At 52.1% G+C, this 67,798-nt stretch overlaps 5 protein-coding genes across 13 annotated transcripts in view; 3 read left to right on the top strand and 2 right to left on the bottom strand.

The window, feature by feature from the left end:
• The window catches only part of VAV2 (vav guanine nucleotide exchange factor 2), a 99,538-nt gene extending 88,858 nt beyond the window's left edge, over window positions 1–10,680 (top strand). Inside the window, exons 15-27 of one of the 3 annotated variants that reach the window (XR_006170869.1) lie at window positions 575–684; window positions 927–1,028; window positions 1,116–1,204; window positions 1,712–1,728; window positions 2,003–2,024; window positions 2,895–3,022; window positions 3,210–3,284; window positions 3,621–3,673; window positions 4,420–4,536; window positions 4,623–4,710; window positions 4,799–4,922; window positions 6,055–6,193; window positions 7,445–7,533. Coding sequence is in view for 2 of the 3 variants with exons in the window: in XM_042830650.1 (XP_042686584.1) it covers window positions 575–684; window positions 927–1,028; window positions 1,116–1,204; window positions 1,712–1,728; window positions 2,003–2,024; window positions 2,895–3,022; window positions 3,210–3,284; window positions 3,621–3,673; window positions 4,420–4,536; window positions 4,623–4,710; window positions 4,799–4,922; window positions 7,445–7,599; window positions 8,107–8,154 (1,128 nt within the window). In the remaining variant the exon portion in view is untranslated. Of the gene's footprint in view, window positions 1–574; window positions 685–926; window positions 1,029–1,115; window positions 1,205–1,711; window positions 1,729–2,002; window positions 2,025–2,894; window positions 3,023–3,209; window positions 3,285–3,620; window positions 3,674–4,419; window positions 4,537–4,622; window positions 4,711–4,798; window positions 4,923–5,675; window positions 5,922–6,054; window positions 6,194–7,444; window positions 7,600–8,106 lie in introns of those variants that run through there. The other 2 variants (XM_042830650.1, XM_042830651.1) reach the window with 2 other exon arrangements.
• A 2,440-nt stretch (window positions 10,681–13,120) lies between these two features.
• On the top strand, window positions 13,121–32,627 carry SARDH (sarcosine dehydrogenase). Of its 2 annotated transcripts, none has more exons than XM_042830813.1 (22): window positions 13,121–13,305; window positions 13,380–13,482; window positions 14,092–14,424; window positions 15,010–15,188; window positions 15,507–15,686; window positions 16,170–16,293; window positions 16,407–16,507; window positions 17,541–17,645; window positions 18,176–18,305; window positions 19,738–19,824; window positions 19,927–20,017; window positions 21,870–22,011; window positions 22,964–23,047; window positions 23,382–23,495; window positions 24,045–24,183; window positions 24,426–24,539; window positions 25,919–26,066; window positions 26,345–26,438; window positions 29,258–29,420; window positions 29,666–29,834; window positions 30,252–30,387; window positions 32,183–32,627. In XM_042830813.1, the coding sequence occupies exons 3-22, from the start codon at window positions 14,109–14,111 to the stop codon at window positions 32,306–32,308; spliced, it is 2,742 nt and encodes a 913-aa protein (XP_042686747.1). In that variant the 5' UTR covers window positions 13,121–13,305; window positions 13,380–13,482; window positions 14,092–14,108; the 3' UTR covers window positions 32,309–32,627. The 2 variants fall into 2 exon arrangements, with proteins under 2 accessions (XP_042686747.1, XP_042686746.1); XM_042830812.1 differs by having other exon boundaries at window positions 13,122–13,305; window positions 14,103–14,424.
• A 1,774-nt stretch (window positions 32,628–34,401) lies between these two features.
• DBH (dopamine beta-hydroxylase) lies at window positions 34,402–45,625 on the bottom strand. Its single transcript, XM_042830814.1, has 12 exons — window positions 45,245–45,625; window positions 43,301–43,447; window positions 42,280–42,537; window positions 41,283–41,459; window positions 40,742–40,844; window positions 39,521–39,687; window positions 38,699–38,842; window positions 38,583–38,621; window positions 38,123–38,182; window positions 37,444–37,571; window positions 36,855–37,014; window positions 34,402–34,931 (listed from the first exon to the last, which is right to left on the bottom strand). Exons 1-12 carry the CDS (start codon window positions 45,623–45,625, stop codon window positions 34,806–34,808), a joined length of 1,890 nt encoding a protein of 629 aa, XP_042686748.1. The 3' UTR covers window positions 34,402–34,805.
• An 18,583-nt stretch (window positions 45,626–64,208) lies between these two features.
• On the top strand, window positions 64,209–64,796 carry FAM163B (family with sequence similarity 163 member B). Its single transcript, XM_042830980.1, has 2 exons — window positions 64,209–64,301; window positions 64,407–64,796. Exons 1-2 carry the CDS (start codon window positions 64,209–64,211, stop codon window positions 64,794–64,796), a joined length of 483 nt encoding a protein of 160 aa, XP_042686914.1.
• A 1,976-nt stretch (window positions 64,797–66,772) lies between these two features.
• ADAMTSL2 (ADAMTS like 2) overlaps window positions 66,773–67,798 on the bottom strand; it is a 20,117-nt gene continuing 19,091 nt past the window's right edge. For 3 of the 6 annotated variants that reach the window (XM_042830748.1, XM_042830745.1, XM_042830746.1), the window contains exon 19: window positions 66,773–67,499. In XM_042830748.1, the coding sequence (XP_042686682.1) occupies window positions 67,381–67,499 (119 nt within the window). In that variant the 3' untranslated portion in view covers window positions 66,773–67,380. The remainder of the gene's footprint in view (window positions 67,500–67,798) is intronic. The other 3 variants (XM_042830749.1, XM_042830750.1, XM_042830747.1) reach the window with 2 other exon arrangements.

Below are 67,798 nucleotides of genomic sequence, written 5' to 3'. Positions count from 1 at the left end.
TGTGTGTAGTTAGATGTTGTATGGATGGGACGCATGACGTTGGGTGTGAAAAGCCCGTTTTGCCACTTGGATGCTGAAGAAATGCTGCTAGCTTTGTGTTTTAATGCAATATATTTCCTCTTTGCTCTCTAATGCTTTCTAGTCTCATGGAAAAATGGTAAGCAAAGCACGCAGTTTTCTCTCATGTTTTTCTGTGCAGAGTTGTAATGAGACAGGCAGAGCATATGTGTGTTATGCAGGTCAGGTGTTCCTCTTGGGCTGTCAGTTGTTGTCAGGGGGAGAGATAATGGCTGGGGAGGATCTACTGGAGCAGAAAAATCCCTCTTCTCTCATCTGCCACCATAAAATCCCATTTGGCCCTAGTGCACAGTGCAGGGCGGATTCAGGCATCATTAGCTGTGATGTGCTGCAGAGGTAGAGTTGTTCTTCCTACTTCCCTACTGTTATCCTTGCAAAGGTGCAGAGAAAAGGGGCAAGTGCTGAGAGCAGCTCTTGAGAAGTGTGAATAAAAGCTCAGGAGCTGCTCAGGTGCTGGGAGTGCAACGATGCAATCGCTTCTTGTTTCCTCTTGCAGTGGTCGTATGGCTTCTACCTGATCCACCTTCAGGGAAAGCAGGGCTTCCAGTTCTTCTGCAAGACGGAGGAGATGAAGAGGAAGTGGATGGAGCAGTTTGAAATGGCAATGTGAGCACTGGGCACGGGGTGAGGAGCGTTGGGCTGCTGGAGAGCAGCTCTGGTGGCAGAGCTCCCATGGAAAGGTGGGACTCTGTGTGAAGGGAGGCAGGGCCCAGCATGAAGTTATCCCCCGAGTGTTTGCCCCAAAGCTTGTTTCCAAACATGGACTGAAATGCAAACAGACACCACGAGTGGCCATGAGCACAGAAGAGGTGATGGGGGCAGGTCAATAATCCCACTCCTTCCTGCAGGTCCAACATAAAGCCAGAAAAAGCCAATGCAAACCACCACAGCTTCCAGATGTACACATTTGAAAAGACCACCAACTGCAAAGCATGCAAGATGTTCCTAAGGTGAGCCATGCACTTCTTGCTGTTCTTCATTTGCAAACAGACCGAGGTAGGAGCTGAACTAACACCTTGTGATCTCCTTTTGCACAGAGGAACGTTCTACCAGGGCTATCTCTGCCCAAAATGTGGAGCTGGTGCTCACAAGGAGTGCCTGGAAATCATTCCTCCCTGCAAGATGGGTGAGTTACTTGGCCATGTCAGTAGCTTATGACATTGAGGTTAATGGATGTGAATGATCCCAAAGTTCACCCCCCTAAAGTGCTATCAGCTGCTTGTTAACAGCTAAAGAACATCTGATGGTGCTGTCAACTGCCTCCCAGGGCTGCAGCTCATAGTGGTGGGTGGTTTCATAAGCAAATGGGCTGACCAAACCACCAAAAATCAAGGAGAGAACCAACCCAGGCTCTTCTGTGGTGACCCAGCACAGCACTGGTGCTCTGTGCCATGGGGGATTCTTATGGAGCAGCATCAGAGGGGGTGTGAAATCTCAGAGCTTGGTGCAAGTGAGACATCCGTGCCCAGTGCTGATCCCCTCCCACCAAGTGTGGAGCTGAGGAGTGACCCCACAACCCCCCTCCTTGGTCAGGTGTCGATGCTGCTTTATGGATCCTCGTGGCATCAAGGGAAGCAGAAAATGGGTTTGCTGCCTGGTAAACTAATGGCCTATTTCAACATTTCTCTTGCAGGCTCTTCAGCAGACCAGGTAAGTTGTTTGAGGACCCTTTCCCCACATCCCTCCCTCTGTCCTTGCCTGGCCTGGTGCTCAGGTGGGGCACTGGCAGAGGTCTCAGGGGTCCCAGTAATTGGGGGCAGGATGGGAGACCGATGGCTAAAAGTGGCCCAGTCTGCATGACACCAGGGGCTTCAGAGGGTGCCAATACCCAGCAGAGCCAGGGAGGTTTCCTATCCTGATGTTTTCAGATGGGGAGAGCTGGGACTGCTGTGTCCTCATGGGAATTTTTCCTCTCTCTTTGCAGGATTTGCTGAGTGCTGGACCTGGTAAGGGCATTGCTGCGTTGCAAGAGGGCATCTTGATTGCAACTGGAGGTGTCGTAGAGGCTTGGGCACATGGGATGTGGGGAAAACTCCTTCTGAAATTGGAAATAAGAGCTGATTGCTGCAGGAATGGGATCCTCCTGTTCCCCAAGGCTTTGGCACTGCCTGTCAATAACTCCCTGCTCAGACAGAGGAGGGCACAGACATCTTCCTCTAATGCAAGCCACGCTCTCCCTGGCAGAGCAGCTTGGTAGTGATGGAACATGCCCATGCCCATGCATGATGCGCTGCCCTCTGGTGGGAACCTGAGTCACTATGGTTGCTGCAACCTCTTTTGTATATTTATTTTATTTTTCTTCACACCAACCTGATCAGAATGCTGTGCTGCCCTGCCCATGTTCTGTCTCAAAGAAGAAGGAACAATTTGTTTTTGTGCTTTTCCTGTCCGAAGGAAAGCCTGGCAAAAAGAAACCGAATCAGATCATTGGTTTGGAAACACAGCACAGTGCTCCCACTGGGTGGGGAGAGGCAGCTGGCAGCAGAGGTGGGGAAGCAATCTGAAGGCAAACACAGTGGTTGTAGAGCACTGTGGGTAGCTCTGTTTAATGTGTGATTAATTAAAAGACAACTGGACTTTGGCTGCAAACTACTGGGTTGGAGAAGTGCTTTCTGGGCCCCGCTGCAGCCCAGCACAGAGCACATGATTGCAGGCATTTTGCTGATCCCTTTCATTTCCATGCTTTCTGCCCCAAACACCTGCCTGCTGCTGCCGTTAGATCCGCAGCTCATGGGACAAAGAACAGCAGGAGGTGGGAGGTTATTGTCATTTTGCTTTTCTTTAGCAGGGATGAAACTGCTTTGCATCTCCCCCAGGTCCTAAAATGGTTGCAGTGCAGAGCTACCACGGGAACCCCGCGCCGCCTGGCAAGCCAGTGCTGACGTTCCAAATTGGAGATGTGATCGAGCTGCTGAGGGGAGACCCCGACTCGCCTTGGTGGGAGGTGAGGGCCCTTCCCTCAGAGAGCTGCTGGCACGTTTTAAGCCATTGTCATCTGCATTGTCCCTTTGTCACATCTTCTGTAGCGTGGGGACGGGCTGCACGGTACTTGGGAGCTGCATTAGGGTTTGTCCTCATCCATACATTGCTCCTCTGTGCACCCTGCTGATCCCCAGCTCTGTGCTCTGCAGGGGCGGCTGCTGCAGACCAAGAAGTCAGGTTACTTCCCCAGCTCGTCTGTAAAGCCCTGCCCCGTGGATGCCAGGGTACGTGTGTGGCTGTGGGTCGGTTGAGAGGGATTCCTGCTTCATTCCAGGGGGCATGAGATGCCCTGGAGGGCCCTCGGCTCTCCCCAATCCTTTTTTGCTACATGCAGCAGTGCTGTCAGCTTACTTCCCAATTAAAAAAGGCTTAAATAAATGAAGAAAAGCGCAGCACATTCATCCACAGCTATTTTGGGGGGGGGAGGCTGAGGGAGAAGCACTCAACCCTGCCCTGCACCCCCAGATCTGGTGGCTCTGAAGCTGCCTGGCAGAGCCCCTGCCATGGATAGGAGCACCTCGTTAGGTGCTGGGCAGTAACGAGCAGTGCTCTCTTTGCAGCCTCCCAACAGTCGTCCACCGTCACGGGAGATCGACTACACGGTGTACCCATGGTGAGTCGCACAGAGATATGTCAGCTTTGGTTTTAATTGTTGCTTTGTCATCAACCACTCTGTGCCAACACAGAGCTGTGAGTGCACCTTGGTGTCCAGGCATTGAAATCCACAGTGTCCGTGGGGATTTCAACGTTGAGAAAATGACTTGGGAAGGGAAGATGCAATTTCTGCCTTGGCAGGAGAGGTTGTGATTCCATTTCCTCTCGCCTCCTCCTGCTGGCACCATCCAGGGTTTCAAGTTCACGAGTCTAAATTACCGTGAGTCTAAGTTATTCCAGCTCCCATTGAAGCCTCCTTCCTCTGGGGACCAATTCCCAGCCAGTGGGGTTTTCTAGGTGCCCTGGAAACATGAGGGACTTAGAACCAGAGAATCATTTGAGTCAGAAGGATCCGGTAAAGGTCACCTAGTGCTATGCCCTGCAGTGAACAGGGACACCTACAGCTCCTTCATGGTGCTCAAGGTCCATCCTGACCTCAGCCTGTCCTCACAGGGGATGTTCCATTCCTTGGAATGCCCTTCAAACTGCATTGCCCATTACTCTTTATTCAGTGGCAGTGGCTGATTCTGCCTCGGAAGGACTGGACCTGTTTCTCTACTTGCCCAACCTTCTCACCTTTAATAATTAAGAAAGATACGCACCTTTTTGCCTAAAATACGCCAGTGCTTGAAGGAGGCCGAATCCTAGCTTACAAATGCCCTGGGGAGGCAGCTGGCCCTGGGATGCTCAGCCTCTGTGGCTCAGGTTTGCAGGGAACATGGAGCGGCAGCAGACGGACAACCTGCTGAAGGCCCACGTCAGCGGCACCTACCTGATCCGTGAGCGGCCAGCCGAGGCTGAGCGCTTTGCCATCAGCATCAAGTGAGTGCAACCTCATGGGGCGCACGGATCGTGACCCCAGGAGCACCAGCACACCTTTTGCTGAGCCTCTTTGCATCCCATTGTAGGTTCAATGAAGAAGTGAAGCACATCAAGGTGGTGGAGAAGGACAACTGGATCCACATCACGGAAGCCAAGAAGTTTGAAAGCTTGTTGGTATGTCCTTGAAGCTCTCTGGGAGCACGGCGGGCTGATGCCAATCCTGCAGAGCATCTTCCAGCCACGGTCCCCGTGTGCTTTGCAGGAGTTGGTGGAATACTACCAGAACCATTCGCTGAAGGAGAGTTTCAAGCAGCTGGACACGACGCTCAAGTACCCGTACAAGTCACGGGAACGCTCTACCTCCAGGACCTTCACCCGCTCTCCAGGTAGGACCCATCTCAGCCTCAGTGCTGCGTTTCCAATGGGAAACCTCACCCGTTCTGTGGGGCGTGGGCTCGGTCTGAGTGGGGATTTGCAGCCTCCCAGCAGCTCTTTGCTGCCTTTCCCCTCGCGCTGCCCCACTGTGCTCAGCAGAGATTTGCTGAAGTGCAGAGAGATGTGTGGCAGCTTTGGTTGGGTGCATTCAGGCTGTCCTGCCCACGTCAGCTTGTGTGTGTGGGGGTCTGGTTGCAGGGTCTCTGGTGGGGTTTGAATCCCACAGGGACTCCTTTAATGGGGCTGATGGGGGAAATGGAAAATTGGAGCTTAAAAGCAAAAAAAAAAATGAAGGAAATCAGAGCAAATGGAGAGCAAAATCTGTGCTGTTGCAAAGCATTTGGTTTTGTCTCAAAGGCCGGGAGCAGAAATTGGAGGAAAAAAAAATTGTTTAAAACCTTTTCCATGATATTTTATAAAAATGCTACCGATGGAAAATAGTTTTTGAAAGTTGATCAGACATCTTTTCCATTTGTGCACACCCCTGTGCCCTGGGCAGCGGCTGCACCTGCCATGGCTGCCCCAGTCCTGAGCGTGTGACCTCTGCATGCCCTGCCCTGTATTTCCCCATTGGCTTTTACAACGTTTTGCATTACAATTTTCTTTTATTTTAATTTCCTTTTTAATGAGTGTTCTGCATCTTTCTGTTTCTCTCTTAACCTCTTTGCAGCCTCCTGCGCTTCCTACAACTTTTCTTTTCTCAGTCCTCAGGGCCTCAACTTTTCTTCTCAGAGCTCCTCCAGTCCCTTCTGGTCAGGTACCCCATGGAGAGACCCACAGCATCCCCAGCTTGAAAGCCATCACAGTGGGACCTGCGTGGTCCCTGCTGTCCCTTCTGCACCCACAGGCAGCTCTGGGGGCCCTGGCCATGCCCTGCCAGTGGCTCAGCCTGGAAACAAGTGAATAAATCATGGCTTTGCAAAAAGCAAATGCTCTCCCTAAAAATCAAAGCAGGAGTGTTTTGGATTGATTGGAACTGTTACTATTGAGAAAGGGTGCTTAAATCAGTGACAAACTCTGTCGCATTGGGATCTCATGATGTACTTCAAGCTCGACTTGCTCATCCCATCTGTTTCACCATAGGAACATTGGCATCACACCAACTTCCAGCCTGGTTGTCCTTGCTGGCTAAGGAGAACATCTCAGTGTCCAGCAGTTTTTGAGCTCTGGGATCTCAGCCTGCTCAGGAGAACTGTGCTAAAGGGGATGGGAAACCTGGGCTGTAAGTTTGTCTGGGGCTCAGGCTCCCCACAGTGGAGTTCTGGCTTTAAATGCATTGCAGACCAGTGTCTTCCTCCCTGTTTACAAGGGTTCAGAGCAAAAATGTGTCCTTTTTATGCTATTATTTGCCGGCATTTTCTTTTTGCTGGACAGGGAAAGCCATCTGCTGAGCCACATGTGTTTTCCCCTAAAGCTGTTGTTTGAGAACACAACTTTTCAGGGTATCAGGACATAACAGGGAATTTGGGATCCTTTAAGTGCACACAAACTGTGACTCTGTGCTGAAATGGGCTCTGAGCAAGCTCCTGATAAAAGAGCTCAAAGCTGTTGTGGTTCTTGCTCCATTCTCCAGCCTGGTGGGGATGGATGATTGCACGCTGTGTGTCTGCCTCTCCTCCATCGCCATCCTCATCTCCTTCCACCCCAACAGCTGGAAATCTGGGCAAAGCTTTTCCTCAAGCTTAGTTCAACCTTGGTTTGCAAAATTAAAAAAATAAATAAATAAAAATTAATTAACACTCAAAAATCCCAGGACAAAAAGGGACGTTTGATCAAAACCTGTTGCTTAAAGGTTCTAATTATTTTTTTCTTCTCATTTTGCAAACTCCACAAAAAGAACCTTTCCCCCGCCCCCCCGCTTGCCCAGGAGCACCCTGCAGTGATGTGGACTGTCCTGGACCTCTCTCCCCCTCCTCCAGCCCATCCCCACTGCTCCTTGGTGTGCAGTTCTCCAGCAATCTCCTCCCCATGCCCTGTACTTCCCTGCACGGAGCAATGGAGATGCACTGCTCAACATCTCTCGGAGAATCCAGTCCCAGTTTTGAGGTGGTTCAAACACAAGCTGACTTGCCAAACGCCTTTTGGCACGGTGGTCCCATCAGGAGTTATAAATGATGGAAAGGAAATTTTTCCATGATTCCACCATGAATAATTGTTGATTCCTTTGGAATCTTTCCTTTTGCCACCGCCTTCCCTTCTCACCAAATTGCCCCAGCAATGGGTCACAGCCCCTCCTGGGCAGCCATGCGGCTGTCCCAGCTCTGACCACGGGGCTCTATGACCCCAACAGGAACCACTTCACCCCTGACCACCCCATTTCACATGAGACCGGAGCTGATGCAGGTCACAGCATTGCAATGGGAGCCAGCGCCGTGGTGGAAAACCCAGGTTGAACCCCGTGGAGCTTTCCCCAGGCTTCAGCTGCTCCATGTGGTGGGGGCCAGTCCCAACACTTCTCTTTGTCCCCCTGCAGTGTTCACCCCACGGGTCATAGGGACGGCAGTGGCACGCTACAACTTTGCAGCACGGGACATGCGGGAGCTGTCGCTGCGGGAGGGCGACGTGGTGAAGATCTACAGCAGGATCGGCGGCGACCAGGGCTGGTGGAAGGGGGAAACCAACGGGAGGGTACGTGCACTTGGTGTCCCATCCCCTGTGCAACTGGTGTCCCATCTCCTTTCTACCACGTGGTCCATATCATGTCCAGATCTCTTCCTTAAGCTTGCATGCAAGGAAATTAATCATAGAATGATAGAATTGTTAATGTACTAATGTCCAGCTGTTGACCCGTTCCCACCATGCCCACTAACTGTGTTGTTCTGTGATTGGAAGCCACGGTGGCCTGGGGGAAAGCAGCAAGCTGATGGCTTGCTCAGATGTCCCATAGTGTTTGCAGCACTGGGGACACATTCCTGATCCCTTCTTTATTGCAGCTACAGACTAAGGCAGTGTACAGTTGCTCTGAGTCACTGTGCAAATTTTGGTAGCAGCTGCATCTAAGAACTGCGTCACCTCCCCATCACTGCCACATGGCTGGGTCAGATAACTCAGCATGTGGTGACAGAGGAGCAGTCCTAAAGGTGGGACAGGAGCTCCCTGCTGCTCCCCACCGCTCAGCTCTCCATCTTCCCTCAGGTCGGCTGGTTTCCCTCGACGTACGTGGAAGAAGAGGGGGTGCAATGATGCTGGGGATGCCTCATGGAAAGTCATCGAGTGCCCGGAGCGATCCGCTGCAGACCACACGCTGCTCCCCCAGCAGCCCGGCCCCACGCCTGCCAGCACTGCCGGGAGCACCACTGCTCTCCCCAGACTCTTTAGTAAATCCATTCCTCTGTACAGCATGTGTGTGTGCGTCGGGATGCCTCCAGCCCCGGCCCTGTTCTGTCTGTAGAAGATTCGTGGTCTGTCGGATGACGTTTGTGCGGCGGCTGCTCCTGAGAGAGCCTCGCTCCCCTGAATGGACAGAGCGGAGGGACTCTGCGTGGTGCCCCCCAGGGGGGTATCCGGACCTTATTTTTTCCTAGAAGTGTTTTCAAATGGTGTGGCTGAAAGCCTGGGCTGTGCCCGGGGGTTCAGAGGTGAGCATGCAGGGCTCGGGATAGGGACCGTGGCTGCATCATGTCGGGATGCACCTTGGGACCAGGGATGGAGCTGCTCATCCCTGAGGGATGACAGCTGTGAGCTGGGGAGCACAGCTGGACCACGGACACGGGAGAGAAAAAAGCCCCGTGGGCATCCCGAGCCCCTTTCCTCACTTCCCCCCCCAGACCCCACTGCCGTGCTGGGGGTGCATGGGGCAGCCCAGGACACTGGGTGAGCTGCTGGTGTTGCAGGGCTGGAGGTGTGCCTTGCCACGTGTGAGTTTTGGAGGTCACAGGGGCACAGGTCCCGGCGGAGGAGCAGATGGCAGAATGGATTGAGCACCTCAGCGAGGTCCATTTTTCTGCAGCCATACGTGTCCCACCTCACTGAGCTCAGTGGGGCGAACCCACATGAGTAAGGGCTATGGTATGAAGTCCTGATTTATCTCAAGACATTGTGAAAGCATCTCTTCTTCTCCAGCTGTGTGCACTTTTGGGGGCCAAGAGCATTGCCCCCTCTTCTTCCCACAGGCTGTTACCGCTGCTGCTGTCAAAGAAAGGTCCGTCTGTCTGTGCATTGCCACTTTGTCCTGAGTTCCATCCATCCCAGTCTGTTCTTCCCACACTGCAGCCTGTAACGCATAGGCAGAGCTGCTGTTTGGAGAGCTGGGCTGGCATCTTCTGCTGGGTGCTGCCTTTGCCACCCAGCTCCAGAATTTCCTTCCAAAGTGCTGTTTTGAACAAATACATGTGTGCGTCTGTGTGTGTTTGTAGCGAGGAATGACTTTCCTATCTCTGAGCCTCGAGAAATGCCCTCCTGTCTCTGTGCATAAGTGGCATTTGGAGCTGCTGCTGTGCCCAAAGCTGTCCCTGGCACGATGTAAAAGCAGCCCTGGGAGACACCAGCACCGTGCAGTGCTGTGTCCCAGCCTTGCTGTCAGCAGAGCTTGAGGGATTACATGGGAGAGCCTGGGGATCCCATTGGAAAGGGCAGTGTGTTCACTTGGGAACACGGCTGTGTTGCTCAGTGAGAAGCCCAGGGCCAGATCAGTGTGCTGCCCAGGGCTCTGGATAGGGCTGGGAATGCGTTGGGTTCCTTGGGCTCACCACAGCAGCGCCCAGCAGGGTGAGGGGGCACAGTGCAGGGCTCGGGGCTTTAGCAAGGTACTGTTTGGTGCTAACTTCTTCCAGGCCAGCTATTGGTGCTTAGTATGGGATGTGTGCAAGGGGCCCTGTTTGCTAAAGGAGCTGAATGGTTCATGCTATGCAAGGGAAAAAATTGGGCTGCAGCAAATGAGGAGCAGGCAGTGCCCTGCTGCAGCGTGAAGGGCCACGCTCAGATTTCCCCAATTTTGGTGTGCCTGAGAGCACATCTAAGGTGGGCGAGACACACACAGACAAGAGAACAACTGATGGCCGAAGGTCTGCCTCAGATGCTATTAAAGCCCTATGCAACCCCTCCCCTCCCATCTGGGATGGATTCCCTGTGCCTGCACTGGGTGCATCCCCCTCAGAAAGGCACGGTGTTCCCCCTGCAGAAGGTGCGTGTGTGACATCTCCTGCACAGCCCCCCAGGTCCAACCCCCCCAGCAAGGTCTCCCTCTCGTGTTTACTGTTGTAAGAAACTTGTTTAAAAAAAAAAAGAAAAAAGAAAAAAAAGAAGAAAAAAAAAAGATGTTTTCGTTTGTAAGTAATTATTCAGCCATTTGCCACGATATATATCTGTGAATAAGAAGGAAAATGTGTTTGTTTGGTTGGTTTTTTTTTATGATGGCGAGAAAATTGTATATATATTTTAGTTCGTCGCGGACGTTCAGAATTGCAATGGGATACGTTGGAAAATAATATGTAAATTCCTTGGGTTTTTCCTTTGCACTGCACTAACGGGGGTCAAACGGGCTCGGGTGGAGGGGTCCAAAGGTAAAACTGTTTGTTTATGGGATAGGTTCTAGCTGGCAATTTGGAAATCATTTGGAGTAGCTTGTAATGCTGGAATAGAATCTTTAGCTGCTACTTAGAAACCCTTTTGCATGTGGTTCTTCCAGACCTTTTTAAGTTACAATACATCCAAGTAAATCCCACGATGAAAAAAAAAAACCAAGAAAAATAAAGTGTAATTTTGCTGATAGCTCCTTTTATTTTTTTTGGCAGCCGTGGTTTTTATCACCAGTAAACCCACACGAGAGGGATGGGGTTTGTGTTGGGCTTCTGTGGGGTATAGTGGGGATGGATCCTTCCTGATGGTAGGCATTCACACCCCACCTAGAACTGCACTGCTCAGCTGATCCCATCCTGCAGCCTCAGACAGGGCATCCTGCTCAGCCAGGGCAGCTCCCAGCAGCTGTTCCTCTGCAGCTGTCCCTCTCCCATTGGGGTGGCTGAGAAGGGAGTGGGTGATTTTTCACAGCTTCCATTCATTTCTTTGGATCACGTTCCCAAATCCCACCTGGCTCTACATGCAGTGGCATTTTCCAGAGCGATGAAATAAAAACCACAGCCTTGCTTACAAATTGCCCCAGGTGTTTTTGGAGGAAGGGGAAGCTTCCACCCCAGGGATGCTACTGTGAGCTGCCCTACTGCTGAATTAATAACGTTTTTCCCTGCTCTTCTGGCTGGGGTTAGAAGGATGCAGCTCAGCTGGGTGTCACCTTGGCTGAGCTGCAGACCCCTGCCTGGCACAAACCGTGTCCCTGTTGGTGCCATTCAGTCTCAGGGAAGCTCTCCAGCACACACCACGTATGAAATGCTGATCTCTGTGATCTGAGCACTGTTCAGCCAGTAGAAACCCACATCACAGCACAGCAGCGTGGAACAGGTGAGTGCCAAACTGCATTCACGCCACCTCCTTGCTGGGGACACCCCTGGCAGCACTTGGTGACGTGCAGCCCTGCAGCATGCTGGAGGTGGGTTCCCAGCAGATCCATGTGGCTTCATGTGACTCCCCCGGAGTGTGCACAGATAAAGGAGGCATTATTCACCGTGCCAGGCCTGTGCCATGTGCTGTAACCAGACCAGGAGCAGCCTTCCCCAAGGCATTAACAGGAGCATCCATCTCCAGCGCCCAGCTGGCTCCAGCCCTGTGCCCCAGGAGGGGGAAGGCTGCCCCAGACACAAGTTCTATTTTATCATCTATTTTTTCTTTTTGCAGCTGCTGACATAATCTCCCACATTAGTTGGACTGGCCAGGGTGCTGCTCTGAGCAAACACAGCACCGGGACTGGCTGCACTTACTGGCTGTCCTCTGCAAACAACTCTGTGCCCGGAGCCCTGCTGGCCAGCTCTGAGCACGGCCCATCGTTTGGTGGCCTGTGGCCGGCCAGCACGTGGCCACCTCCCTCTGCCACCCCACAGCAGGCTGCCCTGAGAGCCACGCATGGTAGCAATCCTGAGAACAAGGGCCTCGACAGCCCTGCAAACGAGGAAACTGAGGCAGGGAGGCGCCGAGGCCAGAACACAGATAATCTCCAGGCAGTACCAGATCCCACTCCACTCAGTGTCATGCAATGGTGGTGCTTTCCAGGATCAAACTCAGGTTGCAATGCAGGGCAGAGCAGGCTCAGTGCATGCCTGTGCAGGCTTGGCAGGGGTGATGGCACGTGTTTGCAGCCTCGTGCAGGCTGTGTGATCAGCTGCAGTTCTGCAGCACGCTTGGCTGGTTCATTTGTGCATTCACCGTGGTGTTCTGTACGACCTAGAAAACTCCAGCTGGCGCATGCAAGCCAGCATGCCCCTTTGTTTTGTAATTAGTCTAAGGGGAAGGATTGAGCTGGTTAAGTTCCCTTTGCATGATGCTGACCATCAGAAACACACACCTCCCTCATTCTGACTCTGCAGCTCCGTTGGAACCCGATGTTCAGAGGAACCATAGTACAGCAGAGCTCTGCACATCCCTGCAGGACACAGATTGTGCTCGGGGTGTCCTCTCACCCAAAGGTCATGTTTGCAATTTGCATGCACTGATGAAATGGCTCTGTCCCACCAGACAGCAACACCCTGCCACGAGCAGTTCTGACTTGCTTACATCTCTGGTTATTTGGAGTGGTTGGTGGAGGAATTTGGGCTCTCTCTTTAAAACAAACTCTTTTTGTCTTTTAGAAAAAGGAGAGAAATGCCTGAGATGGACCAATTCTGAACAACTGAGCCCCTCTGCTTCTGTTCAGGCTCTTTTCAGAGTGGGGTGATTTGGATGCAGGCCCATCCTGCATTCTATCCAATGCATAAACGGGGGCTCCCAGGAGTGGTGATGCTGAACATGCAGAACCCCTTAACCCACAGCCCAGGCAGCAGAATCCAAACCTCTAAAGCACTGCACCTCCTGCCCAGACAGGCCCTCATTACAGGGTCCTCCTGAGCAGGAGGAGAACAAAACCTTTGTGCTGAGAGAACTAAATTAAACCTTAAATTAAACCTTTTCATACAGCTTCTAAATGTTTGTTTTGTTGGTTTTTTTTTTTTGTTGGTTTTTTTTTTTGCTGTTCACACCTTTGCTTTGAACTCACGGGTCTGCCTCAGGAACTTCGTAAATCCCTTTAAACCCAGCTCTTCCAATGCAACTGCTGGGAACTGGGGCGGGAGGGGCAGATGTTGAAGAGCTCTGTTTGCTCCCTGGCAGCCGGTGAGCCCTGCTGGCTGTGAGCCCCCCCAGCCGTGCTGTCTGGAGCCAATCTGAGAAGAAAAGTCAGAATTCCGTTCCGTTTTGCATTTCTCCATTCTTCCCGACTTTGTCGTTGAGCAGCGGAGCGACAGAAAAGGAGTAAGAGCTCATCCAGGGCTGGGGAAGCTGTGCTTGGCCTCGTTGGCTGTTGGAGCTGGTTAATGTTTTTGCAGCGGGGCCGGAGGACGGCGGTGCGGAAGAGGAGGAGGAGGAGGAGGAGGAGGAGGAGAGCATCAGAGGAAGGCAGACGTCCCACGGCCATCGCGAGCGTTGCTGGTGAGTGGATCCTGGATCTTCTGTGGGGATTCCTGGTGGGATTTCCCAGCTTTGAGTGGTGGCAGTGAGTGGGGTCCCATAGGGGGGGAGCTCTGCAGCAGAACCCAACCCTGCTGCTGCACCGCAGCCCGCTGCAAACTGCTCCAAAGCCGTGTGTGCCCAAAGCACGTCCCCAGTTTGTGGTATAGGGCTGGAGGGCTTGATCTGCCCCCCATCCCCCCCAGCAGCCGTTGCTCTGTTTTCTTTTGATAAGGAGCAAACCTTGCGCCTTTGTCGTGGCTTTTGAACGCATGGAAAAAAGAAAAAAAAAAAGCACACAGAGAGAAGGGGTGGTTTCTGTGGGCTGGCAGTGAGCCCAGGAGCCGCCTTGTGTATTTTCAGGTCCCTTTTGTAAGCTGGGCCCCTCTGAAGGGTGTTTGGAAACTGCTGTTTGGATACAGTTCCCTGGTGGATGGGGGTCTGAGCTCATGCTGTCCCCCTGTTGGACTCCACTCGCTGCCACCATGCTGCTCTGGGTGCTGCTCAACCCATTGCCCAACATGCACGTGCTGTCACCAATACAACCACTGTCCCAGTAGTGACCAGCTGGCACCCCTGCTCACAATCTAGGATCTCTGCAGGTTGACATGTCCTACATAAGCTGTGCCCTGCGGGTGGCTGCCCCCCGTCGCCTGGCAGCCCCCTGGAGAAGCCCCCGACCCTACAGCAGCACAACAGGACCCACAACCGAGAAGAGCGTTCCTTACCAGAAGACACTGAAAGAAGAAAGCAATGGGAGCACGGGGCCCAGCCGACCACCCCCAGCCTCAGCCGAGGTGGTGGTGGTCGGGGGGGGCAGCCTGGGCTGTCAGACCACCTATCACCTGGCCAAACTGGGCATCACCAACGTCGTCCTGCTGGAGAGGGACCGCCTGACAGCGGGCACCACCTGGCACACGGCTGGTGAGCTGCAGGGATGGGAGCCTGTTGTTGCTGTTCGTGACCTCACGTTGCAGCAGGGGAGGTTCAGGTTGGATACTGGGGAGCGTTTTATTCTCCAAAAGAAAGGTGCTGTGCTGTCACAGCTGCACGGAGAGTGCCGGAGTCACCATCCCTGGGGTCTTCCATAAGTGTGGGGATGTGGCACTGAGGGACGTGTCAGTGGGTATGGTGGGATGAGCTTGGGGATCTGAGACGGCATTTCCAACTGTAAGGATGCTGTGATTGCTATTATTAACGCTATTGCTATTATTGTTAATTTTCTTTGGCAGGGAGGGGGGAAACTACAAGAGTTTAACTCGGCCATCATTTTCGGGTGCTGTGTCTTTCAGGGGTAGTTCTCCACAGAGCCCCAACCCCCCTTTTCCTGTTCATTTAACACCCAATCAGCAAAAAATCCATGATCTGTCGCTCTCATAAGTAGCCACGAGATGGAGCAAGAGCCCCAGCGGGGTGACACTGCCGCAAGCGGGACGGGGAGGGAAGCACGGAGCGACCGGAGCTCCCACCTCGGTCCCTCTAGGCTCCGTCCCACGCTGTCCTCCATAGGTTTGCTGTGGCAGCTTCGTCCCAGCGACGTGGAGGTGGAGCTGCTGGCGCACACGAGGGATGTGGTGAGCCGCGATCTGCCGGCCGAGACGGGGCTGCACACGGGCTGGGTGCAGAACGGGGGGCTCTTCATCGCCTCCAACAAGCAGCGCCTCGATGAGTACAAGCGGCTCATGTCGGTAGGATCAGCCCTCAGCATCCCCCTGGGACATAGCGTTGGTCTGTTGGGGTTCGTTGGGTTGGCATCAGGCAAGATGAAGCGCAAAGATGATCCTTTTTTGCCCTTTCAGATGTCGTTCTCCCAGTTTCAGAGCAGCTTGTGTGCAGCCTCATCCCATATTCCCATGCAGATCATCACACCCACCTCCAGATGGAGGGTTTGCCTTAGAGCAACGTCATCCCTGGGCCATGTGGGGGACTGGGGAGCAAAACTTTGTCCTTGGGTTTCCTCCAGCATGGGATGAGTTCATGCTCATGGTTTTCTTGTCTGCTGGCAGCTGGGGAAGGTGTACGGCATAGAGTCACACGTCCTGACCCCGGCACAGACCAAGGAGCTGTACCCACTGATGAATGTGGACGACCTGTATGGCACTCTGTATGTCCCCAAGGATGGCACCATGGATCCTGCTGGCACCTGCTCCACCCTTGCCAGAGCAGCAACAGCCAGAGGTGCTACGGTAATGCCTAATTACTAATTAATGCCTCTTGGCCCTCCACCTTCCCCAGTTCTGTCTCCAGTAGTTAGATCTTTGCCCTGAAGGATTGTCGTCCTATTGGGCTTTGGTGACTCTTCGGGTCACGGTGATAAAGGAGGGAGGAACTGGGAAAGTATAGGATGAAGAAAAGACCATTAGGAGCAAGATGAGAGCCCAAGGCAGGTTCCTTGGGTTTAAGGCACACTAACACACCCCTCTCCTCAAAGCAGGAATTACCAGTGTGTGGCTTAGCTCATGTGCAAGGCATGGACATAACAAATGTCCTCTGCAGCTGTGGGTACACAGAGGTGTGGTTTGAGCCTGGAATGGAGAGGAGTGTTACTGTCAGCAGTAAGAGGAGTCACTATTCCAAAAGAAAGATGGCCAGAACCCTGCTGAGCTCCACCTTTCCCAGTGCCAGGGGTGATCCCAGCTCTGACTCTGCCTCTTTTTCTCCACCTTCAGATCATAGAGAACTGCCCCGTCACCGGCATCCAGGTCAGAACGGATGACTTTGGGGTGAAGAGGGTGCATGCAGTGGAGACAGCCCATGGGACCATCCAGACTCCCTGTGTAGTCAACTGTGCAGGTACGGATGGCACAGCTCAGCTTCGCACAGCATGTGCCAGGGATGCACCAAGCCCATGTCCCCCAGCTGATGTGTTCTGTGTGCCCCAGCTGATGTGCTCTGTGTCCCCACAGGGGTGTGGGCGCGTGCCCTGGGCCGGATGGCAGGTGTGCACGTGCCACTGGTGGCAATGCATCACGCCTACGTGGTGACCGAACGCATTGAGGGTATCCAGGTGGGTCCTGCACCACTCCTCTGTGTGCTCCAGTGATGGTCAGAAACAGAACCACCCCTCCTTGCCCCACAGGACCTCCAGGACCCCCTCCCTTGCTGCAGGACCAGGTTCTGCGTTCACCCCCCTGGTAGCACAGACAGCTGCCTGCCTTATTAGAACCATGTTTAGTATTTAATGATGTTACGACTAGCAGGATCATTTTTTATTTATTTATTTGTTCTCAGTGGAATTACTGTAGGGTCTCTGACGTGCTTGGTGTCTGAAAGCAGCGCTCATAAAGATGCCAAACACCTTCTGAACGAGCAGAGCTGCTGTAGCTCTCCAGGCACTTCTGCACCACCCTGAGAAATCTGTTCCGCCTTCTGGCTATTGAGAACGGCTCAGGAGCTGAAGCAAACTTCATTCACTTAGGTGCCAGGGCTTGCAGAGTAACACTTGAATTAGTTTCCACCCCGCTGATACAATCTGATTTGGAGCTTTCAGTCCTCAATGCCTCATATTCAGAAGTGCTGGTGTCTGTTCACCTTTCCATCCCAGCAACTCTGCTGGGCTGTGCAAACACAGCAAGGGAGAGGCTCAGAGCAGAGGCTGCAGCTTGCGAGCCCCAGTGCATCCTGCTCCATCCACTTCATTTGTCAACACGAAATGCAGGAGGCCCTACAACAATACCTTGGCTCTGTCTAAACGTTCACCTATTCATCATTCACAGGCACAAATCCCTCGTTTGCTGCATGCTGCTGTGCTTTTATTTTCACCCGTGTAGGTGGGTGGCAAAGCCAAGCTCAGAGCAGGATCTGGGATCAGACCGCAGCCATTGAGCCACTTGGAATCAAGCACCCAAATTTTGGGGCTCCCTGAGCTCCCTCTCCCCCATTAGGTTGGGAGTGCAGAGGGTGGTGCAGCCCAGCTGCGGTCCAGCTGCACGCTCAACCTGCTCAGATGTCTCCATGGGGATGGGCTCGTGGGCACATGGGGCTGTTGGGGCTGCTGCAGCTCTCAGCCCTGGCTCACTCCTGCACCTCCCTTCCTGCAGAACATGCCGAATGTTCGGGATCACGATGCCTCGGTGTATCTCCGTCTCCAAGGCGATGCCCTTTCCGTGGGTGGCTATGAGTCAAACCCCATCTTCTGGGAGGAGGTGAGCGGTGCTGGGAGGCTCTTGAGGGAACGAGGCGGGTTTGCAGGGGACCCACATCGGTGGGGTTGGGTGCAGCAGTGAGCTCCTCGTGGCCCTGCTCTGCCCAGCCTGACCATGGGCTGATTTTGGGAGCTCAGGAGAGCATTGCCCCCGTTGGTTTGCAGGTGATGAGGAAACCAAGCAGTGCTCAAGGCTAACCTTGCTGTTCTGCTGGGTCCCTGTATCTTAATTCGGGCTCTGCCCCAGCCCTTACACTGCATTTTTCAATGCCTCTGTCCCAAGGAGGAGGGACTGCCCTCATCAGATGATGTCCATCCCCTGACACATCTGTAATTTACAACAGAACATGCAGGGGCTTTGGGTTTGGTGCTGGCTTTGCATCTCTGTACTGAGCTGTTCATAAAAACCCAGAGACTGGGATCTGCAAAGCAGCTCTATTTTCTGGGGCCACAGAGGTTGGTAGGGCTGAGAAGCTCTTACCCATCAGCTGTGCTCTAATTTGTGTCCTGATTCCTGTTTCCCACCTTCAGGTGTCAGAGAAATTTGCCTTCAGCCTCTTTGACTTGGACTGGGATGTTTTTATGCAGCACATCCAGGGTGCCATCAACAGAGTGCCGGTGCTGGAAAGGACGGGCATCAAATCCACTGTCTGTGGGCCAGGTAATGCAGTGCCTGGGAGCAGCACCCTGCTGCCTTCAGGTTGTGGGTCCTAGCAGATAAGGAGGTGAAGAGAAGAGGGCAGTTTTGTGGGATGAGCTGGAGATGCAGGAGCTGACACAGCTCTGCAGATCCTTGCATGCTGTCACTGCCCTACGCTCTTATTCCTGATCCAGCCCATGCACTTACATCCCGTTTGTCTCTTCCTTGCACTATGCTGTGGGACACTGGGGTTTGTGGGAGCACTGATCAGAGCCTGTGCTGGTGGGTGTACATTCTGGTGGGGACAAGAAGGGCTGCCCAATCCCTGAAAGACAGAGAGGAACCATCCATGCTGGGGCTGCAGTGGTGTCACTTTCCTGGAGGTGGCATACCAGGCTGAGCCCTGCCTTATGGTGCAGAGCTTGGGGACAAACAAAGGTCCCAGCTGGTGCTGGGGCTGCTGACCTGAGAATGGAGCATTTTCTCAAATAGCGACTGCTGATTTCCTGAGATTTATACCATTATTGTGGAGTTTTATTTATACTATTATTGTGGACTGTAGATTTTCAGGCATCAGGCCTGAAAACATTTGGTTTGCTTCCAGTGTTTTGCAGCCCATGCAGGTAGGGGTGATGGCACCATCGAGTTGAGCCATAAGCATTTGGCCTTGAAACCCTCCACATGCCAAAAAAACAAATCCTTTTTGCTGAAGCACTTAAAGGGAAACCCTGGAGAGGCCTGGGAAGGAACTGGGCTGTACACAAAGGGAAAGCAGGACACATCTCTGGCCCTGCAGCATGCATAATGCAGAGGCTGCGCCCTGGCTTTGATTGAATTGCGGTGTGGTTGGAGCTGGGGGCCTCCAGCAGACAGCTGACAGCTTATAGATAGATGTCAAGTGTTTGTAATGCAGTGGGGTAATTTGCAAAGGGTCAGCACTCCTCCTTTTCTTGATTCAAAGGTGCTGCTGGTCTGCTTGCCACAGAGGAATCAGGCAGGGCTGGAGCAAATAGCAAACACTTGTTCTTTCTGCTGTGCTGTAAATATTTCACCACCAGAACAGAAAGCTGCCCCTCAGTGAGGGAGTTCCTGCAGTGATTATGGGAGCAAAGTTTGGGTGCAATGCAGACCCAGCTCACATTTTGCACGGTTGCACAAAGTGCCCTAATGCAGGGAGGATGGCACACCTCCAGCAAGGGTGTTCTGCACTGCCCTTCACGTGTGGGAGGTGCACCAGGGATGTGGCTGATGGTTGTGTTGGGAACAAGAGCTTTGGGCAGCAGCAATGGCTTCACCGAGTAGCTTAAATTCCTGGCACTTCTCAGCAGGAATCAATAGCAGTGAAAGAGAAACAGAAAGAGGAATGAAGCCACCAATGGCAGGAGCAGGATGAGGTCAGAGCAGGATCTCCACGGGACAGATCCTGGCTGATGCATCTCTCTGTGTCCTTCAGAGTCGTTCACAGCTGATCACAAACCTCTCATGGGGGAGGCTCCAGAAGTCCGAGGTTTCTTCCTCGGCTGCGGCTTCAACAGCGCAGGTAAGAGAGCGCAGGAAACCCCACTGCGTGCATCCCAGTGTGAACATCACAGCCCGGCAGCGATGGTGCTTGGCCTCATTGGTGTCCTCACCTCTTCCCCAGGGATGATGTTGGGAGGAGGCTGCGGGAAGGAGCTGGCCCATTGGATCATCCACGGCCGGCCGGAGAAGGATATGTACGGCTACGACATCAGGCAAGGCTGTGCTGGCACCCAATGAGGAAGCATGGGGGTGGGTGTCAAAATCGGGTGTCTAGGCAGTGTCTGTGCCACAGCCCCTGTCCCCTGAGAAGCTGGAATCAATTAGGCCCATGGCTGTAATGAATTTACACGTGGGATTTATCTCATTTGCCTCATTCTGCTTCTACGCAAACTGCGTCCATCGGATTCGAGGAGATTGCAGTGTTGAGGAAGGACGGGGTAATTATGTTTGGGTTGTGTTGTTGTTCAATTAGTGCTGTGCCTAATCTTCTAAGTTAATAATCGGGGGTGATGATTGCAACTGGAGAAAGATTAGTGCTCCCTCTCTGCAGCGCTGCATGGGCCGGGAGATTTGGGCTGCGCAGATGTTGGCTCTGTAATTGCTTTTGACTTGTTCAATCGTGTCTGATTGGGTTTGGGCTTTCTTGCAGGGCTGCTTGTGACAGCAACAAGCTTGTCAGGGATAGATCTGTGAAAATCACATTGCTTTGATGGGAACGGTGGTAAACAGACCATGGAGCCAGCATGGGATCTGCTGCTAACACATAGAATCACAGAATGGTTTGAGTTGGAAGGGACCCTGAAAGGCCATCTGGTCCCAATCCCTGCAGTGATTAAGGACACCCACAGCTCCACAGGGTGCTCAGAGCCCCTCCAGCCTGACCCTGGCTGTCTGCAGGGACGGGGCATCCACCAGCTCTCTGGGCAACCTGTGCCAATGCCTCATCACCCCTATTTTAAAACACTTTTTGCTCATATCCAACCTACGCTGGTTTGCAAAGCAGGCAGCAACCCCATGGCCCCCATGGCCCCACCACAGCAATGGTGCTTTGCCAGCTGCTGTGCCACTGGGCATCATGGCCGTGCACAGCCCTGGCTCCTTGGGGTGCTCCATCCTTCTGGTGCTCTGCCTTTCCTGCGATTGTCAAGCTGATAGCAGTCCTGTTTTGTTGTTTATTTATTTTCTTTATTATGATTACTGAGCTCCTCTTTAAATAACTCCCGTTCCCTCACATTTAAATATTTATCCTCTCAAATCACTCGCTTGTAAATATTTCATCTGGCAGCTGTTGCTCCTCTCCCTGCTGTCAAAATGCAGCGTGGTGGTGGTGGCAGGGCTGGGGACATCCCCTGCCATGTGTCCCTACCATGTGTCCCCTGCCACCTGTCACATGTGGGCAGAGTGGGGAAGAAAGCCAAAAATACCATTCTGAAAGGTCCTGTATGTTAAATTTTGCCTTGCCTTCTGCGTGCTGCTCTACAGAACTGGGGGCTCTGGGCAATGGGGACACGAGAGATGCCACCAGCCAAGAGGTGACAGTCCAGGAATCACTTGGCTATGACACAGGATATGGCAACAACACCCCGAACCTGTGCTGAACTGGCACATTCCTTCAAGGAGATCTTTCTATTTGAAAGAGGAAAGCATGTCAAACAAATTTAAAATGCTTTGGGTTTTATTTATATTTCAGTCTAGGGAGAATTGGATGAAAAATGTGAGGAATGCTTGTGGCTCTCTTCCTCTTCTTGCATTTCAGGCTGGGTTGTGCAAGAAGAGCTCTGAGGTTTGCCCAGTCAGGGCAGAATTAACCTCAGTTTCTCTCGTTTCTTGTTTTTCCCCAGTGGGGTTGTATCCTGCTCTGGTAAATCTGACAGGGCCTAGGGATGGCAGAGCCATGGGGACGAGCATTTTGATGGGCAAGAGATGTGATTTGGGTTTCTCTGCTCTCCTCCCTACAAAAGGGAGTAGAAATCACGATTTTACACCACGGCAGCCGCCAGCACCTCTCACTGCCAGGCTGTGCCTGGGGGTCCTACGCTCACCATCCCTTTCTCTGCCCTCCAGGAGGTTCCACCATTCCCTCACCGACAACAACTGCTGGATCCGGGAGCGGAGCCACGAGTCCTACGCCAAAAACTACTCGGTTGTCTTCCCCCACGATGAGCCGCTGGCAGGGCGCAACATGAGGAAGGACCCTCTGCACGAGGTGGGCACCCCCGTGCGTCCCTGCTCCCATCCATCAGCGTGGCACTGCTCACCCCGCTGCGCAACGCAGGGATGCTGGGGTGGGCTGACCCCAAATGGAAGTTAGATGGTGGAGATGCCAAATATTCCCCTGTGACTCAACGTAGCGCAGGTCAACGGATGATGAAAAAGTTCAAAGCAAAGCTCAGAGCCCCCAAAAACACTCACAGAGCCCGGCAGGGAGCTGAGCCCTTTCCAATGACTGCAAATTCACACTGCAGCATCCCTCTTCCGACAGAGAGCAGTAAAACAGACATTCCTCTCCACCGGCCCCCGATGTTTGGTTGACAGCTCCGTTGTTTTCTGTCACCGAGAATGCAATTTATTTTTTAATAGTGTGTCTAATAAGCAATGCCCATTTGACTGACAGCCTGGTATTTATGCATGCAGCTCCAGTACATGTGCTGCATTTTATAAATAGGCACTGAATCATTGCTGAAATATTCTGCAAAATGTATTCTTTTCCGAATGGAGGTACCCAACAAAAATATCTTAATGGATCCCTAATTAATTGCTCATGGAGAGATTTTCCTGAGAGCGCAGAGCAGGAATGAGAAGGTTGCTGTGTGAATCTCTGATGATATTGGTGTAATTATGGAAATCGTTGGGGAGATTGGTGCTATCTGCATTCAGTGCAGTGCAAATTCAGTGCTGAAGCAGTGATCTGTGCAGTGCAGGTTTTGGTGCACATAGTGTTGTAAGGGGGACACAAACATCAGCCAGTCCATAGGGCAACGAGGAGTTCTGCTGGCTTAGAGGGCAACCCCAGGAGCTGATTTTGGCTGCTGATAGCTGATGCCAAGGGGTTGCGAGTTGGTTTTTGAGCGTACGTTGCAGGTGGCTGGAGGAGGGCTCAGAGAAAAGTGCTGCTTTTAACCTTATTGTTCCCATTTCTCTGGCTTTGTCTCAAGCAGGAGCTGCTCCAGCAGGGCTGTGTGTTCCAGGAGAGGCATGGCTGGGAGCGGCCAGGTTGGTTCAGCCCAGGAGGAGCAGCTCCGGTAAGCACAGTGCCGGGTGTGCAGGGCGTGCTGCCCTGAAAGCAGTGCATCTCCCCAGAACAGGTCCATGAAAACATCCCTTAATTCACTCTAACAATAAGCAGAAGGAGTTCTGTGTGCGTGTCTGCCTGTCCCTCTGCAACAGGCAGCCGTAATAGGGGGCACTGGTGTCCCTTCTGTACATTGGGAGCTGTGGGAAGAGGCACCCAGATGAGGACCTACCGGTTCAGCCATGTCCCACATCCCTCTGCCTCTCCCTGCATGGTGTGGAGCAGCCCTTTGGCTTCGGGGTTCTTCCTATTACCTCCCCCCCATCCTCACACTTCTCTCCCAGGTTCTGGATTATGACTATTATGGTGCTTACAGCCGGGAGCGGCACAGGGAATACACCTACAACCAGCTGCTGGCAGATGAATACACCTTCGACTTTCCACCACATCACAACACTGTGAGTGCGGGGTGGGGGCACATCTGGAGCTGGTGGGGGTGATGGAGGCCCCAGAGCACCTGCAGCACTCTGCCTTTGGATAGAGCTGGGGAGGCTCAGGGGGATGGAAACTCAAAGCTGGGGGAAACGTTCTCCGAAAATGAAGCGAAACGCATGGCTTGTGCTTGGAAAGCTCAGAAGAGGCCATGGGAGTTTTATGGCTGCTTTCCCAAAGGAAAGAAATGGAACCATCTTGGGGAAGCTTCATCTGCAGAGCATTGGCTCCCCAGCGAGCTCAGTGTCCCCAAACTGCAGTGCAGAGCAAGGGACCCAATGGAGATGGGGGAAGGAATGCCTGGTTTGATCAGATGAACCATTATTATTGATGGCTCTCACTGTGTTACTGACATAAGGAATGAGACAGGGCGTACACTGACTTGTCACACTTAACACTGACTTTTCATGTATATTTTGAAGCCCTCCAGTGAACTTTTAAGTCACCAGGTGTGTATCCTGGTGGTGCTTCTCATTACGTAAATGGTTTCAGCAGTGTGTTTGCTTTAATTTTAGATCAAGAAGGAATGCCTGACGTGCAGAAATGCCCTGGCTCTCTTCGACATGTCTTATTTTGGGAAGTTCTACCTGGTTGGCCCCGAAGCCACCAAAGCAGCCAACTGGCTGTTCAGTGCTGACGTGAGCAAAGCACCAGGTACTGCCAGCCCCTCTCATTGTGCGTGGAGCATCCTGAACCAGAGCGCACAGCGGGGACCCAAACCAGCTTTTGTTCCATGCATGTTACAACCCTAAGGGGAAAAAGCCTTGTTCCCATCTCTGGGTAGGGCACGGTGCACCCAGGTGCAATGGTAGTAATCGGTTTGTTTAAGAATTGGGATAAGTGTTGATGCTCCCCATTGCTGGGCAGGGCAGGTGGGCAGCGTGTCTCTCCCACAGGCAGCACTGTGTACACCTGCATGCTGAACAAACGTGGAGGGGTGGAAAGTGACCTGACCGTCAGCAGGATCAGCCCTGGTGACCCCAGCTCCCCGCTGGCCCCCGCCTTCCAAGGTAAAACCCTGGGAGTGGGGCAATGGGGTTTGTGCCTCCAGCCTGAGCCAGGCATGCGGCTGCATCCTTGGGATGCTCCTGGCAGTGGGATGGGAAGCCACAGTGATGGGCTCAGCACAGGGCTCTCTGTCCTTGCTGTGCTCAGGACCATGCGTGGCCGCGGGCACAGCGCTGATTGCATTTACCTAATGGCAGCCACCTGTTTTTTTCCACTTCCACCCCTCGCTGTCTATAACCCAATTATCCCCTTTGTGCCGGGGGCTTGTGCTGCTCGTCGGTGTTATTGGGTTTCTTCAGGCCAGGATGGTGCTCTGACCTCTCCCAGAGCCCTTATCAGCTGCCATAAAGGCGAACTGAAAGGAAGCAGAGCAGCCAACCCTGAGGGCAGGAATGGCATTAGGGAGCAGCAGGGGAGGAGGGCACCAAATTGGGCTGCAGCACCACTGGCAGCACTGTGCTGTGCTGTGCTGTGGCACTCTGGCATCCCACACCCCTTTATCCCCAGTGCTCAGGGGCAGTGTGGTGATGGGGAGTGGTTGGCAGAACTGCAGGGTTTGACAGGTGATGGAGAAGCTGAATAGGAGCGAGTCTATTCTTCCAATTACAGTAGGTGGCTGCACTTATTATCGTTATGACAGAATATCAGAGAGTAATTTTGTAGTGGCAGGAAAGGAAGAGGAAAGATCGATCGCGCAATAATCAGCTCCCAAACCACATCCTTGGGAATTTTTCACCCAGGATTATCAACAAGATGAAATTCCTCCTCATACTCACACGCACAACTCCTTGCCTACCCCTCCCTAACCCTGAGCCCCAGTGAAGTTACATTACAGGACTGCAATGGGGTTGGATTCCCAGCACAAAGGAGGCTCCCATCTCCCACATGCAGAGGTTCAGCCCAGCTCCGATGCACCATTCCCTTCTTCCTCCACACCACGACATTGATTCTTTCTTAGACAAAACATGAAGATTTTTTGCTGTTCTCCTCAAGAACAGAGAGTTTTCTCTTTCCATGATGTTTTCTCCCACGTATCTCCAGGGCTTGGGCAACTGGCAAAAGCTCCATCAGCAGGGCTGGTGTGGGCAGTGTCTCTGAACTCCCCCCTGTGACTGGGGAAGCTGCATGCAAAGGAAAGCAAATGCAGTGAATCGTGAGGCTGCTGTGGTCCTTTGGAGGCCAAGAGCACTTGCATTATGCTACCTTTGACTTCAGCCCTTAAAACTCCTTGCTTAAGAGTGGAGCAGCACCTACCAGGGTTGCTCAAAGTGCTCCGTTTTTCATGGCCCCACATCCTGACTTACACTGAGCAGAGCATCACCCCCAGCCCAGTGCCATTGATCTTAAAGCACTGTTGGGGTTGGGGGATGTCATTTTCCAGGAGATGGTTACTACCTGGCCATCGGTGGGGCCGTGGCTCAGCACAACTGGTCACACATCACCACAGTGCTTCAGGACATGAAGCTGCAGTGCAAACTCATCGACTGCTCGGAGGAGCTGGGCATGATGAGCCTGCAGGGTCCACTGAGGTGAGTGGGCTGTGGCCTCTTTCCCTGAGCCCCATTCGTGGGATAAGATCCCCAACCCATCCCACCGTGCCCACTGACCTTGTCCCCAAGTGCCACATTTCCACAGTTCTTAAACACCTCCAGGGATGATGAATTCACCACTCCCTGGGCAGCCCATGCCAACACCTCACTGCTCTTTTGGAGAGGAAATCTTTGCTATATATCCAACCTGCTGAGAAAGCAGCTGATGCCCACCAGGAGGAGAGCAGTGAGCTCTCTGCTTTGCTGTTCCCCCACAGCCGCACTGTGCTGCAAGAGCTGCTGGACACCGACCTCAGCAATGAGGCCTTCCCCTTCTCCACCCATAGGCTTGTGAAAGCTGCAGGATGCACGGTAGGACAGCACTCGGGGTCCCAAGGGATGTCTTCTACTGCCTATGGGTTTGTTGAATGTCTTCACTGGGAAATGGTTTCCTCTGCAGAGTGCAGACAAGTTTTGGGTTTGTTTTTTGTTGGAAAAAGCCAAAAACCACGATGGGAACTGGGCATGGTGGCTTGTGCATGGTGATGCTGGAGGGAGCTGAGGGCCCTCAGGCAGATGAGGGGTGAGCACTGGTGATAGAGAGATTTACGTGACACTCCAGATCCCTTCCTTTACCCTTAAAAAAAAAAAAAAGAGAGAGAGGTAGGGACAATTTAATATGAAATGTGTCACATCCTTCCTGGAAGGGCTGAGGAGCCTGAGGACTCAGTGCATTTGATCACAGAAGAAGCCTGACAACCTTAAGCTTTCTGTTTAAGCACGGATCATTTTGCATTTGCTGAGAGTTCAGTGCTCGTGTCTGCGGTTATGCAATGGGACATGGGGATGGCCACGTGCCAGGGGCTGAGCCTTGGGGGTGATGAGGGGAATCCAGCCCCACTGCCCACCCAGGGGGAGCTGATGTGTTTTCAGATACTGTTTTTTTTTCCCAAGATTGTCATTCAGCAAGAAAACAGCACGGCTGGGAAACTGAATCTCATTTTCTTGCTTACTTGCTTGATGACACACCCAGTCAATTCCAGCTAAGCTGGAAATGGTGGTTAAGAATACACTTTGAGTTCTAGGCAGAAATCAGCTGAAGTAGTGCAGTGATACGTGGGTCTCTACATAGCATCCATTGGTGTAACAGTGGCTGTAGCAGGAAACAATGCTTCCATTTGTTTATTGACGGTGTTGTAGGAAATAATGCAATTTTGGAACTCACTACAAATCTTCCTGAAAGTGGCTCAAGAAAATAACAGCAGGGATTCCTCCTCCTCCTTCTCCTCCTCCTCCTCCTCCTCCTCTTCCTTGTTCTCCACCTGCCTGGCTTGTGACCCCAAAAAGAGCCCCCTGCTCTCAAGGATGGGCTTTATTTGAAGTCATCCCCAGGGAAAGTGTTGCTTGCTTGGGGATTATGCCATGTTGTGTGCTGATGTAGCCTAAAACACCCTGAATGGGAGAGTTTGTGGCCACAAAGTGTCAAAACACTGTGCAAATGTTGGTATCAGGGAAAACCCTTCTGCGGGTTTATCTTGGTTTCCCACTGACAATTACCCCATACAAAATACTTCCATGCTGTGCTATGAGAATTGCCCCACTGGGGTTGGGTGTTGGTGGCCCTGGTGGGATGGGGCTTGATGCCACCCCAGGGGTGTGTATGGGGACAGTGACACTGTGGTCCTGGGTGCCTGGGGGTGCAGCCATAAACGTCGTGCCAGCTGCCATTGGAGCAGGGAATGGGACAGGAGTGAAATGGGATTAAGCCACACACGTGGACACTTTCCATTAGGAATTAAAGTGGCTTTAATTCGAATGCAGCCGGCTGCTGAAAGGCTTGCTGCTAAATCGAATAACGGCCATTTGGATGGGGAGGAAGAGCCTCGTCAGGGCACAGAGCACTTTAAGTAAGGCACCCCCAGAGAGGGGATGGTGGCACGGAGGACCCTAAGGCCAGCCCTGATTGCAGCTCACCACATATCACTGTTAGTACTGACAGGCTACAGTCCTCCCTTGTAAGAGCTGTGACAGCCTCGCAGCATCTTCTAATAATCCACTTATCCCTGTGAAAGGTGTAGCAATGTTCTCATCTGCTGGAGTGTCACTGGTTTATTTGCATTTTGCTTCAAGTTTGCAAAAAAAAATTTATAATAATAATAATAATAATCCTGTCCTACAAGGGAGAAAACTGCTCACAGAAACATTTTGGTGTCTTTTAAGTGCAAATGCCCTGATTTAAAGGAAGAACAGCTTTCCTACCCTCTCAGGGTGAGCTCAGAGGGGCTGAACGCAGCCCAGCAGCCCGAAGTGGGAGCTCTGAGGTTTTTGTGCATTAACACAGAGGTTGAACAGAATCAGCTGGTGAGAAAGGAGAGTTCCTGCAGAGTTAATGACTCTGGAAATTACCGATTGGTTTGTGAACGTGTATATATAGTGTCTCTCATTGTGTTAAACAGCAGCGAAAGGACCCTGTTTGAATTTCACTGCTGGGAGTGGGGTAACGTTCGGGTTTGAGCTTTCTAGAATAATCAAAATGCTTTTGAACTGTTGCTCAAAGACTCAGGAGTTGATGCTATTTCACAGCTCTGTTTGAAGCTGAACAGAAACCTCTGCTCCCTCTGGGCCTGCTCTGTGTTTTACGCACCTGTATGCAGCTCCTGTTCCTCTCCATGCAAGCCTAACACCCGGTGCCCCACATTTTCCAACCATACAGGTTTCCTACAACAAATGGCTCGGCCTTATTGTCAGGATGCCTGGTTTCCTGCAGCAGCAGCCTGGTTGGGGCTCTGTGCATTCAGTGTTGGATTAATTACACTGCTGGGAGCGATGCTACAGAGCGCTGCCTCTGCTGCGGGATCCTGAGCATCCTCGTGGGGTGGGCAGGGTGTGGGTGGGGATGCTGGGCTCAGCCCTGGGTGCCAGCAGGAAGCTGCTGGGGGTGGGATGCATCCCCAAAGTGCCACATAGAGAGCTCACAGCAGGACGGTCCCACTGGGATCTGGCTTCTCTACCCCACCAGCAATACAGCAGATTTCCGGGACTGAGGGATGCAGTGCCCATAGGGTGTAGTGGATCAGCAGAGGGAGACAAAGGCCCAGATGGTGTGGGAGCATTGCTGCTGACCGATGGTCGCTGCCACACTGCACATCCCTGCTCTGCCCTCAGGGATTTGGGGCTTTTGTGCTCTGCAGGTGCGTGCCATGAGGCTGTCCTTCGTCGGTGAGCTGGGCTGGGAGCTGCACGTGCCCCGGGAGAACTGTGTCAGGGTGTACCGGGCAGTGATGGAGGTGGGCGCCCGGCATGGCATCACCAATGCTGGCTACAGAGCCATCGACAGCCTCAGCATCGAGAAAGGTTTGAGCCTCTCCTTACGGCAGCACTTGTTGCTTTGCTTCTGACCTAATGTGCAGATGTGTTGTTCCCAGCATGGGGGTGGGTAAATGAGGATGGAGAGCACTGGAGCAACTTTCCCATCTGTGGGCTCTTCTTGAGGGTGTTTTGTCCAAGGCCGAGTGAAGCAAGGGATGCCCAACAGGCTGCTATCCCAGTCTCCAGCTTTTGCTCACCGAGGCAGGGAGATCCCTGTTTGTTCTCTGCAGGATACAGACATTGGCACGCAGACCTCCGCTCTGATGATACACCACTGGAAGCAGGCTTGGCATTCACCTGCAAGCTCAAGTCCAGCATTCCCTTCCTGGGACGGGAGGCCGTGGAAGCCCAGAAAGCTGCAGGCATCTTCCGCCGCCTCGTCTGCTTCACCACGGATGAGTAAGTGCAAAGCCCTGGGGCACTTCCATGCTCCTCTGCACCCAGTGCCAGTGTGATGAGACTCACAGAGCTCCCACCCAGCCCCATGCATGCACATGGGGCTCAGCTCCCACCTGCTCAGCTGCTTTCTGTGCTCTAATTCAGGCTCTAAATTAAGTCCCACCACACATTCCCTGCTAGATACTTAATGGGAGCTGGAAACAATGTGACAGGGAGTGGGTTGATCGTGTTGCAACCAGAGCAGCAGGAGGGCTTGTGAATCAAGCTGGAGAGGATTTGACTGCAAAACAGAGGGGGCTGTGAGGGCTGCAGCTCCCATGCCAGGGGGAGCCCCAGCACATGGGGCTGCCGCCTCCAACCCCCCTTCCTCTGCTTTGTGCCATTCCAACCTGGTTCTTTCCTGCCTTTACCCTACAGGAAGGTGCCGATGTTTGGCCTCGAGGCCATCTGGAGGGACGGCGAGGTGGTGGGCCACATCCGGCGGGCAGATTTTGGCTTTGCCATTGACAAAACCATCGCCTACGGTTACATCCGTGATCCTGCAGGGGGACCCGTGAGTATGGCACTGCCACGTCCCTCCCTGTGCCCAAGGGCTGGCAGGGATGCACAGCACCCGTTTTGGAAGCCATATGCACAAATATGTTGCTGGCAGCTGGGGTGTGAGACATTGCACCCTCGTGTCCCTCCCCCGTGCACAGTGGTGGTGGCACAGGACGAGATGGGGAACGATGCTGCAGCTCAGATGCTGCACTGTCCTCACTGGTGGCATCCAGACTGCCACACAGCATGGCCCTGCCACTGCTATCCACCCCCAGCACTTTCTCAGATGTTAATTGCAAGCAAGTATTTAATTGCGGTGGTAAATTAACTGACATTATGGGAGCAACTAGCCAATAGGGGCACGGCAGGTTCCTAATTAACCCTGGGAGACTCCTGGCTGGTAAATCAGGTGCCCTCGTTAAGCAGTGTGTTATAGACAGAGAGCTGTGGGCCTGTGTGGGGACAGAGGGCTTTGGGTGATGTCCCTTGGGACTGGCTCTCTTGTAGCACATATGCTTGTGCTTTAATCCTCTGGCTTGCCTTAATGTTTAATCCTGTGTTAGTGCAGTGCTCCTGAGTCAGGCAGTTCAGGGTTTGAGCTATCTCTGCAGCCTCCCGGGGCAACATCTCTCTATTTTGGGGCACAGAATAGGCTTCTCCTCAGGGCAGCTTTGTGCCATTTGGCACAGGGAGAGGGATGGGGATGTGTGCAGATCAGGGGGATGCAGGGCTCAGGACTGCTCATTTCCTTTGGGGAGCTGTGCAGGAACATTTCAGTGAGTATTTAAGGGGTTTCAGGCTGTCCCTGTCCCAAAACCAGGAGGTGGCTGCAGGCTTTGGGATGCTGCAGTGGAGTCTCCAATAGGTGACCCCATCCTGGGACCCCTATTATGACTATTTCCCCGTATATTTAGGTTTCTCCCTTCCCTGCCATCTCTCTCCCAGCCATCCCTGCCTGCCCCAGGCAGTGCGATGGAGGTGATGGGATGGAGGTGGCGCGGGGACAGCATCCTCCTGCCTGCAGCAAGGCACCAATGCGGCACAGCAGCACTGAGTGCACCCCGCCGGGCACATCGATGACAACTTTCCCCTCTCTTCCCTCGCTGTAGGAAATTCTCTGTGCCTATAGGGCCGACAGTAGGGCCGACAATGGGGCTGACAGCTGCAGACGCCGTAGGGAGCAGTTGTGCTTACAGGGGCTGTTTGCGGGGCCCCAGCCCTGCCAGCTCATTGTGCAGCCTCCTGCGGAACGCGGCGCTCATTAAGCAGATGTTAATGCACAGCCTTAATCTCTCTGCTCCCTGTGTTTAACTCCCGCTTGATTTACGCCGTGACGGGGTTTGCTGTGTGGGCAGGGATCTTTCCCTGCATTAAGGCATTTTGGGTGCTGGTACTGGTGAAGGGGGCATCTGCAGGGAGATGCTAGTGTGGTCCTCTCCTGCAAGCAGTGCCTGGCTGGGCATTAGTGGGGACTGACCCCGTTGGGTGTGCATCCCCCTGCTGCCCACCCAGAGTCTATTTGTGGGACCACCCGACTTGGATGCTGTTGAAAAACAAAAAAACAAAAATAATCCCCCAGAAAAAGAAATACTGGTTTCTTTAACTCCATGCTTTTAAAAATCTGCTTTCCTCCTCTCTGTGCATCCTCCTGGGATGGCAGAGCTGGGTTATCTGCAGAAATCACTGCTGTAGAGTTGCATGGGAGAGTCCCCTAAGCGTGGGGAGGGTTCAGAGATGGGGCTTGGGGGTGGGGGAGCTCTGCCTCCTGGTGCCTGGCTGTGCCTAACGGGGGGCTCTCTGCCTTGCAGGTCTCACTGGATTTTGTGAGGAGTGGCAGCTATGAGCTGGAGAGGATGGGAGTGCGTTACCCTGCCCAGGCACACACCAAGTCCCCGTTTGACCCGGACAACAAGAGAGTGAAGGGCATCTACTGAGAGCCTGCAATGGGGAGAAGAGAATGCTGCTGACCCCATTCCCTGCCTGGCAGTCTGACGTGAACTCACTGAATAAATTTGGGTCAGATTAGAAGAGAAGAAGAAGAAAAGATTCCAAAAAGTCCAAGAATTTTGTTCCTGGATTTTCTAAATGAAGCAATACCACTACAGCAATAATTCTTTCCCATGGGTTAATCAACCTGAAAACAGTGTTTTGCTTGACTGCAAATGAAATGGTTTCAATTTTTGACTTTGCTGGAAACCCTTTTCCCCCTAAACATAGTTTCACGCCGCTTGGAAATGAATGTTTTAAACTAAATGTTTGTCATTAATACAGCCATCACCTCCAAACCTGCCGTCCCACCGGGCTCTGTCCCCACTCTGATGGGTGTCACTGGGTTGGGGCTGTGCCCTGGGAGCCTGGTGGGTGGGGGGACATGGGTAAAGGGGTGGCCCCTCAGTAGTTATAGCCCTGCATATCCCTTGGGAAGGAGCAGGGGCAGGGGATGCTCTCCCTGCTGCAGGATTGAACCGTGATGTAATTGGTTTTATCCAAGACGGTTTTAAGCATGAGCTTCTATTGGCTTCATTGGTAACTGTCACCTAAATCCCTTTAAAAACCGAGCCCAGGGTGCCCAACCATTCCGTGCTCACTTCAGTTTTGTTTGCTTTGCTGAAGGGCTGTCTCTGTGCAGGAGACGGGGAGGGCTGATCTTCCTCGGGCCCAATCACTGACCTTTTCCATTTCCAGCAGCACAAGAGCAAAGGCAAGTTTTGAGCTGTGCATCCAGAGAGCAATTGGTGCCCCAGGGAGCGTGCCACTGGCTTGCACTCTGCTTTTGAAATGAGGAAAACATGACGGTGCCACACAGCACCTCAATACTGAGCTGGGGGAAAGATTTCCATCTTCTGTCCCTGTAGAAGACTGGAAAATCCCAAAGGCGACTGCAGCTTGGATCTGGCTCACTCTCATACATACTGCGTGTGTGTGTGGGTCTGTGTGTACATCCTCTGAATCTGGAGGAGCTCCACATGTGTTGGCCCACACAGAGTGTCCCCACTGGGCACTGTGTGCTCAGCTCGCTGTTCAGGGTTGCTGGCAGCAGGGCTGCCCTGCGGTCCCCATGCTGGCACCATCCCAAAGGTCACCATGGAGGGGGTGATCCATTGCAGGTGCTGAGCTGCCAGCCCCAGCTCCCAGCCCTTCCCTGGTAGCCACCAGCACCTCTGCCCCATGCAGGTAACCTATGGAAACCACCCTCCTCTTCCCCATAATCAGAGGGAGCAAAAGGACAGGTCCGTGGTCCCTTTGCTCACCCCATCACCGAGCTGTTTTAATTACAAATGAGCACAGGCAGCGAGGGACTCCACCCCATCCTTCACAGCACAGCAAGGGTCTGATCTCTGCTGAAGCTTTTACCTGCCTGAAGAAATAATCACACTCCACGCTTTTCATTTTATTCCCTCTGACTAGCTCTGCTTGCTTTACATTCTCTTCGGAGCCACTTCCAATCCCTTCGCCTCGTGCAACAAGCGCCATGGGCAAGGGTTTGAGCTCCAGAATGCTTTGGTTTTGCTGCAAACATTAACAAACGAAATCCAGGTGGATTTGTCTGTGAATAGGATGTGATAGCAATCCCTGAGGGGCCGCACTCCTGTCCATTTGTCCTAATAAATGTGTGTTCACGTCGGCTACTCGGGGATGCCAGGATTAGCCGTGTGTCTGCTGAGATAATGCAGCACTGTCTTCCCTACCAAAGCTCAGTCTTCATCCTGAAAGGATGTGTAGGGGTTGCATGTATGGAGAGCATGCCCCAAATCAAGGGAGGCAGAGCCTGGTGTGTGCACATGGAGCCTCTGGGTTGGACAGAGGCCCCCAGCTGGGATGGACGCCCTGGGTCCTTTCCCTGGTTCAATCAAAAAGCAATTATTTTTTTTTCAGTTTTTCATTTCAATATTTAATGGAGTCATTCTTCCTTCCAAGAGGTTTGTCTCTTTCCCCCCAACCCCTACTTTCCCTCCCCCACCTCCCCCTCTCTCTCAGTCCCATCACCAAAGCATCATTTGTTCCCATCCACTGGCATCTGGTCGCATCAAGGTGAATAATCCCCAACGTGGGGGAGTGCATCAGGGTGGATACAGAAAGGCTCCCCCGCTACTCCCACATCTGCATTCCATGCCTCAGTTTCCCTGTGGAAAAATGTTTTCTTTCCCCCCTTCCCTGGGGCCAAGCTGGGTTCAGCACAAAGCGAACCTCCGCGCTATGATTCTGGGGGAGGAAAGCAGCATTACTCAGAGCCAGGATTGCTAATAATGCACTAAATATAGAGCTTTCCATCTCCAGGGTACTTTCTGAACTGGGAGAGATGAGACCTAACCCACTCCGGAGGCAGGAGCTGGGGCAGAGAGGCAGGGAGCAATGAAATGATGCTCCCTATGGCTGTCCATGCTGCGTCCCATCGCGGTGACGGCACACCAGCAGGGACTGGGATGCAGCTCAGCCCCTCCTGATGTCACCCAGGTTGATGGGCACGGGGACGGCAGGACGAGGCCCTGGGCAGTGAGGTTGGGGCTCCCGCAGTGTCTTGGTGATGCTGGGAAGAGGCTGCTTCTCCCACACACCCTGCAAGAGAATTGCATGCTGTGAGACAGAGTACCCGGGGACTCTACATTTCTATATGCTTATAAAAATGAAATGATCTTTAACATTGGAAGTGTTTTTAACCCAGAGCAGGATGTTTTCCCACGAGGCATTACTAATTATTTGTATTGCAGGCGCACCCACGCATCCCGGGAACAGAGCAGATGTCTGTGGTGCAGTATATTGCACAAAAGCAACACAATGGGGGAACTTCCAGCCCAAAATGCATTGCCCACCGAGTCAATAGAGACAGCTCAAAGCCACGGGTCCTTCCAACCCACTGTGCTCAGAAAGGCTCCTTATGGGGGCTGCAGGGAGGTTGGAGATGAGGTGACATTTGCAATGTGCCAGTGCAGTTGTTTAAACATGGCAGCACGGATGAGACACTGCAGGCAGAGGCAGGGAAGGGCTGGCACAGCTATGGGAGCTCGTGGTGACCACTGCGAGGAGAAAATCTTCAGCATCTCTCATGTATGGGGGTGGCTTTCTCAGGGATGCTGCCTGCAAGGGGCAACCTGCTGGGTTAAGATTGCTCCTAGGGCTGAGCCTGCAGGGCAGGATTCAGTTCCTATGTGATGTGCTGGGTTGAGTAGGGGCTGGGGGTGTGGGGGCTCAGCATGGGCTGGCTTTGGCTCCTTGCTCAGACAGAACCATCGTGGCCAGGCTGAGCTACAGGAAGCAGAAGGAGGGAGATCTGGAAACAAAGAGGTAAAGGTGAGTCATCAGCAGAAGGAGAAACGTATAATTTATGTTTTAGGATGAAATCCTTGTAGCGTGTCAAGCAAATCAGGCCAGAACTTAGAGCTTGCACCATAAAGTGCTCTGCATAAAGTGGAGGGGAGCAGAGAATCCCCCCACACATGACTGGAGAAGAACAGCATTGCTGCAGCATGCCAGATGGAAAACCACCAGCTTTCTGTGACCTCAAGGTTTAGGGGAGCAGTGAGAGCTTTGGGGCTGTGTGTGCTCTGAACCACCAAGGGAGCAGCAAGGGCTGCTCAGCTCCCTGTCCCATTGCTGTGCCAGCATCACCCCGCTGCCCTCTGTCCTGGCCTGCAGGATGGCACCAGGAACTGGTGGAGAAAGGCATCATTGGTGCTTTTAAATCTCAACTGATTTATGTCACCTCTGATGATGTTGTCACAACCACCATTTCTGGGCATGGTTTTTCTGTCCTCCTTGTTTTGCTGTGGATCTACTTTTGGAGATTGCACAGATGCAGCACACAACAAGCTTGATCTGCTGGGACCTGATGTGATTGGCCCAAATCCTGTAAATCCCCTCACGTTTCTCCTTGGCTCTCCATATCAACATGCTTCAACACTCTGGGTTGCTTAAAGAGGGCTGTAAATCACTTTATGCAAATGCAGATTCTCTAATTGCATCCTGCCATGCACACTATAGTGGAAATGCCAAGTCAGGGCCTGAGGCAGTGATTGAGCACCTGGTGGGAAAGCAGAGCCAACCCAGGAGAGCTCAGGTGTATTCAGTGCACTGAGTGACCAGAAGGGCTGGAGCCAGGATCCACCCCTGCCCAGACCTCATTTAAGGTTGGCAGGGGAGGTAAGGGTTTCTTGCTGTAGATTCCTGCATATCTGAGGCCTTCTGAAGGTAAGCAGCTTTTTTTCTTTTATTTCTTCACTCCTGAGTGTTGCAACTGAGCAAATTCTCACTTGGTGCAGCCTGGGATCTTACTGCTCTGTTGTCATTTCTACATTTTCCATCATGTATTCTTTTAATGCTGGTGCTGGGACTCTGCAGCAGCTCCCTGCCCTACATTTCTAGGTACCAGAGCCCCAACCCGTCTTATGGGCTCAGCCCAGCAGTGTTGCTGAGCTGCTTTCCCCCCAGGCCTGGATTTCTGCCATTTGCACATCAGCCTTTTGCTCTGGAAGCTCTACGTACCGGGAAGCGCACAGCTGAGGATTTGTTGCAGTGCACTGAGATGGGAGCAAAGTTGTAGAGGGATTTCAGCACGTCTCTGTTGAATGCATTCCAAGGGATGGAGGAGAACTGCTCTGGGACGGAGACCTGTGGGCACGTGCAGACCTCCTCGTCATTAAACCTGTGCAGGAGAGATGCCACGCTGAAACGCTGTAGAGATGTTCTGGTGAGCATCCCTCCCTGCCTTAAGCTTAATCTGGAAAGACTCCAAACTGCATATGGAAGACTTGGGGCCTGTCTGTGCGTAGGATAATCCCTACAAGGTCAGATCTCCCTGCAGGGCTGCTCAGTGCCTGCCTGGGATCACACGGTGTGCTTTACAGACCCCTTACACTGGGCCATGCAGCACAGCCCCAAACCCAGGTGGTTCCCCATTCCCAGGGGCTCACGCTGCCTCTAGCCTTAAAGCCTGGGCTTGGTGCCTGCTTTGGGGTAGGACTCCTTCCAGCCATGCCCTGTTCAACCAGCACTAAAAACCCCCATTCCCAGTTCTTTTTCCAATCTTGCACAGAAGGATCCCAGCAGTTTCCCTGCTTCAGTCACCCTGTACCTGTTGACGGTGTTGAAGTAGAGGTGCAGATAACCCGGATCCACGGCACTTTTGCAGAGCTCCAGTTGTGTTTGGGGGTAGTAGTGCACGTAGTTCACACACATCTCCTCCATGATGCCAAACCCACCCTGTGGCACAGACACCAAGAAACAACCCTTGTCCATGCAGCAGCTGTGCCGGGATCCAGCATGGCAATGCTGGAGCTACAGGGGATGCAGAAAGGGCAGAGGGGCTGCAGGGCACTGAGCTCAGACCTGTGTGCACTCACTGCCCTTTGTGCAAGGTCAGGCATTCAGGCCTGATTGCGTGCTTTACATTAAAACGCAGATTTCCTCTAAACCCTCTCCTATATTTAGCTTTGTGCCTGTTGATGGTACCTCTGACAGGCTCTTTTTATTTTCTTTTTGCTAGGAAAAAGAGAGAAATAACATGCTCTCAAAAAAAAAAAAAACCAAAAAAACCCCACTTCTCTTTAATTACAGTTAATCCCCGGTGGAACAGTTTGTGATGGGAATTAGAGTGACACATGTTACTTCTCAATTAGCACCTTAGCATCCCAGCTACAAGCAACATAGCCTTGGCTCATTTCTTTTCCAACCCTTTTGCACCCCCCCCCCCCTTCTTATTTCTGGTTCAGCCCAGTTTGCACTGATTTCAACTCCTCCATTGCCACACTCACCACGGTCACTTTGCTCCTGCCCTCTGTGTTGTAGGTACAGGTGGTGATGAGTTCGTCACCCTGTGAGGTTTCAACAGATGTGAGGGGGTGGGGAAATACAAAGCTTCCCCCCTCCCCAGACAACAAATACTGGCATGAGTGAATCCATAATGCAGCAGACCTCTTTGCTCTTTGGTGGTTCAGCCCCAATGCCCCTCAAGCACTTGCTACAATTGCACCTCCCTGGAAGATGCCCTTCAGCCATACCCCAAGAAACATTTCCTCCTTTCCTTAATTCCTCAGAATTTCTGCCCTTAACAGTGCACCTGGGCAACAGTTTGCATAGCCAGATTTGCACCCAACTTGGCTGCTCGTCCACCTGCAGGAGCCCAAGCACAGCACCATGGAGGGAGGAGCAGGGCTGGGGCTCTGAGCAGGGCAGCAGTGATGGAGCAGCAGAGAGAAGATGGAGTTCACTCACCGGAAAGACTGCGACCAACTCCTTCAGCATGCGGATCTCCTGAGTGGGAGGAGGAGAAATGTGTTGGAATTGCACCCACGGGTGGCACCGGCCCAACGCAGGGAGCAGGGTTGTACCTGGAAGTGTGGGCTGTAGTGCCCATCAGCATTCACCACCTGCTGCTCTCTGCCATCCCGTGACAGCACGGTCACCACTTTCCTCCCTGCCAGGTGAGTGTGGAGCTGGGAGGCGAAGATGCGGATCCCATCTTCAGGCAGTGCCTGGGGAAGGATGGCTCCAGTTCCGTCACTGACCCCACATCCATCCCATGCATTCCTACGTTGTGTGCTTGGGTTGGGTGCTGCCTGTGCTGAGATTTAGGGTTTTGGGACCCTACTAGTGAGCTCTTTGCAGAGGGGTGGGTTTTCAGCTTGCTGTTATATGCAACTAATGTGCAGCCATGCCTGAAGTCAGCAGGAGCCTGTGAGCAGCTTGCTTCCTTGCCCTTGTTAGTGGTTGCACCAATTACCTGTTTTGGGTAGGTCCTACAAACGTAACCACTAAAACCTGCCTGAGAGCAGGGTGAGCAGTTTGAAAACGTACTTGAGTGAGCTCTTGAGGAGCTCCAGAAAGCAGGGGCGATGTCAGGAGATTTGGAACTAGATGATCTTTAATATCCCTTCCAACACAAGCTGTTCTTTAGTTCCAGCCTAAGCCATTCTATGACTCTGTGATCCCTGCATTCCCATAGAGCAAAGCACCCAGCATGGCACAGCACAGCAGTATGACCTCCTAGATGAGAACAGCACTCGGGGGAGATGGAGCAGGTGGTTCCAGAGGAGAGCTGCCTTCCTGGGGAATTCAGTGCATCCCAACCAGCTGCTCACTGTGGATCACATGCAGGGGGCTTTCTTCCAGCACAACTCTATGGGAAAGGGCTCGGGGTGCGGGGCACTCACCTGCAGGGTGCATTTGTCAGTGCAGTACCCTGTGAGGATGAAGGTGGTCTCCCCGGGGGGCACGGCCATCACTGGTGTGTAGACCAAGCCCAGCTCCATGATGCCAGCATCGTGGGGACGCAGGTTGGCTGTGTAGTACAGGCGGATCCCTGAGGAATCGCGGCGCCCTGGCAGGAGAGAGGACAGAGCATCAGGCACAGCATGGGCTCAGGACTGAGAAATGATGCTCTGCTTGGCACAGGTGAAAGGAGAGGTGCTTGAGCTTCTTGCTCACAGCTTTCTCCATGCGTTCAAGGCTTGGTCACCAATTGCTCCCAACAGAGAGGTAAGCAGTGCCTGTAGGGAGCACAGAGCAGAAGGACAGATCTCAGGGTAATTTGGAGGCACTTATAGACGTGGGGATGTCAGTGGGAATGGTAGTGATGGGTCAGCAGTTGGACTTGATGATCTCAGTGGACTTTTCCAACCTTAATGATTCTATGATTAATTGATGGTCTCTAAAACACAGCTCTTGTTTGTTTTACTGGCATCTCCAAAAAAAAAAAAAAAAAAAAAGACCATGTTCTTACTAGGAACGTGGCAGGAGGGAAAATGCAAATTCCTCCTTGAGATGTGGGGCTGGGTGTGAGCCTCCAGTCTCTGGGTTGGAGCCCATCATGGCATGAGGATAACAAGGGAGACCCTACTGGTTAACACAGCAAAGATGAGAAGTTATGAAAGACGTGAGCTCCATATTTATAGATGTGTTTCTTCTCAAGTTGCTGAAGGTGCTATGGTTGATCTACAGTACATATGCTCTGGTGTCCTAAAAATACACTTGGGTAGTCAAGAAGTTACATGATTTTATGTAAATGAAGAAACTGGGTTGTTTGCAATCCTTTTTTTTTTTTTTTTTTTTTTTTTAATGTGTCTCCTGACAATGTTATTGAAGCAGGAATGCCACTAAAACAACATCCAAATTCCCCCATCCCTAGCCAGGCTGGTGCTGTCTCCCTGTTGACGTTGGTATCATGGTTGGCTCTGAGCTCAGATCCCCCATCACCACACTGTACAGAAGTTGGGGGGCATCCCATAGCAGCCCCCCTAAATAAAAGTGTTGAGCATCTTCTCTGCCCGCATGCTTGAGGGTGGATCTAGGCTCTGATGTCTGTTCCCTGACAATCCCTGGCACTAACCCAGCTCTCCCATGTCTCGCTGGGTATCGCCGTGCCCCCCACTCACCTTTGAATAACAGCGGATTGTGGTAGTGAACCTCAAGGCGCAAATATCTGGAGGAGCCCGGACCACCAAAGGCAAGCCCTGCTTCTTTGGGGTAGTAGAAAGCCTGGAAAGAGAGGGGGGGCATTAAGGGAGTGATGGGGTGGTTTTTATGGAAAATAAGCTGAAATGACCAAGGAGAGGAGTGTATGGGCATAATCCTGAGCCCTGCTGAGGGCTGGGGGACATCACTTGTGCCCTCTGTTGTGCTTGGTGTTGAGCTGCTCTTGCAACTAAAGACTTCTTGCCTTGAACATGTGATGGCATAATCGCTGAGGAGAGGGGAATCATACTGATTTGAGGAGCTGAGGAGGTGGGCTGAGGTGAGGAGGAAATGCAAAACGTATCCTGGAGGAGAATAAGAGTGCTAAGCTGAACCCAAATCCCAATTGGGGTTGGGGCAGCCCATGCAGGGATGCTCGTTCCCGTGAGAATGGGCCTGAAACAGTTGGGAGACGGCAGGAAAGGTCCCCAGGAGCGATGATGGATCCCAACTTGCACCCACCTGAGCTCCCATGGCCCATGCTGCAAGCACATGCCTGCAGTAGTTGAGCCGCTCTGGCTTCATCTTGGAGTCACACAGATCGTTGTAATGGGGGATGCTGTCAAATTCGGCTGCGCACTGGAAGATTTCCATGTGGTGGACCAGGGCTTCATTGCCTGCTGTGATCACTGGCTCATACTGCAAAATGGCATCCGAGGAGGAGGGAAGCACATTAGGATCATTTCTGAGAACCCATCCCTGGTCCTGGTTGTTTGTGCATGCTCCACACAGAGCCCACCATGGGTATGTACTATCGAGTATTACCGTGCCAGGGGATGCTCATGCTCTGGGCATGAGGGACCAAAGACCAAGAGCTCTTGGCTGGCTGTAGGACCAGTCCATCAGAGCTCCTGGAGAAACACCTTGTACCTTCCCTGCAGGAGGTCGCACTGGATGAACAATAGAGTTTGCTCTGCTTTGTGCTGACCAAGTCCTTTGCCAGTTTTGCTAGGCTGAAAGGGCTTCGGTTTTCCACAAAGAGGGTCCTGGCCCTACTGCCTGCAGCTTCAGGGCTCCATTCCTGGCCAGCAGCTGCTCTGGGCGCAAAGAGGTGGATTCAGGGTAGAAGGGCTGCTGAATGGCTCTGGCCAAAATCGCCAGCTGCAAAACTGATCTGCAGCAGCGGGAAGGTATCAGGAGTTACGCACTTTTTACTTACACACAGATGATTCATTTCACACCATCTGTTGGAGAGAAAATCCTCCTTCTAAGCTTTCCATTGCAGAGCCATCCTTCCCTTATAAATCCCTATGCTCTCGCTGCAGCTCGCGTCAGGCTTCCCTTCTGCTTGCTGGGTGCTCACCCCCCGCCGCCCCACCCCCCGGGGGGTGGGGAGGCCCAATTCTTTTGGTGTAAGGAATACGTTTGGGTCTGAAATTCTCCCAGTGGAAAGTCAGGGAAGTAGTGGGCTTTGCAGAGTACCTTAAAGGTATGTGAATGCAACTGCTCTGCCCCTTACCATGATAATATGGTGTTTGGCGAAGCTGTCTGGCAGCTCTGCAATGTAACACCAGTAGGTTGTCTCCTGGCTGGGAATAACAATATTGGGGGTCGTTATCTCCATGGTCTTCACATTGTCGGGCAGCTCAGGGATGGTGATGTTGGGCTTCAGCAGCTGCACTCTCTGCAGCCCTCTGTACATGGTAGAGATGTTGATGGCACGGAGAGAATGGACGGGGTTCTCCAGGATCCCATAGATAAGGTGCACGGTGCCATCCTGAAGCAAGAGCAAAGTTAGGTAATTTTGCATGCAGAGTGGTACTTGTGTGGATATTTGGTATTGATGCTGGAGGCATGAGTCCTTGGGTGAGCCAGGGGCAGCAGAAATGGAACACCTCCCCCAGGGCCTCCCTTTGTCCCAGCTCCTTCTAATGAGCTACACTGCCCAAAGTAGTTGTGGATGCTCCATCCTTGGAGACATCCAAGGCCAGATTGGCTGGAGGGTAAGCTTGTCCATGGCAGGGGATTGGATATGGATGTGGATGACATTTAAGATCTCTTCCAATCCAAGTTGTTCAATGATCTACAAGTGAACAGTGAGGGGCCCTGCTGAAAATGTTGCGGGCTGAGGAGGTGCTGCTGGACCCAGGGTCTGTTTGCTGCATCTTTGCTCAGCTCCTACTGCAGCCTCCTATTTGCCTCCCGCTGAGCAACATCTCAGTGTAACGCTTGGCTGCAGACTGCAAACCCAAGTGATGCAGGGAGGGATTTATATAGACCTAACACATGCTCAGCAGGAGCGGGTGATGCAAACAAGCTAAAATCTACACGTTATAGAGGTTTATAAGTGGTTGTAAACAGACTGTGCCAAACGTTGCTCGTGACATCTGTAGCTTCCTTTCTGCTCTAAGCAGCACAAACACCTGATGCTGCCCCACAAAACATAACAGCGGTGAGGTCGGAGGTTGGTGCTCTGCTTGATGCTATGGGGGTTGAGATGGGGCCGAGTGTGCTGCAGCAGGGAGAGGGTGATGCTGTACCTCTATAAGGTAGTCCTTGGGGTCGCAGGTGCTGAAAGCTCTTCTGAAGAGAAGGTAGAGTCCCTCGGGGGCCTTCTGAGCCCCGAGCAGCTGGTAGTCCTGCTGGGAGTCCATGTGCAGCTGCCCATGGGCATCACTCCAGGCATCCTGTGGGGGGAGAGCACCCAGTAAGAGGGGAGGCAACTGGTCTTATATGGCCCTAGGGCTCAGGGTGGGGACCTCCAGTGGTGTGCAAGGTCCCTCAGTGGGTCAGCCCTCTTTGGATCATCTCCTTTGAATCAGCCCTCTTTGGATCATCTCCTTTGAATCAGCCTTCTCTGGATCACCCTCCTTTGGCTCGCTCCTCTCTAACCTGGTTAATGGTGGTGATAAAGCCACACCGAGAAGCAAAGCACTATGGTGCTCCTATGCTGAAAGATTGAGGGTTGAGAGTACAAATCCTTCTGTAATTTGGATTTGAGCAGCGTTATTATTTCGATCTTTTGCGTCTCCTGTTGATGGCTTTTGTTTGCCAAGAAAAGGCCTCCAAGAAGTACCTCGCTGCAGCACTGTGAGTGGCACTGCTTCTCTTATCTTGGGGGAAGAAACAGAAGAAGGAGAATAAAGCATCTTGGCACCATTTCAGCCAAAAGTATAGAGTGGTATTTTGAGAACATATTGTCCTTAGAGGGGGAGAGTAAAATCAGCTCCATGAAGCTAGCTTGACATTTGTTTTCATGGGAGCATATTGTGCAAATTAATCTTGTAGTACATGGGGGGCAGAGCAAATTTGGATCTTTTAACAGCTGACATCCAGCAGAAAAGCTGCTGGGAGGGAGAACACCGGGGCTGGAGAGGTTATAGAAACCTCCTGGCAGGATGCTGTGTGGCACCAAGTGAAAGCCCAAATGCTGCATGGTGCTCATTCAGCGAGATTAGGAATTATTCTTTATGGTTTTTTAACACAGTGCTGTGAAATACTGTAGCACTCAGGTCATCCCACATCCTGAATGGTGGGTAATTAGCAGGAAAACAGCGCAGATAATCAGCCCTCCCTTTTATCCTTCCATTGCGCTGCAGATCACATCGCGGCTGATTGCAAAAGAATATGTTTTATGGCTAATTTCAAGCAAGCAGAGAGGTAAAATTTAACGTACTGGAAAGCCTCACATGCGGGAAAAAATATGAATTGCATTCTGTAGCAAAGCATAATTGCAACGTGACCGGGGTGGTTTGGGGATAGGGAGAACATAGGGTTAGTTACTGTAGCAGAAAGACCAACCACCCAAGAGCCTACAATGGGCAGCGTAGGAAAGGGCAGCGATCTGCAGCAGCAGAAACAAAGAGCAAAATTAGAAATGAGTTGTCTCCCTCCTATTCTGCTCCCTTCAGGATTTACGAGCTGCCCAAATACTTCTGCATGTTTAATTTCTGATAACGCCGCGCTGCTGGCAGTCAGCCGTCAGGTTGTGTTTTCCTGCGTCCTGTTGATCTTTGCTGTAGCTGCAGACGTGAGCTGCAGCCGGCTTATTGGCGCTGGCAGGAGCAGGCTTTCTGCTCGATAACTTTTGCACTTTCTCAAAGTCAGTAATGGGAGCTGCAGGTTAATTTTTAATGTTGCTGGCAGCAGCGCGCGATGAACCGAGCTGTGGGTGCCTCCTGCATGTGTGTGCGTGGCAGAGCTGCTCGGTGCAACCACCTGTTGGAGCTCCTGCGGATGCAGCAGACACCCAGAGCTTGGCTCTGTTAGCCATGCTGATGTGCTGTTGAATTTATCCCTTCCTCTTTGCATTTTCAGATCCTATACCAAGCTCATAGCATCAATGTCTGGATCAGAAACCCCGCAGCCCCTTTGCACCACCTTGACCTGGTCCCATGCCCTGTGCCCAATCCTCCAAACCCACTGTGGTGAGATTCACCCATCAGGCAGTGACCCCAAAACAGCCACAGAAACACACAACTCACCCCAAAATATGAACTGTGACCATCATTCCAGAGCACGGCCAGGTCTGCGTTCTCAAACTCACCCCGGTCTGACATCCCAAAGAGGAGCCCAAACTTGAGCTTCCTGATGAGGATCTGGAAATATACGGCTTGCTCGGGGTAGCTGACGTTCCATGAGAGCTCCAGCAGCCCCTGGGGATCGAGGGGCACCTTGTAGGGGAAATAAGTGCCACGGGGAACCAAGCCCTGCAAGGCCACCACCAGGATGACCAGGAACACAGCCACCATGGTGAAGTACATGGACGCCAGCTCCCGCAGCCTGAAGCTGGGGCAGGGACACGGCGTGCTGCCATGGGTCTGCATGCTGGGCAGGATGGCACCCACCCTCCTGGCTTTTGCCATTTATGTGCTGGCCCTCCTGGGTGAGCTGGGTAAGTGCTGTCCTTTAATTGCATTTGGTTGTGGGGAAATTGGATTGTGATATTGACCCCCCCAATAGACTCCCGCCCCCCACCTCCTGGCCAAACACTTGTCATTCTCTGCCTCCCTCTAATTGGCCCTAATTGCACATGGACATTATCAATAGCAATTGAACTCGACTGGGCTGATGTTATTCACTCCTAAATCATCCTTAGTGGCTGAGAAGTGCTGCTCACTTGCAGGCTGCTCCCTGCAGGAACACGCTCTGCTTCCACCCCAGCGTGGCTCTATCTTTGTTGCTTCTTTGCTTAAAGATACTTTTTGTGCCCCATTTCTTGCTTCTCCTTAGGTTATTAATTTTTCCACATGAACCCCCTCAAGCTCTCAGATCCACACACACACTGCCTTGATTTGGACTCAGAGCTTGTGGCCCTGTTCTATCGAGGCTGGCTCCTACAACCAGCGATGCTCTCAGTGCTGCTCAGGATCCCCTCCATCCCCTCGCAGCTCAGGTTTCACTCATGCTCTTCACAGCAAAGTCAATTGGGCAGCTCTGCATTTCCAAGCTACGAAGGGAAACAGGTCAAACTCAGTCCCCAGGTGTTTTAATGAATCATCAGTGTGTGCCCATCGGTCACACTTGGTGATGTTTTACACAACTGTGACACAGGAGGAGAGGAGCAGCCAGGGGCTGCATCCCCCCGGTGGCACAGCTCAACTCAGCTCAGCTGCACGCTACAGTTGGAAGCAGCATCCCCACTGTGCTCGAAGCTCCTGGACTCAGTCCTGGACGTGCTGTGCTCTGAGATCCTCAGCAGAAAGCATCAGATGGATGCTCCTCTTGTGCCAGCCCTGGCTCCTCGGGTGGATGTCTGGCTGTGAGAACAGATCGGTGCCTTGCCCCGTTTCTAACCTCCAAGCACAGCCTCATTGGCTTCATCTCCCATCTTGGCTTTGTTTCCTAATTCTAAGGGGAAAGAAGCTGAGCTGTCAGCACGGCAGGAAGAAAAATGATCCTTGGCGGGGGGTGGGATGGGGTCTTTAGCTAACAAGTTCTATTGGAGATGAAACTCCAGGCTGCTGGCAAGTGGAGCGCCTGAGCCTTCCTGTACAGAAGGAATTTGCAGTGGAACAGGCAGGCAGGTCAGCTTGAAAACAGCTGAACTTTGGAGATAAGCAGTGAGAATTTACTTAAAGAGAAGGAAAAACATGTATATATAATACGTATATATCTCTCCCTTCTTTAGTTTCTCACAGGTTGCTGCCCGTAAATCCAGACAGAGAGCAAGGATTCAGCCTTCTGTGTCTTGCTCTGGGGGATATTTTAAGACTCAAGCTAGAGGTAGCAATGCCATTTTGCTGAGTCTGGCACCCAGACTGCTTGGGGCAATCTCAGAGCAACTCCCACATGTCAGTCGGTGAGAGGGGCACTGGAGGGCTGCATGTTCAGCCCCTGTCCTCAAAGCAGAGCACAGAGAGAGCAGCTTTCCTCCAGTGATGAGCTCTTGCTGGAACTCACACAGCACTGTTGCATTGATACTAGCATGGCAGTATCCTGTATCCTCCACAGAGCTCCTCTATTCTTCTCCATCCACCCCAGCAAGAAGAACTAAGAGAGCAGTACTGCACAGAGGATACCTGCACAGTGCCTTGAGCCCCTGGAGGAGAGTTCTTTTTAATGGACAGTCCCTTAGACACCAGCTCGGCCATGCTAGGTGCTGTCTGAACCCAGCAGCAGCTCTGCTTACAGGTAAGCAGGCTTAAGCACAACTGATGCGCTGAATTAAGGATTGAAGCAGGCAGCACCCCTCCGAGCTATAATCCATTGCCTTGCTAACACGGATGTAAATTCGATTAGGGAGAGGGAGGGCACAGAGGGACGGCTGCTGTCTGCTCCTGCTGTGCTGGGCTGCAGCACGCACACAGCATCCCGTGCCCCGGGGCTCTGTCCATGGCCAGATCCTGCCCTGTGCCATTGCCCTGATCAGATTTCCTGGGTGTTGATGAGGTTAAGCAGCCTCTGACTCAGGCTGGCTCTGATGGGGTGGCAGAGAGGTCTGGCATATAGGAGAGATGCTCACAGGGGTGAGGAGGGTCCCACGGATTTCTGCTTGATTCCCCTCTCTGGACAGACCCACCTCTTGCCCTTGGGTTTGTGTCATACCGTTGCCAGAGACAGTCATTATTTAACTCAACAGCTAACGTGGGTGCTGGCCGAGGCAAGATGTTCAGAGGAGCCCATAACCCATCAGCAGTGGGTGGGAAAAGGCATTTCCTCCTCCTGGTGCCTGTCTGTGTCCTACAGCATGAGGGCTGCAAATGAGAGCATCACCTTTGCAGAGCCTCTGCTCTTCCCAGCTTTTCCTGCCTTCCCCTAAGGTGTTTCCCTATTTTTCTCTATTTTTAATTTTTTATTTTCCTCAGGACCAAATGTACTCCCTCTTGCACCACTGGAGGAATCTCCCCAGACTGGAGGCAGAAATGAACCTCAGCTTCGTGGCTCCTGTTGGAGGATCTTGAGCAGCTTGGGTGAACACCTGCAGCCCTTTGCAGCATGAAAGGTGAGGAGGGTGAGTTGCAACGAGCACCGCGGCACGGCGATGGGGTGATGTGGGAGCAGGGACAGGCCACAGCTAGCAAAAAAGAGCAGCATTTCCCCTTGGGATGTGGGTGGGCAGCCAGGTCCCTGCACCAGAGAGACATTCCATCCCTGCTGCTCCCCACTGCCACAGCTGAGCCACCTAATGAAATCCTACTTGCCTGTGCATGCTATATTAGGGTTACCATGGATATGGTGCCACAAACACTGGGCTGTGGCTTTGTTATATAAACAGGAGAGATTGCCACAAATACCCAAAATATCTGAGAAGGACAGGAAGAGACAAAAGCATTTGCAGGGTTTGTTTATACAGGGCTGTGCGATGCGGTGGATGGTGCCAGTGGGAGGTGGGAGAGATTTGAGCCGGATCTGAGAACTGGAGCATAACCGAACTGACATCATGGTGGTCCCAGGCTCCGTGGCTCTTGGAGGTTCCCTCATGTGCTCCCTGCAGACCATGGTGTGAATTGTGCCTTTCTCCAGGCTCAAGCATGTCTGAGCTGAGTGCCATGCAGCCCTATTGCTGCCTTATGGGATGGGATTCTGCTGCCTGCAGATGGAGGGGAACGGGGCCGGTGATGCTGGAGACCTGCACTCAGCTGCTGGAGCTCTCCTCACCCAGCAAGGCTGAGCCATGCCAGGTACAGCGAGTCCCTTTGTGCAGTTGGAGAAATTGTGTAATTCAGAGCAAAAACGGCTCTAGAAATGGAGGTGGAATGTAAGGGAGATAGAGACATCACAGTGGCTAAAATTGTATTGCACTCCCACTCCCCTGCCAATAAAAGTACCATAAATAAAGTGGCTTTGCAATACCCTTCTCCACGCATTGTAACACAGATTCACATGTCCCTGCAAAAGATGCTCCAGGCAGGATCAGACGAGTTTCCATTCTCCATCCTTGGTCCTCTCCTGTGGTCACCTCATAGCCTTCCAGCTCCTTTCCCTGAAGCCCCAAAGCCCTTCTGCATGGCTCTGCTCCCTGCTGCCAGCTCTCCTCACAGCTTTTCCCATAGCCATTGATATCTGTAACAGGAGAGTTAGCAGAAGGTATAATAAAGGGTAGATTAGTGGATAAATATTAAATACATGAATAATTCAACGGGGCTCCACTACAGATTTGTCCTACATGACTTTAGCTGTATCCAGCTTTGGTTCTGCTTGGTGGCCACGTAATCCAAGGGTCAAATGGAGCCACGTTTGGAAGGAAGTTGTCACTCATGTCACAGGCTTGAGCCTGCTCCTCCCTGATGGCAGCACATTGTGAGTAGTACCTTGGGGAAGGAGGAGGGGAAAAATGCCTGGTTCAGATGCTGAATGATGCAGATCATGTGATATTCCTGGGCAGTTTGATCCCAAACCCTGAGGCAGGTATGAGGATGCAGTGTGGATGCAGGAGGGCACTTACGCTGTGCATACACCAATGGAGGCATTGGGGGGAAGCAGCTGCTTATGTGTGCACCTTACTTAAAGCCTACAAATGGTTTGGCTCCTGGCTGCTGCTGCTCTGTTTATCCCACAGCCTTGGCAGGCACAGGACCCCTTCCAAACGGCAAGGAGAGCCAATGCAAGTTGTCACTGGCCTGTGGCCAGCTCTTGAGGCTTGCGACTGGCTCCCATGCTGCAGCTCCTCATTAGCACTTCCCTTCTGCAAAAATGTCTGTTGCAAAGTCTGCGGGATTCCAGCTCTTTGCACCCTGTTCTCGTTCAGCCCCTGGCACGGCGAGGCTGTGCTCACAACAGGCTGCAGAAATACGTCATGAAAACCTTTCTCTCCTTTGCAGGTTCGATAGCTGATCTTTGCAGGGCTGCTTTTAGAGAAACGGATCTGGTGTTCGAGTTCCACCAAATAAGATCTATACTTGCTGAAGGCAGCTCAAGTATTCACTAAGTCCTTGCTGTAACATTGCTTTTCCTTGCTGCTGTCCTGGGTTCAGATCAGTGAAGAATCGCTTTGATATATTCATTATAAAAGCACTTGGGAAGAAAGGAGGCTGTTTATTTCCATGCTGGGATACGAGCACAGAAACTGAAATGAATGGCCCAAAAACGAGCCTCTATCTTTCACGTTTCCAAACAAAGATGCAGTGATAAATTGCTAGACAATGACGTTTGACCCATAAAAGTAATAAAAAGCTAAAATTGTGTTTTCTTGGCATAGCTTTCCAATATATACTGCGCAAAGTCCAAGCAACCTTGAAGCAGAGCTGAAAAGGAACCATGGTATGGACTGCTCAATGCTAACCAGCGAGGTCTGTGATAATTAAACAGTGATGGTCTGAAGTGGACCTTCCAAAGCTGAACTATTTGTTGTCCCCTTGCTTTCATTTCTCACTGTCAGACTTGTGCTCAGATCCCTGCTCAGGAGTTTGAACTGCATGCGAAGTGTGCTGAAATTACTGGCGGTAATTAGCTTATTTAGGGAGCAATTAATTAAACACAACTGTTTCCCTCTCTATAGATTAAAAGAGTGCTATAAGAGACAGTATCTTAAAAAGAGCAGGTGTGCTGTGAGAGGACCAGAGACCGATTGTTCCATCAGTTGAGGAGGACAGGACAAGCAGCAGAGGGCCAAAAGGAAACACGAAGTTCAGTGTTAGGGACAGCAGCGACAACAGCCCCGGGGGGAGCCCACCTGCCTGAGGACTGGCTCCAAGCAACAGCTTTTCTCTGTTACCAAATGCTTTTGTTTTCGGCTTTGGGACACAAGAACCTTTTCCCTCTCCACTCTTTGATGGCCACTCGGATGAGGATGTAGTTCTGTGCCACCTCTGCTCGTGCAGAGAGCGGTGTGCTCAGAGCTGCAGCGCCGGGGGGAGGGGATTTGAGGATGGGGCTCCCCGAGTCGCTGGGGTGGTGCTGGGAAGGGAAACGGGAGAGAGCGGCTCTTACCAAAACCTCAGCGTTAACTCCTGGTGAATGGCGCGTGGGACAAAGCCGTGTAACGTGTGAGAAGCCACGGGGTGCTTGTGGGGCTAAGTGGGGAGCACGGGGGGGGCAGAGGGATTGATCCTGATGCTTTCCCCTTGCTGGGTATAGAGGGGTTAGGATGTGCCAGCACTGGGATGGAAGATCCGTGCGGGACCACCGCGCTCTGTGCGGAGACATCAAGCTCTGCAGGGGGGTTCCCGTCTCTATGCACCTAGGACTTCCACCCCTCTGTATCCAACCCCCCTCCCCCCGCAGCGAGGTGAGGAGGAGAAGGTAGAGGAGGACCCGGAGGCGGCGGCGGCGTGCGGTGAAAGAAGGGGGCACCGCGTTCACGCGCCTCTACCCGTGCAGCCCCGGTGCGGGGCTTTGGGAAAGAAGGGGGGGGAGGGGGGGAGGGGGGGGGGGGGGGCCGCGCTGCTCCGCACCGCCCTCATTGGCGGCCCCGTTGGCGCCGGGGCGCGGGGCGGGGAGGGAGCGGCTCCCCCGCACCGCCGCGGCTGCTGCCGGCACCGGCCATGTGCCGAGAGGATCCCCGCTGCCGGCTCTCCCGCTCGGTTCCCTGAGCTGGCATCGGCCTTCCGTCTTGTTTATCATTCACTTTATTTATACACCCCCCCCCCTCCTCCCCGCAAATCACTGTTATTATTATTATTATTTGAATTTATTAATTTTATTTGTTTATTTATTTCTACTCTTCTCTTTTTTTTTTTATTTTTTTATTTTTTTTTCTTCATTCCCGCATTGATGCGTTCCGAGCTGGAGACTTCAGGAGACGACGCGGTCCTCACCTGAGCGATCCGGCACCATTCCCCCTCTTGAAGGTAAGACGGGAGGAAAAGGGGAGAGCACCGGCGCTCCACTCCTTCTCCATGCCCTCATTCTTTGCTCCGGGGGGGCTCTCAGCAGTGATTTTCCCCTGCTTATTTCTCTTCTTCCCCCCCCCCCCCCTCCTCCTCTTTCTGATGCATCCTGGAGTGCTGGGGTAGTCCTGGGAGAATGCCTGCAAGGGGAGAGCAGAGGACGAGCTCCGGCTGCAGGCTGGGGCTGGAGGGGGTTTGGATGGGGGAGATGGACATGGAGAATTGCACAGCATTCTGCTCCCTGATAGCCTGTCTTGGGGAGAGTGTTCCAGCCAATGCTTTAGCCCAGGATGATAAACACTGGGATGCTCCAAGCTTGGTGCTGCTGTTCCTACAGCATCTTTAGTTCTAAAGCTGCATCTACAAAGGAGGAAGTGACAGCATCTCTCGGGGCTGGGGTGGGATGCTTTCCTTCACCTGAGTGCTCAGGTCGTGTCCTTGGCCACTCTGGGGACAGCTTGCTCTCGTTGCATGTGTGGTTTGGGGACAAAGCTGGCCCCTCTCAGGGCATTCACCCGCAGCCATGTGGCCAACACCAGGGTCCTTCCTATCTGCTGTCCTGCCTCCAAAGGACATAGGAACCCCCTGCGTTGTCTGGGTCAGGCAGCAGAGCAGCCCCAAAGCAGTGGGAATGGAGAGAGATCCAGGGTTGAATGCAAGGAAGGTGACAGCAGGATGATCTGCTGCTTTGAGCACTATCTGGTTAATACAGCAGCTGGCTGGGGCTGAGCTCGTGGAAGCACATGGACGGTGTTTGTTCTGCAGGATGGGGGGGCTGTGGGGGAGAGAAATCCCCCGAGGGAAGATGGCTTTTCATTTCCCCCTATCGAGCGGTTTCAGACAGGATTATTTATACTTGACATAACAGATCACCAAACTTGGAAGGTAGTGGGGGAGTGCTCATACTCATTAAGGTAGACAGTTTTCTGACAGAATAAATTAAAGGTAAGAGAAGACGGCACTCTGAGGTTCAACAGATTGTCTTCTAGCCTAAAAAAGAGCAGTGAAATCAGCATAAAACCTCGATGGTAAAATCGTGCTCTTCCATGATGGATGGCTGTCATTTTAGGAAAGCTGGCTGACATCCTGATGCTTAGAGTGCAGACAGTGCTCCTGGGTGACCTCACTGGAGCATCCGTGCCGGTATGACTGGGGTTTCAGTCATTGCATCTGATGTCCTCACTGAGCAAGCAGCTAAATTATAATGCAGTTAAGGAAAGTGAGTTTATGTAAATTGTGCATAAACTCAGTGCACGGCTTGTCCTCACAGCTGCCTTTAGTTGCTGGCCCTGCTGTGGTGGTGTGTGAGTAACGGAATGCTGTTGGCAGCCTTTTGTGGCTGTTTCTCTTCTCATCTGGAATCAGCAGCAAAATGCACTGTGGCTGTCAGTCGGTGAAAAGAGATTTCAAACACCTTAAAGACAGTGCAGCTGTAATTAAGGCTGTAACCTCCTTCCTCTGCATGTCAGTGTTCCTGTCAGTGCAGAGCAGTGACAAGGAGTCTTAGGAAACAGTGCTGGTGCTCCAAAGAGATAAAGAATTTCGGCAAAATCCCCCCAAAGTGACTGATGCTGATTTATCACTCTGTAGCTAGGGGCATGGCCAGCCAAGAGGTATTTGTATCTGACAGTGCTCCTGATGTGACAATGCTGAGAAAGAGCAGGGGAGGGGTGGAGGAGAGGGGGCAGGTGTTGGGTTGAGCTTGCTGCTCATTCCCGTTCTAATTTACACTTTTCCCCACGTCGTTGTCTATCTCCTTCTCTCCTCGTGATCTGATTTATTGCAGTTGGCAGGATTTGTTCACCTTTTGTTAAAAAAAAAAAAAAATCATGTTCCAACATTGCAGCTTGGCAGAGAGACTAAAAATATGTAGGGTGATGGACTCTGACCCTGCCCAGACTTTCCAGCCCCATTGGGATCACAGCTGAGGCCAATCCGAACAAGAGACATCAGCAACCTCCAAGCCCTGCGATCCCTGCAGGAGCAGCCCGGAGCACAGGTCAGCTGCAAAGGTTGGAGGAAGATGAAAAGTCGTGACAGCATTTTGAATCATCCTCAGACAGCTTAACGAGGTCTGTGACCCATTTGGGGCAGCTCAGAGCACCAGGGGAGGACCTGGCTGCCATGGATGGTGCGGGTCGCAATGTGCCCCTGTCAGACACGGCGTGGGGACGGGGAATGGGGCTGAATCAGGCCGAAGTCACAAGGGCTGGCTCTGCAGAGGACAGGCGATGTGTTTTCAGCTGATGATGCTTGTTGGAGAAGTCATCCATCCGTGGGAAGGCTGAGGCTGAGGAGCGGTGACAAAGCCACTGCTGGGGATGGGCTGCTCGGCATCCAAGTGCTCCTGGCTCCCAGCTCCTCTTCTGTTAGAGGAGAATTTTGGGGCTCAGCAGTGCCAGCACAGCTGATGTCACGCCGTCCCTGGCTGTGTGCTGATGCTGCACAGTACAGACCTGAGGTGAGTCAGGTGTGGAGTTTTGGTCTCCCTCTCCCTTCAGATAGGGATTGCACCCGCGATGAGGCAGAGCTGGTGCTCATCTTCATACAGGCTGAGCCAAGGCTTGCTCCCCAAGCCCCCGCCGGCTGTCCCCAGTGCTTCTCTTCGCATTCTTTTTCCCCAGCACTGAAGCCATTCACAGTGACAAACACTAATCCAGGCAGTCTATGAGCTCACCAAGCTGTGCTGGGCAGGAACACACACACACTGTCCCCATCTGAGCATGAGCTGACAGCACCTGCCCAGCACTGCTCAGGAAAGGAGCAGGGCTGCATCCCACCACCCTGGGGCAAACCACTGTGCTTTTATCACAGAGATGGAGACTTGTCATATTCTCCCTGTGACATTATCCTTGCAATCTGCCCTTGGTGCGTTTCCAGAAATAGTCAGGACCACAGTAGACACGGGTGACATCTGGATGCATTACTGTTGAGTTTGGAAACGTTCAGTAAACAAGACAGGATCTATTGTTTAAAGGTTATTTCGAGAGACTCCGGGCGAGTTATCTGGCCATGCAACGAGGAAAGCCTTAATGGCACTGTGATAATTGCCTTTTTCTAAGAGACCTTTCAGAAGGAAGTTAGCAGAAACCCGAAAGAAAGTCTTAGCCTGTCCTCGGGACGTGGTCCAAACAGAAAATATGTGGATTTGTGTCTGTTTGCTTCAGTGCTGTTGGATCAAGGCTCAGCAGTGTGCACCTGACTGTTGGCTCCTTACCTCGCCCTGAGGGCACTCAGCAGGGGATGAAGGTGATGATATCCCCATCAGCAGGGATGCAGCTTCTGCACCACCAGCTTTAGGGATGGCTTTAGGCCACACCGTGGCTCTGCCTTGGGAACAAGCTCATCGCAGGCTTTGAGCTGCAGAAGCCCGTAAACTCGTTACTATGTGAATTGCAAGTGGTGGGTGCTCTGCATGGCTGAGATTTCCTAACTCTGTGCTGGAAGGGAGCAAGCTGGGAGAAGTCTTTTGTCATTTTATATTTCCCTGGGCAGAGCAGTCCCTTGTTCTTCAGCAGCCTGAGAGTCTCAGCTGGACCGTAGTGGACCCAAGTGGCCCCTGGTAGCACTGCCCATTCCTCCTGCACCTGCAGAGCTGGCATCAGCCAGCACCACGCTGCCCTTTTACCCACCAAGAGGTTCGGGATGAGGTTAAAGCTTTAATGAATGCAAACACTTGTGGTGAGATGAAATGCTGGAGGATGCACAGGGGACTCCTGCAGCCTGTGATGGGCTCAGCCATCCCTGTGCCCCACATCATGTCCCTACTCAGGTTGCTTTCCCCTAGGAAATAGTGCATGCAATGAGCTGATGTGCTGAGCTGCTCCGAGCTCCGAGCGAGCATCCCCCTTTGAGCCAAGCATGTTGCATTGACTTTGCCCTGCACTTTACATCCGTATCCCTTTTGCTCTTGGAGTGGATTTGGATTCATTTCAAGCTCTGTTGTGGGTTTTCCTGCCCGAACTCTGGCAAACCATTAACTCTCGTTTTTCTGTTTCTGTTGTCGGCCTTTTCAGCCAGACTGCAAGCTGCTATGTGCAGGGAATCCCCCACGCCGGGCTGCCTGCAGTCCCACAGTGACCCTGAAGTGGTTATCTCTGCTTTTCCATCACCCCTGGCCCCCAGCAGATGCTGCCCAAGGTGCGGATGCTCGAGCTCTGCTCGCATCCCTCTAGCGGTAGTCACACTGCTCCTGCCAGTGGTGGGGATATTATGGGTTATATGGGGAAGGCTGGGTTGTCTTAGGGAAAACCTGGCCAGCCCTTCAGTGTTTAGGTTGATCAACAGTCAGTAGCAGCTCTGCTTTGATATAAACAGTTGCTGCAATTTGATTCTGCTGCATCTTCAGTTGTAGAAATCACTCACGGTACAATAGAGCGCATATTGCTGCCCTTTAGTTAACAAGATATACGTGTGTTACATAGCAAGATATGGTGCCTTTAGTGGAAATGCAAGGCATGCTCCCTCAGGGGAAAAAACTACAGTATTGATGCTGCCAGAGACTCAGCTTTGAGCAGGGATTTGAGATTTTGGTGCCCTGGGTGCTAGAGAGGCTCAGGAGATACGTGGCCTCGAGGGCTGTGCACTTGCAAGCAAGGATTGGCAGGAATGCCATTTGGAAGGCTCTCATGTGGAAAGAAAAGGATCTTTCTCCTTCTGATGGCATTGCCTGCCGGGTAGCTCAGCCCTGGGAAGATTAACAGTGGGATCTGGGGGAAAATAGCCGTGCTGCCTGTGTGGGAGTGGAGGTGGGAGCAGGGGGATAATGAACGTTGATTGGGGCTTGCCATTAGGCAGGCTTTGTGGTTGGGTTGTGATTTTGCTGTTATTCACTTCATAGTCCCTGTAGGACTGATTTGCAACAGTTTAGCATTGCTGACAGCCCAAGAGTTATTCCCGATTCTCACAGTGGCTGGTGGGATTCAGCCCATGGAAAGTGGGATTTTCTTGGTGGCGTTTATTTTCCCTGGAGTTTCTGGCATCAGCCTTTTGTTTTTCCTCTATGCTGAAACAAAACAAGATAGGTTAGTGGAACAGAAACGCTAAGTCAGGGCTTGAAGCAGTGATTGAGCACCTGGTGGGAAGGCAGGGCTAACCCAGGGGTGCCCAGGTGCATTCAATGCACTGAATGACCAGAAGGGCTGCAGTCAGGATCCACCCCTGCCCAGACCTCATTTAAGCACTGGCATTGGAGGTGTGGGTATCTTGCTAGAGATCCCTGCACACTTGAGGTCTTCTGAAGGTAAGCAAATTTTCTTTTTTTGTTTTTGTGTCCGTATCTACTGTGTTTGGACTTGTCCTCATTTGTTGCAGCTGCAGACTTTGCTACCCTGATATTATTGCTGTGTTTTCCATCATGTTATAACATTGAACTTATAGAAAATGCAAGGCTTTGATACCAGATTCTAAGAAACCAAGCACTGATTTTACTTGCTCTCTGGGTACCTTTGTAAGTAGACAGAGGGCAGCTGGACTATTGTCTGAGATCGTAGAATCATTTGAGCTGGAAGGGACCTTTCAAGGCCAGCTGGTCTCACTCGCTGCCGTGATCGGGGCCACCCACAGTTCCACCAGGTGCTCAGATCCCCTAACCTTGAGTGTCTGCAATGATGGGGCACTGCCAGCTCTCTGGGCAACCTCTGGTAGTGCCTTCACCACTTGATTGAAAGCAAATAAAACCCGTAAATACTGCTGGGTTGTGGCAGTGCTGTTGGCTGCAGAGTGTTGGGTAAACCTTTAAATGCTGAAATGCTGTACCCAGAGCTTCTGTTTTGCTCAAAAACAGAGATCTGCAGAGGTTTGGATGCTCAAGGGTCGCTGGTGGACACCCACCCCCTTCCTTGGGCCTGTGAAAAGCCATCCCCAGCTCAGCCTGGTGGCAGCAGTGCTACTTTGGCTCTGGGGATGTGGGGAGGATGCACGGGGAGCATCGCTGCATTGCTCTCCAGGGCCTCTCTGGATCAAGGAGTCATTTCAAAGGCAATGCTTGCATTGTCCCAGTGCTGATGCCAGGCAAAAAGATACATCGCATGTGTTTTGATTTCTGAAAGATGCCATCCCTGGGAACAGTCGATATTTCAAACATTTGATCTCAGCAGCTCTGCTAAGCCCACGTGCTTTTAAGTAGAGCACTTTATGTGAAGGTTTTCCCTGCTCCTTTCTTCACCTAATGATGGTTTTCAGCTGAGCTCTATGAATTGCTTTATCTCTTCTGCTTTTTTGATTAGGATTGTCTCGTTGTGGTGGGTTTTCTCCCTCTGATCTCTCAGAAAAAGCTGTAGCAGAAGTAAGAAGAGGGAAATAAAGGGGAAATTTACTGAAAACGGCTCAGAGTTGCCAACATCTGGAAATTACCCTCTCAGACAACGGCCTGTATTAATTCCCCTGATGTAGCAAAGATAAATCCCTATTAGAAATGAGAACATAAGGAGATTTTACTGCCCATAAGGAAACTCCTGATCGTGAGCCATGAGGAAGCACATTGCCGTCTTATCTCTCTGTTGATTCATGCACCATGCTAACTTGCTGGGCTGGAGAGGGAAAAACACTCTGCTTGCTTTCCCTTGCATGGGTTCGGCCTGAGCCTTTGTGTGAGCAGTGTAAAGCTGTAGCTATGGAAACTCCCTACCTTTTTTGTGGAGTTTTGTTGTTGTTTTTAAGGTAAAAAAGGTGTGTGTATCTCCGTGGAGATTCTGGATGCTGCTGCTCAAGCAGCCCTGGGGGTCCATCCATGGCTGCTGCTCATCTCCCTGGGGCAGCCAAGATCAGCTCCCCTGTCCATGACACCCAGCAGAGACCCTACATGGGGTAATTTACTAAATGGGGTGAAAGCCCTTTCCTGCAGCTGGACAGAGGATTCTCCCCAGAGCTCCCAGCTTGCATCATTTAGTGACCCCAAGGAAATGATGCTTCTGCTGTCCCCAGCGCCCATGGGCCCATCGGTCCTGAGCAAACGAGGCTCAGCTGAGCTGTTCCTGGATCCTTTGCAGAAGACCTTTTTGAGCTGCACTCTCACCTTGTGGAAATGCAAAGCTGAGTGGATTTACTGCTTTGTGGAATCGTACCCTGTGTGCGTCCTTCCTTCCTTCCTTTCCCCATCCTGATGGAGCCTCAGCACCTGTAGGGTCCTGGATGAGGTGGGATTCTTTGTTCTCCCCCCCAGCACCATGACATGGAGGAGCACAGATCTCACCACAGCTCAAGGAATCACTGTGACCTGGTGATGTGCTGCTGTGTGACAGTCTTCCCACTGCCTGGGCCATCCTGGCTGCAGTGTCACAATTCCTCAGAGCTTTGCCCTTGTCCTCTGCGTCAGCATCAGTCACTTGGTGAGAACTGCTGAAGACAGCTTCTGCTCCCAGCCAGGTGCTGTCCTCTGCCAGCAGCATCACGCTCTCAGGACAGCATTTGCAGAAGGACAAATCCCCCTTTTTCCAACTTCATTGCTCAGTTTTCTGCTCGTTGGGTCTTTGTAACCTTTCAGCTGCTCTGTGCTGGGTTGCGATGGAGATGGAGCAGTCCCCACTGGAACAGAAAGAAGTGGAAATCGAGGCAGAGATGGATGGCCAGGAGCAGCTCTTTGCTGGGGGCTCTCCCCACCCTCTCTCTTATTTTCCCCCTTAGCACTGACTGCAGCTTATCTCAAGCTGCTAATACCAAAACCTACTCTCTGATGCTAATATCTCAGGCGGACTAAGCCGCAGTTCAAGAGGAGATTAAATGATGCAGGGTGGAAAGACAGCCTGTCTTGCTTTTTGTTTTTTCCTTTCTGAAGGAGTTCAGACAGCTTAGGAGTCTTCTGGATGACAGCGGATGTATGGAAATGATTCCTGGTGCTTACGCAGAGCGGGGTTGTTTGGGCAGGGACAGATGGGATTGAGGAGGGCAAAGCTTTCCAGTGTAGCTTACCCTGCTTTATTCCAGGTGTGCTGGAGCAGCTGCCAACTCCTTCCCTGTCCTCTTTAATATGCAGTTAGCTACGCCTTGAAAAGATCCCAGGGCACTGCAATGGCACCAGGTGGTGTTCCTTCTGTCCCTCCCCAGCAGCACCACTGCTCTCCTTTTAGCAGCTGCAGTTGCTGACATCCATGCCTGGAGTTGTGCTCACTAAGCCTCAGTGATGCTTTGATGAGCTGTGCAAATATTATTTTTACATTAGGTGTGATTTAGTTGTATTAAACAACATTATTGCTTCATTATTGCTGTGTGCATGTTTCCTCTTGCTCTGTGCTGGGGCTGGCATCCCCTGAATTGATTTGCTTTGTGGGCATTCAGAAGTGAGCATTCAGAAGGCTCTCTGAGCTGGTTTCTGGTTTAAATCCTAATAACACTAATTAGGGTGGGGGGATCCTGAACTGTCCCATGATTGCCTGGTTGTTGCAAACTTTTCTGTGGTATCTGGTGTAGGAAAACCCGAAACTCGGAGTGGCTGTAATGTGTATGATGTTTTGGGCATGCTGTGCTGGGTTCTGCTCCGATGTCACCTGTGAGGATGCAAACCCACAGCGTATGGAAAAGTCTTCCACTGCCCATCAGGAACGTAGTGGCTTTTCTGTCAGTTTTGAGACTGCTGTGTAATGTTTAACAAAGTGCTTTGGGGTATAAAATGGTGCAGGGTGATAATGAGAGCAGGCAGAAGGAGTGTGATGTTTGACTGTCTCCATTGCCCTAGTGTTGGCATTGCTCTGGGAGCATTAACACTAGGAAGGGGCAGAGCAGAGAGGAGCAATGGGGCACAGAGGACCATACTGTGAGCTATGATAGAGGCAATCTTTATGCCTGCGTTATCCTGAGCATGCAGGAGTGGTGCAGCCCTGTGCTCCGGGGGCTTTGTAGCTGGGGAGCCTCGTTCTCTGCCCGTATTGCTGGCAGCTGTCTGGCCCACTGGCTCCCTGTGTGCAAAGCCTTGCGCTGGCATACTGCCCTGCTGTTCTGAGCAGCCCAGCTCTCATTCATTGACTGGGTAGGATTACAGGAACTGGGAGAAATGCAGGAATCAGGCTGCATTGGCTACCAAACGTATTTGAGCTGCTAGCAGCTGTTTGCTGCTTCCCCTTTTGGGTTCACCCTCAGGCAAAACCTGGGTACCAGGCTCCAGGGCACAATGGGATGTCCTGCATGTTCCCCCTTTTTCCCCTTGCTGATCAATTTCCCTTTCTTCCAAAGTGGGATGTAACTGGAAGGATTGGCATCAGGGTTGGATGTGCATGGAAGAGCTGGGAAATGGCTGCTCTGTGGGTTGGTTGTGCTGCAGAGGAGCAGGTCTCAAGCTGGCAGGGGATGCAGAAAGCTTGCTGCAGTAAAACAGGCCATGGGCTTACCTGTGTGGGTGAGATGCAGTGTCTTTATGAGGGCACAGCTTTAGTGGAACCAGTGTATCCATCTGAGGTTCGGTTTTGGAGGCTTACCATCACAGCACTTCCAAGTAGTGCAAAAGACTTTGGGGTGACTTGTGATGGGATGGGGTGCAATGAGTGTAGACTCTGCTCATGGAAAGTCCTGATCAGAAGGTTTTTCCTGCTACAAATCCCACAGTCTGGTTTAACCAGAACTTGAGGGTCTCTTAAAGAAATCTAAGTATGCTCACCCTAGCAGTCCCTAGCTGTCTTCCTGCAGGTAGCAGCAGAGTCCAGCATCCGACTGTGTCTGTGGTACTGCAACATCTGGAGCAAGGGAAGAAGCCGTCAGTCAGGAGTTGGAGCCAATGAGAGCTCTACTTCTTCCTTCTCCAAGCTGCAAGGAACACAAAAGCCCATTTTCTCTTGCATCAAACTCCATCTGCTGCAGGCTGGAATTACTCAGCCTGAGATGTCCTGGCAGAACCAGGCAAGTGGCACAGGGTTGTGCCTGTGTCAAAACCCTCAGCCTGGAGCAGTTGTGAAGGAAGGTATCTGAGGTTCAATGGGGGGCTCAGGTATCCTCCATAGCTCGAGGGCTCCTCACCTTCCCCAGGGACATGGAAGGAGCCAAGTGGCTGTAGACACGTCTGCTGGTGCCTGTGTTCCTCATAGTGAGGCTCCTGCATACCTTCCCCAAGACCACAGCGGAGCTGCAAAGCACTTCCTTTTACCAAGATATTTATTACTGAATATATGAACCTGGGAGCCTGCAGAGCGTGAAATTAGGAACAAATGTAAAAAGGAGGTCTAGACAGGAATTGTTCTGCTTATGGGCTTTTTTCCCCCCTCCCTCCTTCGCACGCTGGAGAGTTTAATGCTTCCAGGTACATGGTTTTAAGCAGACAAGTATGTTACGGGAGGAGAAATATTGTGATGCAAATGGCTTTGCTCTGAGCGGGGCAGTGGCTGTCATGCCATGCATGGCTGACCACAGGGCACTGGGGGTTGGGTGCGAGGAATGCAGAGAAAATTGCTGCGTGCTCCCCCTTGCTTGCCCCTGGGACGTGCAACCCTTTAATTCATGGTGAGCAAATGGGAGCAGCAAAGGTCCCAGGGCTGGAGCACTGATGCTTCCACATCACTGCTGCAATTTTGGAAGGCTTGTTGTCTCCCTGCTCTGAACTCCCACAGGGTTTTTGTCTCGGGGCAGAAATAGGGCAGGATTTGGCAGGGCTCTTATCCTGTGGCTGTACAAGAAGCTCTCTGCCATTACACAGCAGCACAAATTCCCTGCTCCTACAGCTCTGCTCAGCAGAAGCATAAAATGTGATACTGCTTTATCCATTCAGTACTTACCCAACTTTAGCAGGACATTAAGCACCTGAAAATATGCCACAGATTTATTTTCTTTGGAAGCAAGTTAAATCCCTGACAGATACAGTTGCTTTTCCTCAGGTGCTGAAGTAATTTGGGTTTGGGGAAGCTGGTTTTTTGGTTTAACCTGATATCATGAGCAGGAGGCCAGCTTTGTTAAAGCACTTGTCGGGTAGGTGGTCACAGTTTGCTCTCTCTGTCAATTTATGTCATTTATCCCAATCCCAGACTGATGCCTGCAGCTCTTGGGCTGTGGAGTGATGCTGCTGTAAGGAGGGATGTGTTACAGCTGTGACTGTCCCCATTATCCCCCCTGGGTAAAGAGTTTGGCATTATTCTGCAGAGGATGGTGGGAATTTCAAGTTTTTGGGATAGGGATGCTCAGAGCAAGCACTGCAGGGCTTGTGTTCATCTTGCACTGTGCATCTGCTCAGCTCAAGACATGGGGGCCATCATACTTTTGCTGTGTCTGTGCTAAAACCCCTGTGGATGCTTTAGGGGGAGGGAGATGCTACTCTCAGACATAGGGACTGCAATGTCCCTGTGGTGCTCTGGCCACAGCACTGGCTGCAATGCAGGTTTCAGAAGCCTCATGCCATGTACCATCATGCTCCCTTGATTTCATCTTGGCCACAGCAAAGCAAGGAGCCCACTGCACTGTGAGGCTTCATCCCATGCTGCTGCTTTGTGGGGGAGAAGAGTGCCTGGCCCTGCACTCGTTAAAGGCTCACTTAGCAGCTCCAGTTATTCCAAATTAAAATACCACATTGTTTTCATGAGGAAAATGGATTATAAGCTCAGAGAAAAAATGTGCATGGCTCCAACCCCCCACTTGCTGTGAAGCTCCAAGCAGGAGCCAGGCACGTGCCATGAGCCAGTCCCCATCCCCAACACAAAGCATGGGGTGTGCCAAGGGGCTGTGAGGCTCATGGCCAAACCCCATGCTGGCATCATGCAGGTTTTACTTCCCTAGACCCCCATTCTGCATCCAGAGTAGCTTGGTGATGCCCAGACTGGTTGGCCAGGATGGGTTTTTCGTTGCAGGACCATTTGTACAATTCCCATAGTGTCCCACTGCTGCTGCTCACTCCCTGCATCAACCTGCAGTTGCTGGAGCTCAATTACTCAGCCCACCTGCGGGCTGCAATAACACTTAGCAAAGTTCTTCTGGGCTTTTTCCATCCTCCTCCAGCTGTCAGGTGCCATTGGGAGGGGTTGGGAGCTCCCTTGTTGGCTTTCACAGTACTGGCATCCAGCCGGATCCCCTGCAGGAGAGGGGGCAAACCCCTCTGCTTGCAGCATGCAGGCAGACCCAGTGGGAGCTCTCTGCAAACGGGGGTGAAGTATCCCTTCCCAACTCATCCCATCCCATTCCAACCCTTCCCATCCAGTCCAATCCCATCTTCTCTTATCCTCCGTCACCCCATGTGCTCTCTGTTGCAGGCTGTTAATGGAGAAGAGGGCGAATGACAGCCGGGACTGTGGTCATCACAGGTGGAATATTAGCAACTGTCATTTTACTTTGTATCATCGCTGTCCTCTGCTACTGTAGGCTCCAGGTAAGGCAGGGCGATGTGGTGGAGATGGGATAGGGTAAACCAATCCCATCTCCCACATGTGGTGCGAGAGTGTTGGGATCCCAGCTGAGCCCCATCCCGTTCCAGTACTACTGCTGCAAGAAGGATGAATCCGAGGAGGATGAGGAGGAGCCCGACTTCGCCGTGCACTCCCACATCCCTCCGCTCCACTGCAACCGCAACGTAGTGCTGACCAATGGGCCGTCCCTCTACAGCTCCTCACCCTTCAGCAAGAAGGCAACGCCGAGTCGCAGCGGCTGCCCGGGCTGCGGGCAGTATGAGCCTCCAACCTTCTTCCTGCAGGAGCCCCCTGAGGAGCTGCACAACGGGGGGGACCGGGTCAGCTTCCAGACCGTCAGCCAGGAGGAGCTCGACCTGCCGGTGAGCGTGGGTAACCTGCAGGCTCTCAACCCCAACCGGCTCTCAGCCATGCGTGAAGCCTTCTCCCGCAGTCGCAGCATCAGCACCGACGTGTGAGCCGGGCATTGCATGGAGGACTTCTTATAATCCACCACAGTGTTTTAAAATTAAAATTTAAAGGGAAAAAAAAAAGAAACAAAAAAGTGGGGGGGGGGGGAAGGGGGAAAGAAAGTTGAATGTATTGCTGCAGTGGCAGGGATGAGTTGAAGTTCAGTATAATGGAGGGGGAAGTGAGGGGGGCTTGATGGCAGCTGGGACGTGAGGTTTTCTAGTGCTGCGTTGCATTTCTTTTTTTTCTTTTATAAAGAGGATTTTGATATTGTGCATCCTTTTATACAGAGAAAATGCCTGTCACCCACCAGTGGGTGGTGGGCTGAGATGGGAGGCTGCAAAGCGTCTCGAGCTGCAAGGCTGCTGTGCTGTAGGGATATGCGGCACCTGGGGGCTGCTGGCCCTGGTCTGCAAACACACACAGCCATCACCATCCCCTGGCAAAGCTGGGCTGCTGCTGCCCATCCTTCTGCCACTGCTTTGTGCTGCAGCTGTGCACATCCCATCCCTGTCTGCACCCTCTTGCTCCTCCCAGTGCAGTCCTAATGGGGCAGGAGCAGTGGGTGCAGATAGAGATGGGTTATCAATTAAGTTACTTAGGGCGAGGAGGGAGGAATGATTCCAGATGGAGGGAGGCACCCGCAGCTGCCCTCTCCAAATAATGAGCCTCCCCTCTCCAAATGATGCCATATGCTACTTCTAATCTAAGGAGCTGAGTGCTGGCAGAGCGAGAGTGCACCCATGTATGTGCACACACGCCCCTGCATGCACATTTCTACTTTAATTTTGAAGATTACCATAAGATTTACTTCCCATTATTCTTATTTTTTTTTTAAATAGAAGCAGTCACAGCAGATCCTACCCAGCCAGGGACGTGGCAGAACACTTCATGCCCTCCTTGCTGTCCCCTGTGTACAATTTCTCTTGCACAAAACCCTCTCGCCCCAGGTTGGGCTTTATTCAGGTTAAAAGCATCACCCTGCGCTGGAGCAGGGCTTGCTGCTGCAGAGGAGGGGTGGCTACAAATCGACCCTAATAGCCTCAGTGCTGTGCTTGGGGCCCAGGCTTTGTTTTTAGAGATGCAATGAGAAGGAAGTGATGCTGTTCCATAGCCCTCAGCATACACACGCTGTGTGCAGCCCATCTGGAGATGTTGCTTTCAGCTGTGAGGGCTTTTAATTCCCCCAGGAAACCTTGCAAAGCACAAAGTCAGCCTCTGCAATCCAGTACCTTTGATAGTTTGGGGTTTCTGTTGGGGAATTGGGGCTTGGGTTTGGCCCCGTTGAATGGCAGCACAACCACGGCTGTACAGTGCTCACATCAGTTTGTTTGAATGCATTCAGCCTTTGAGTTCTTTGCCTTTCTTGTGAACATTTTCTTGTTCCAGCTTTCCCCCATTTCCTGTTCTATTTTTTGGGGGGGGTTTTTCCTTCCGTTGTAGCTTGGAAACTAAGCAAGTGATTGACATTCTCTAACCTTCACCTGGCAAACGGTTGTACAGGACTTGGGGAATCATTGAAGAAGAAGAAAGCAAAAAAATAAAACTACTTTGACACAGGCTTTGCTGCTGACCTTTGTGTACCCACATTGTGAAATACAGAGGGCAGTGGTTGCAGAAGTGCCACAGGGGTGCAGGCTTTCCTCATTGTGAGAGATGCTCAGTGTATGAGAGGCACAAGCCTGGGGGGATGCTCAGTAAGCCCTACCCACAAGGATACAGAACCATAACCACCTTCACATCTCCTTTTTTCACTCATTTCCCCATCAAACCTCTTTGCAGTCAGGCTCCTTTAGAAGCTCGCAGTCCCTACATCTCTACACATCACCCCAAATCCCACAGCAATAGGCCAGGAAGGACCCAACTCAGGGACTTTTTCTTACATCCAGTGCTAGGAGCTGCTGCACTCCCTCAGGAATAGACCCAGCACACAGCAACAACCCTCCACTACACACTAGAGAATAAAGCCAGATACCACCATAAATATGACAACTTTATTAAAATATACATGGGTACAAATTAATGATTACGTGGATAAAGTTCACTGTCTGTAAACAAATATATTAAAAAAGAGCACGTCTTTTTTTGTGATATAAAGTGCAGTAATGTTTCCATATTATATACAATATGTCAGCATTTGGGGGGGGGGAGGTTGTAAGGACTATGGCACTAACATTTGGTTACAAGATAAAATCCTCTGAAAAAGTATACACCTCCATATTACAGAAGAGGGCTTGGGCTTGAGTTCATTTAGCAAATGAAAATCTGCTTCCCACTGTGTTAAATGTAAGAAAGCATTGAGGAGAAAGCAGGGAGGAGGCACTCACCCCCTCTGCTAGGGAACACACCGGTACTTTCACTCCCATGGGTCCGTGCCCACCCCCTACTTGCATAGGCAAAAAGAAACCAAAGGACGAGACCTTGTGAAACCACGTGAATGTCTGCTGTTGGGGGAAATCAAATATACACGATCGTATGTACAGCTCTGATAACCAATGTACAGCAGCTCTGAAAGCAAGCCGTGCCAGCGGAGCGAGGAAAGGAACATCCATCCCCAATGCTCACCAGCAGGGCTGCGGCCCCAGCCCTGCACTACGAGTGGGGGGTGCGGCAGGAGCGGCAGCAGGCTTTGCTGTAGTACCAGTGGCTGCACAGGTTCACTTTGATGGCCAAAGCGCAGTTGGTTCCTGCCTGGTCCTGGCAGCTGTCGTCTGTAAGGGAGAGAAGAAGAAATGGGTATGGAAAGAATAAAACACAACGCCAACAATGCAAGTTCATACTATTCCCTTTGGCACCACACACAGCCCGATGTGTGGCTGTGCAAAACATCACCCCATCTGCCACCATGTCCCTGTTACCAGGCAGAGCATCCCCTGGAAAAGCCATGTGCTTTCTCCAGGAATATCATCATCCAGCCAAGCCAAGGTTCACATTCCATCACACATGGCCTGACCCAGGGATCCTCGCTCGGTCCCACTCTGCAGCTCAGGCTCTTCCCTATGGAACAGGT

The sequence above is a fragment of the Centrocercus urophasianus genome, unplaced genomic scaffold (genome assembly GCF_019232065.1).
Source record: "Centrocercus urophasianus isolate 14NV4802_14NV808 unplaced genomic scaffold, USGS_Curo_1.0 seq_34, whole genome shotgun sequence".
Classification (NCBI taxonomy): domain Eukaryota; kingdom Metazoa; phylum Chordata; class Aves; order Galliformes; family Phasianidae; genus Centrocercus; species Centrocercus urophasianus.
This window is presented reverse-complemented; position numbering and strand designations above follow the sequence as displayed.

Excerpts from the sequence above, each read along its gene's own strand:
- SARDH (XM_042830813.1), top strand. The coding sequence starts at position 14,109 with ATGTCCTACATAAGCTGTGCCCTGCGGGTGGCTGCCCCCCGTCGCCTG. Across the intron at positions 23,048-23,381 it reads GCCCAGGAGGAGCAGCTCCG|GTTCTGGATTATGACTATTA; the intron begins GTAAGCACAGTG and ends CTTCTCTCCCAG. Across the intron at positions 24,184-24,425 it reads TGACGTGAGCAAAGCACCAG|GCAGCACTGTGTACACCTGC; the intron begins GTACTGCCAGCC and ends TCTCTCCCACAG.
- FAM163B (XM_042830980.1), top strand. The coding sequence starts at position 64,209 with ATGACAGCCGGGACTGTGGTCATCACAGGTGGAATATTAGCAACTGTC. Across the intron at positions 64,302-64,406 it reads TCTGCTACTGTAGGCTCCAG|TACTACTGCTGCAAGAAGGA; the intron begins GTAAGGCAGGGC and ends ATCCCGTTCCAG.
- DBH (XM_042830814.1), bottom strand. The coding sequence starts at position 45,625 with ATGGCAAAAGCCAGGAGGGTGGGTGCCATCCTGCCCAGCATGCAGACC. Across the intron at positions 38,843-39,520 it reads CTGACAAATGCACCCTGCAG|GCACTGCCTGAAGATGGGAT; the intron begins GTGAGTGCCCCG and ends ATCCTTCCCCAG. Across the intron at positions 38,183-38,582 it reads AGTTGGTCGCAGTCTTTCCG|GGTGACGAACTCATCACCAC; the intron begins GTGAGTGAACTC and ends GAAACCTCACAG.